Source organism: Gopherus flavomarginatus, chromosome 5 (assembly GCF_025201925.1).
Source record: "Gopherus flavomarginatus isolate rGopFla2 chromosome 5, rGopFla2.mat.asm, whole genome shotgun sequence".
Taxonomy (NCBI): Eukaryota; Metazoa; Chordata; order Testudines; family Testudinidae; genus Gopherus; species Gopherus flavomarginatus.
Genome location: NC_066621.1, coordinates 72,351,521 through 72,423,609, shown reverse-complemented (window position 1 = coordinate 72,423,609; position 72,089 = coordinate 72,351,521). Strand labels below are relative to the sequence as shown.

Genomic DNA, 72,089 nt, shown 5'->3' with positions numbered 1-72,089 from the left:
CACAGTGATTATATTAGAGAGAAAGAGGGAGAGAGACCTTGCAGGAAATCAAAACAGCAGGAAACCTGTTTCTTTGAAATGTAACAGAAGTTCTCAGAAGGTCATCAGCTAATCATGTGAAGAGAATGACCTCGAAATTAAAAGTCATTTTGAACTTTATGTTAATGAACTATGAAGGGGAGGGCTATTCAGAGAACACTTGCAGTGTGAAGACTGATTATCTGGGCAATGAGGGGAAACTGAGGTGGTACATCCAAACTGAGGCAGTGGATGGATTTGAAGCCAGACAAAGTAAGTCCCTGCTTCAGGGACCGACAGAATGCTTGTTATCTTATGGCCAGGAGGAGGTTTTAAATTCAAACTACAGTCTGCCAGTAAATCACTCTTTTCTTCTACACAAAATAAGACAGAGGAGCCAACTTATGGGTAATGAACAGGAAGAATTGAAGCTGGGCATGCACAGAAAAGGCTGGTTGTGGGGAAGGTGGAGTTGTTTTTTATTTTTGAAACTAGCAAAATTAGAAAGAAATTAGAATTTGGAACAATACAGAAAATCTATCTTGACTCACTTTCAGCTTTGAGAAAAAAACACTTCAGATTTCCACCCAGTGTAATCAGATACCTGCCTATATATGGAACACCCTCCACTCCTCCTGTGCAGATGCAAAGCCATTATATCTGTGATAATATTCACACATCTGTCATGTCAGGGAGCCGGGAAGTTACCTTAGTAAGTGGGTAAATAAAGGAGCAAACAGCTATACAAAACAGAACAGTATTGGGATGAGGATGGGGAGAACGCCTGGCCAGGTAAGTGCTTGCCATGTCTCTCTTTTTTTGGGGTGGTGGTGGTGTCCATGATTTCATATGAAGCTGGATGTGTGAAGTTTCCTGACTCAGTGTTTAAGTACGATTACTCTAGTCCAGGCAGTCATGGGCAATTCTGGGACTTTATAGTTAACTACTGCAAAAGGTATCCACAGTTTATAGTTCTTAGCACAATAAATGAAGTAAAGAAGATACACTATCATCAAAGCAACACTTTCTTTGTTCCTTTTAGACAAACAGATTTTTACAACTCATTTTAGAATCTCTTCCTTGCAGTCCTGATACAGTATGGCAGGTGGTGCTAAATTAATTAAAATAGAGCACAGTCCACAAAACGTACAAGAAATGGGGGAGTGGGGGAGAGAATTTTTTCAGTCTTTAATATTGTACATTTAACTCAGGTAGATCATTTCTTATGGTAAGAACTGAGGTTTAGTTTGGTTTTTAGAGCCAGATTTTTGCATAATAGTATCCATTTCTGTGGGCATTGAGTAATTGTGGATTCATTTTGTCTCTGCAATTGTGTGCTTCAAATCAAGGCTTTTAGATGGCTAAGTGAATCAAATGTTAAACAAATTATGGCTGACTGAATATTTGCTACTTGATCCATCTGGCCAGAATGTGATGTCTGTACTCATGAAGAACAATAATTTACACCAGAGGGATTCCCTTTGAAATCAGTGTGGCTAGCTGTGAATTAACATACTTCTCAACTTGTGGAAGGGTATCGTAGTTGAGCCCCTAGTCATTTGTTACTAAGGACTAATTTGAAGACTGTGCCATGAGTCTGGGTTGTCCTCTCACACCGGAGTTACTCTGCTGAAATCAGTGAGGTTACAGTGGAATAAGAGGAGAATAAGTTCACAAATCTTTTTTCAGGAGACTAGTGAAAAGTCCATTCCAGAGGTCCTGGTCCCTCACTAATTTCTCTGGGACTTGTCTCTCATTGATGTGAGAGAGGATAAAATACAAGTTCAGGATTGCAGATAGCTGGAGTCCCCAGGGATTCTTTGCTAAAAGATATAGTCACAGCAAGGGAACAAACGACCGTATAGAATGACACTTGTTGATGAAGCAGAACTTCTAGATCTCAAGTCTTGCTGGTGGCTTGAGTGTACAGCAGTGGATGATTACTTTATCAAGTATATTTTCACTCTTTTTCTCTGCATTAACTGTCTGCTCACAGTTTTCTCAAATTTATTTGCTATTCAAAATTGTAATTTCTGTGAGTGCATTTTGGTCCATAGATCCTTTCACAAGAAGATAGTTCATTATGGATTTCTAGTATATGACATTCAAGCTTTGTTGACTAGTTTTCACTTGGCATATAGGTTACACTGCATGTTTTTCGCTCCTGTTTGGTTGAGCATAACTTCTAGAAACAGGTTTTGGTGCAGATAGTCACAGCTACGGACTAAAAATGTGTTTGCGACAATTATGCTCCAATATTTGCTTAAAATTTGCCATTTCTGGGAACACTCCCACCAGCAGACTAGTTTGCTTGGAAGTTCACAGAAAGCAAACACAACATGGATATGAATTCACTGAAATGAATACTAACAAATACTTTTCATTTTGGCCCTGCTCTAGCATGAAGGGTGAGAAAATCAGGATTAAGTCCACTGAAGTCAGTGTAGTTACATCAGTGTACATGACAGATGAATCAGCCCTGCAGTTACTATTATGGGTTTTGATCTAAAGCCTATAGAAGTCAGTGACAGCCTCTATTGATTTCAGTGGGCTATGGATCTAGGGTGACCAGATGTCCCGATTTTATAGGGACAGCCCCAATATTTGGGACTTTTTCTTATATAGGTACCTATTACCCCCTAACCCTATTCTGATTTTTCTCATTTGCTATCTGATCACCCTGTACGGATCAGAACTATAATGATTTATTTGTCATGACAAGACCAGTGAGCAAAGGCTCAGACATCTCATTTTGGTTATGATGGGAGGTGGACAGACTTTATTCAGTTTATAATGTTGAGCTTCAGTGAAACCAGTTTGCTTTGTATTTGGACAGAAAGCAGAGGCTGACTTCTGTGGAAGTGCTGGCACCATCCTAGGCACCATCCAGAGGACTCTCATCCCAGGGACCTTTCTTTTTATCCTGGCTGTGGGACTAACTTTGAACATGCCTGTCATCTGGATCCTCATGTTCCGGGTGAAGCGCTGGAACAGGAGCACTATTTTCCTTTGTAACTTAGTTTTGGCTGACATCACTTGGATCTTAACCCTCCCCTTTCTGATCTACTACCATCTAAATCAGCTACATTGGATCTTTGGAGATGCTCTTTGTAAGATTACCAGGACAATTTACCATGTTTGCTATTACTGCAGCATCTACTTTGTCACTTGTCTGAGTGTGGATCGCTATTTGGCTATAGTGCATCCGCTAAAGTCTCTGTGGTTGTTAAATAAACAACAATCACTATTGATTTGCCTCTCCATATGGGTAGTAACTAGCTTGGCCAGTGTGCCAGTCCCCTTCGTTGCCAACACCCAGGTATGCCCAGACAACAAAACTATTTGTTCTCTTTATGTATTTTCCAGTTCCACCTATATAACGCTTCCTTTTTCCATGTGCTGCACAGTTGTCGGCTGCTTGCTGCCTTTCGTTGCTATCTGTTACTGTTACTGCAGCAGTGTCAGGACACTGCAAAAGACTGGCCTTCATCACTTTCAGAAAAGGGATAAGCTCACCAAGCTCATGTACTCTGTTCTGATAATTTTTGCACTCCTTTATTTCCCTTACCACCTGTCAAGAAACACATGTATCTTCTTAAGAGCATTGTGGCCCAATGGCAATAGGTCCATTGAGCATGCAGACACCATGTTCTTTGTAGAGGTAGCAGTGTGTAGCCTCAATACTTGCATCAACCCTCTCTTCTGTTTCCTGGCAGGAGGGGATTTTCGAGACCAGGTTTGCAAAATAGCCTCCTCTTATTGTCACACCAAAACCTGGAGGAGTCAACAGCAAAGGACATCTGTGTACCCAGTATAACTCCATTCCCCCACAAAACCAATTTTGTCAAGCTGAAAATTAGGGCAAAATTTTAGTCCCATTGAAATCAACAGAAAAACTCCATTGACTTCAGTTGTCAGGAGATCACGGATTATATAGTACCTTGGAGATGCTTTGATCTCTCAGATTTGTAAGAACCATTAACTTGGGAAATGTAATTCTGGCGATGTGGGAGATGGTTGTAAGCAATAAAATTATTCAGGAAGTCCCAGAGACTAAAATTTGTGTGAATCCTGGTTCCATTTTATTCAAAACACCAAAAACTAAGGAGGTAGTGAACAGAACTGGCTGGTAAATGAACTTAACATCACAAAAAGTATTACTATTTCAAAAGGTTCAAAACTGATCCTTTTTTTGGTCAAAATTGAAAATGTTAACAAAATGCTAACTAGCATTTTTCACTTGCCAGAGCCCCCATTCTGATGAACAAATATGTTTGTTTATTGAATCTTGTTTTCAATTTTGATAAAATTTTCAATACTTTTGATTTATTTCAAAAATATTAAAAAAAATGTAATTTTTTAAATGGAAACAAATTATATGTTGACAATTTTTCATAAATTTTGTTTTGAGAAAAGCCCATCTTGCTACAAAAACTTTTCACTCAAAAAATAAGATACCTTGGGTATAAGAAAATGTCTGCTTCTGGCAATGATTTCAAAGGTTGGCGAGGACAGATGTTTGCATTATTTTTGCTCATCTTAGAAAGTAGACAGGTTTCAGAGTGGTAGCCGTGTTAGTCTGTATCAGCATAAACAACGAGGAGTCCTTGTGGCACCTTAGAGCCAAAGAAATTTTTTGGGGCATAAGCTTTTGTGGGCTAAAACCCACTTAATCAGATGCATAGAGTGAAAAATACAGGAGGCAGGTATATATAGTACTGCACAGGAAAAGGGGAGCGTTGCCTTACCAAGTGGGCAGTCAGTGCTAACGAGCCAATTCAATTAAGCTGGAAGTGGCCTATTCTCAACAGTTGACAGGAAGGGGTAAACACCAAAGGAGGGAAAATTACTTCTGTAGTGCTAACAATGCCAATGCAATCAAGGTGGCTGTAAGCCAGCAGTGTCGGGGCTCGTCCCTCTCAGGCGCAGCGAGGAGCCAGGGCGCCTCCTTACACACAGCAGTCCGGGTAGGCCTAACCCCTCAGCAGGCGCTGAGGGAATAAAGGGTCTGCAAACAAAGTAGATCAGCCCAGGCCCTTGGGCAGGGCGAGGCAGTCAGCAGTTCAAGCTCAGGTCTCCAGCAGGCTGAGCAAACAAAGTATATCAGCCCAGGCCCTTGGACAGGGCAGGGCAGTAAGCAGTTCAGGCTCAGGCCTTCAGCAGGCTGAGCAAACAAAGTAGATCAGCCCAGGCCCTTGGACAGGGCAGGGCAGTCAGCAGTTCAGGCTCAGGCCTTCAGCAGGCTGAGCAAACAAAGTAGATCAGCCCAGGCCCTTGGACAGGGCAGGGCAGTAAGCAGTTCAAGCTCAGGTCTCCAGCAGGCTGAGCAAACAAAGTATATCAGCCCAGGCCCTTGGACAGGGTGCGGCAGTAGCAGTTCAGGCTCAGGCCTTCAGCAGGCTGAGCAAACACAGTATATCATACGTACACCCAGAAGACCTCCTCAGGCCAGGAGAGAGGGGGAGTCTGCCACCCTTAGGAGGGTGGCAGGGGGAACACAGGCCCTCCCACTCCATTGCGTTCCAGCCCGGGGCCCTAGCAGCGGCAAAGGCATGCTGCTGTCAGTGAGGATCCTGGCTGAAACACACTGACATGGGTTCAGGCTCTTCAGGAGCCAAACCAGGGTCGGCTACCCCCAGGCCACTTCCGACCTCCCCCTCTCTGGGTACCTGTCTCTTGCCAGCTTCGTCTGGGGGGTCCCAGACCATGGGGTCCTCCGGGTACCGGTCATAGGGAGGCTCAGGCCGCTCCTCAGGATACCGGTTGTAGGGAAGCTCAGGCCGCTCCTCGGGGTACCGGGCACAAGGCAGGTCAGGCCGACGTTCCTCCGGGTACCGGGTATGAGGCAAGTCCGGCCAGCGTTCCTCCGGGTAGTGAGCGCAGGGCAGGTCAGGCTAGTGCTCCTCCAGATACCGAGCGCAAGGCAGGTCAGGCCAGCGTTCCTCCGGGTAGTGAGCACAGGGTAGGCTGGGCCCGGCGGGAGCTCGGGCACCAGCATCTGTCCTCTCCGGCAGCCGGTCACCAACTGAGCGCTTGGGCCGGCCTTTTATACTTCCTGTCCCTCCCCCCTTGACTTCTGGGGGGCGGGGACAGGCGGTGGTGGCTCTGCCCACTGAGGCACCTGATCTGGCTCGTCCCTCTCAGGCGCGGCGGGGAGCCAGGGCGCCTCCTTACAGTGGCCCATTTCCAACAGTCAACTTTCTTGATCCTCCACCAATTCTACCTCATGAGTAATCCACAATTTCTCCATTCTGGCTGCATTGCAGCTACCTGGATTTACTCCTTGTGCAGATTCTCCCTGTGCTATAAGGCCAACGGAAAAATCAGTAGATTATGATAATACCTTTTGTAGCTTATTCATACCAAACATATTGTGCTGGATAACCATTCATAGGTCAGCTCATTTCTCTAAGAACATATACTGAAACACTGGGAGATACCAGGTGCTTGGATGCAATCAGGAACTGAAAAGCTTAGTTTACACTATCTTTTTTCCTCATCCACAGAGACCAGAATGGGCTTGATTATGATCTTCCTTACACTGACATAAAATCAAAGGAATTACACCAGAATGAAACTGAGATCAAATTGAGATCAAAATCAGGCCCAGGTGTTTCACAATCCTTATCAGCCACTCGTTAATCTTTTTCATTTTAAAATGTTTATTAGTTGATTTACATCTTTCCATAACCCTTTATGAAACAGCAAAGGATTCATTAAGAAAAGGTCTTGGAGAAGAGGGTGAAAGAGGCTAAAATCTAAGATGATGGAATCCTTAACTAAATGGGACACATTCATTAAGAATAAATAAAGCCTCATTTTCAGAAGCACTGAACACCCAGAGCTCCCACTGATTTCAGTGGGAGCTCAGCACTTCTGAAAAATCAGGCCACAAAACTAACTAGAGACAACTTCTGCTTATAGAGTGGCATTGCTCATACCTGGCCTTTTGCACCACTTTGCTCCTTTACAGGGAAGTGGAGCATGGATAGAATGGCCATTCATGGTGGCTCCTATTCCAATATGTGCCAAGGAAAGGTTTCATGCTGGCATTCAGATAGCTTACTGGGAGCAGACAGGGAACGAAAGAGTGGATCAGCACTTGTGAGGATCCAGAACCTATGCCTAAGGGCTAGTGAGAATCTGCTTTCAGCCCCACAGATTGGCCATAGGTTTAGAAAGGATTTCCAGCCCTTGCATCCCTGAAGAATTCCCTGCATAAGCACTAATGCTCTCTAAGGACATGTCTACACTACCCACCCAATTGGTGGGCAGCTATCGATCCAACGGAGATTGATTTATCGTGTCAAGTCTAGACGTGATAAATTGACCCCTGAGCATTCACCCATCGACTCCTGTACTCCAGCGCCACGAGAGGCACAGGCAGAGTCGATGGGGGAGCAGCAACAGTCGACTCGCCGTGGTGAAGACACCACGGTAAGTAGACCTACGTATGTCGACTTCAGCTACGTTATTCACGTAGCTGAAGTTCAATAACCTAGATTGACACCCCCCCCCCCGCGCCAGTGTAGACCAGGGCTAAGAAGATTCCATTACATTTAAGGCAGTATTTAGCTTCCTGTAGTTTAGTCCCAACAGAGAAATTTGCAGACTTTCTTATAATTCCCTCCCTTCTGTGCCCCACCAAATCCTACTATTTTTCTCTCAGTTGACACACACACCCATTACCATTCAGGATTTATGACTTACTCATCATGCTTCTAGTCAAGGAGGACTGATGAGGGCTCGCTGTTAATACTGCTTCTCGGAGGTTGGGTGGCTTTTGAATAACAGGCAATTGATTTATTAAGCTTTTTGGAAAAGAACAGTCAAGGCACAGTGTATGTGTGAAGTTAAGATTCCCGTGCAGACTGAGACAGACTGCAGTGCTTGATACCTTAGGTGTAATGCTAACCAGATGTGAAGGTACTTCTGGATGATTTATGACGCATACTGATGATGAGGCATGCACCATGCGGAGGGTGATTAATATTCTTGTCATAAATCACAAAAAGCAGGCATCATGCTATGAAAATCTATGGAAGCAAAGAAACCAACTCAGTTTAGAGGGTGACATAATATTAGACTCGCTGGACTCATGGATTCAATAGAGATCTTTAGCAAGATAAATTGCCTCCAGGGAATGGTGTTTCCAGTAGAAGAGAGTGTGAAGGTGAACACAACCATGCAAACAGAAAGGACTTTTAGAAAGTATTTGCATCCCAGAAATTCAGTCTAGGAGATTGTGTCTAATGAAGAACTTTCAAATTAGTGCTAATAAGAAGTCAAAACTTTATGATTGGCCTGATTCAAAACTCACTGAAGACTCCCGTTGGAGCCTTTGCAATTAATTCAATGGGCTTTGGATTGGGCCCTTTGAAAGAAGCTGACAACCAAAAGTCATGAATATCTGACAACATGCTCAGTGTGAAAGGAACTGGTGGTCTCCAGTTCTTAGTAGATAAGTGCTGTGTCACAATTGGCTCTAATTGATACCAATATTGGGAGGCTGAACAAAGAAAATCAACCTTCTGCTGGTAGCATCTGACTCAGATAATGAAAAAGAACATACATTGGTCCACACTACTTTGGATGGCTATTGAGCAGAACCCCTAATCAGCATGGACGCATGTCCCTGGAATGGTGGTTGAAGCATGAAGGGAGATATCAATCTTTAGTGCATCTGGCACATAAATATCTTGCAACGCTGGCTACAACAGTGTCATGAGAACGCCACTTCTCACTTTCAGGTAACATTGTAAACCAGAAGCATGCAGTATTATCTGCAAATATAAATAAACTTGTTTGTCTGAGTGATTTGCTGAACAAGAAGTAGGGCTGAGTGGACTTGCAGGCTCTAAAATTTTACATTGTTTAATTTTTGAATGCAGGGGTTGGTATTTTTTGCATAATTCTACATTTTTAAGTTCAACTTTCATGATAAGGGGATTGCACTACAGTACTTGTATTAGGTGAACTGAAAGATGTTTCTTTTGTTTTTTTACAGTGCAAATACTTGTAATAAAAATAAATATAAAGTGAGCACTGTACACTTTGTATTCTGTGTTGTAATTTAAATCAATATATTTGAAAATGTAGAAAAATATCCAAAATATGTAATAAATTTCAATTGGTATTCTATTGTTTAACAATGCAATTAAAACATGATTTTTTAAAATTGTGATTAATGTTTTTGAGTTAATTGTGTGAGTTAACTGCAATTAATCAACAGTCTAGCTCCTTGCCCTGAAGAGCTTTCATTCTCCACTAGACTTAGTAATTTTATGCTGCAGGTTTTCTATAGCCTGGGATATAAGCATGTGGAGCCTGGTCCTGCATTACTGGAGTCAATGGGAGTAGGACCAGGACAAAGCTCTTGAAGAGGTCAGTGAGGTGCACAGCCATAGGGTTCCTGAAAGGAGCATACATTGCTATGTGATACACCAAATCCATCCCATATCAAGCATGGGGAATGGTACTTTCCTTCCAATTTGGTCTAGCTGGTCATCTAATTGCACACACCCAATTGCATTTGAAGCCACAGAGTCTTCTAACAAAGCCAAATAGCTATTCCAGGCCATAGTGGGTCCTTTCCCAACATATAACAAGAATGTTTGTGTATAAAAGGTGTAAAATTAGCCATCATATGATGAAATGAAAATGAGATGAACCAGGTCCCCAGCCTCAGGTTAGTCTGTTCCCCGGAGACATTTGGAAATGAACTCTGTGTTCAAGAGAAGCCAATGTTTCCATTTATACAAGATCACTTCAGGAAAACAGGAGGGTGCAGTGTTTCAGTTTCAAACTAACAAGTGTCTTACACCCCTGATCCCTTGTTCCCTTGAACACAGCACAGTCGTCAGCAAGCTCATTAGCAGTGTCCTAAAACAAAGCAGAGGTTTTCCTGCCATTTTTAATGATGTACTGTTTAGATGTTCCCAGAGGGAAAACTGAGAAACACCTTAGGTATTCAACAAAACTGCGGCAATACAGTCATTCTGTTGCACAGGTTCCCTCAGAACCTTTTAAAAGCTTCAGTTCTCTTTAATGTCTTGTGGTAAGAAAAAGGACATTTATTCTCATGTTTGCCTTGAAAAATGTGGACTCTTTCCCATAAGAAAATATCTACCACCATTTACTGCTCTAAATATTTATTGTGAAAAAAAGCCAAAATCTTTGTTGCTCATATGCAGTAAAAGAATCATGTTTCGAAAGATAACAGAATATCAAAGAGAGATTCTTATGTCAACAAAACCACAGACAAATAACAACTAGAGCTGATTGGGTATTTTTTGTATTAATGTGATAATGAGAAAAATAAAATAAAAATTGTCCTCAGAAAAGTAAGAGCCATTGCAAAATTTTTGCCATCTTAGACTGGTTTTATAAGAAACTTTGCAGGTAAGAACTTGTCTGTTCAAGAAGAATAGTTACATGACAGACAAATGACTCATTAGGGCTCAAAGTTGCTCATTAACATAGTGCAGTTTTCCTGATTTTCTAAAAACCTTTAGTTGAGCATCTCCATAGATAAGAAAACCCTCCAAATTGGGGTAGCCTATTGTGGGGACTTTTTTATGCTTAAGAGGTATTTTTAGAACTGGAGGGCCAAGGGGTCAAGGACCCAAAAATCACCTTTAAAATAATATAAAAGCAACAAAGCAACAAAAGGAAATTGACACTGTGCTTCCAAAGGGACAGGGACAGATCCTTATTTATGCAAAGACCCTTTTGCACAGCTCTGGCAATGTGATGGTGCACTAAAGTAGCATAAATTATATTTACATTCACTTTAATCCCCCCTTTACACTGACAGAGTGGTGTAAAGTAGCCTTAATGTAATGAAGAATAAGCCGCGCTTGTCTGTTGTATAAGATTTAATTCACCTTTTAAACACAGCAATAAAGGATGTTATTAAAACAAAAATAGATTAGATTAAATATAGTAAGGTAAAATAGGAGTCTTGACAATTTATAATAATTAAATATCTCATAATAGCATTAATAAATGAACACACGTTAACACCAATGTGCTTGGCCAGATTTCAATTTAGGTAGTTACTTCTCATTGACTTAAATTCCACCACCATAAACTTTTGTACAGTGTTCCTATGCACTGCTAAAATTCTTGATGTTTCACCCAGAGGTAGTTGCACTTCTCTGTGTTATATGACTGATTACTAAAGACCTTTGGGATCCTTTGGTATTAAATTTTAGATGAGCACAAGATTGTAAATTATCAGCATTGCCGTGATAGCCAAGAATATAAGAATGGCCATACTGGGTCAGATCAAAGGTCCATCAAGCCCAGTACCCTGTCTTCTGACAGTGGCCAATGCCAGATGCTCCAGAGGGAATGAACAGAACAGGTGATCATCAAGTAATTCATCACCTGTTGCCCATTCCCAGCTTCTGGCAAACAGAGGCTAGAGACAGTGTCTCTGCCCACACTGGCTAACAGCCATTGATGGACCTATCCTCCACGAACTTATCAAGTTCTTTTTTGAACCCTGTTATAATCTTGGCCTTCACAACATCCTTTGGCAAGGAGTTCCACAGGTTGACTGTGAGTTATATGGAAAAAATACTTCCTTTTGTTTGTTTTAAACCTGCTGCCTATTAAATTAATTTGGTGATCTCTAGTTTGTGTGTTATGAGAAGGAGTAAATAACACTTCCTTATTTACTTTCTCCACACCAGTCATGATTTTATAGACCTCTATCATATCCCCCCTTAGTTGTATCTTTTCCAAGATGAAAAATCCCAGATTTATTAATCTCTCTTCATGTGAAAGCTGTTCCATATCCCTAATAAATTTTTGTTGCCCTTTTCTGAATATTTTCCAATTCCAATATATCTTTTTTAAGATGGGGCAACCATATCTGCAGGCAGTATTCAAGATGTGGGTATACCATGGACTTATATAGAGGCAAGACGATATTTTCTGTCTTATTATCTATCCCTTTCTTAATGATTCCCAACATTCTGTTTGTTGTTTTTTTTGACTGCTGCTGCACATTGAGTGGGTGTTTTCAGAGAACTTTCCACAATGACTCCAAGATCTCTTTCTTGAGCGGTAACAGCTAATTTAGACCCCCTCATTTTATATATATTGTTGGGATTATATTTTCCAATTTGCATTACTTTGCATTTATCAACATTGGATTTCATCTGCCGTTTTGTTACCTGGTCACTCAGTATTGTGAGATCCCTTTGTAGCTCTTTGCAGTTTGCTTGGGACTTAACTATCTTGTGTAGTATCTGCAAATTTTGCGAGCTCACTATTTACCCTTTTCCCCAGATCATTTATGAATATGTTGAATAGGACTGGTCCCAGAACAGATCCCTGGAGGACACTACTATTTTCCTCTCTCCATTCTGAGAACTGACCATTTATTCCTACCCTTTGTTTCCTATCTTTTAACCAGTTACTAATCCATAAGAGGATCTTCCCTCTTATTCCATGACAGCTTACTTTGCTTAAGAGACTTTGGTAAGGGAACTTGACAAAGGCTTTCTGAAAATCTAAGAATAAGTTAAGCATATTTATTTCTAAGGCATATATAAAATGTATGATAAATTTCTCTATGACAAGGCAGAAAACTGCGAGTGTTATAATGCAGTGCTGCTTTGTTTGGCACTTTAAATGGGCTTTGTCAATTGTTCAGAATTTCAATTAGAATATTTTGTTCAGTATCTAGTTGTCTATGTTAAAAGTAAACTAGTTGGAAAAAAATGAAACTAGAACCTCTCAATGTAGCTTGAAAATTTATAACTGTGGAGCAGTCAAATATGCTAACCTAAAATCAAACCCTCTCTATGTTCAGGCTGAAATACATTCTTACAGGAAAAACAAAAAATTAGTCCCCTTTACACTGCCTTATTCACTTCTACCACGAGAGGGCACAAGCAATGCCTTCAACCAAATAAAGCATGCCCTTGATTCTTATGTGTCAATTTAACTCTTGAATCAACCCAGAATCAGATTCTGACATTGTAATAAAACCCAGATGTGAATGCTTTAAAATAGGGGAAAAAAAACCTTCAAATAAATGTTCTGGATTAGTGCAATAATCTCATTTTTCTTTCTTATTAGAATTATCAATTTTATATCTTTGCCAAGCAAATGCAGCAACATGGAAGAGGAAGGAGGTTAGAGAGGACTTTGAAGTAAGTCAGTTTTTCACTGGAAGAGAAAACAGTGACAAAGGGAGTCTCAGAATATTTCACAATTTCATTTATTCTGTTCACTCTGAACAGAGTTTGCCAGAAGAGCTACACACAGAGGATTCTACTTGCCGAAAGAATGCCCAATCCAACCCTGTAGCCAGCTCCTCATTAGGTCCTGGGTATCTTTCTCTGTCTCTTTTCTTGTTTCCTACCTGTTCCTGTGCTCTCACCCCAAAGCCACAGGGCTGTATTTTCAATAAGCATGGACTAATTCGGGGTAGAGCTGAGCATTAACTTTCCTTCTGTCCAGCTGCTTAGGAACTCCTCAGCCTGTTTCAGTTAAAACCATATTCAATAGAGCCACAAGAGGAGAATACTTACAGGAGGTCTTTAAACTGGATCTCATACTGCTTTGTACTGCTATAGTTGAATAATATATTACGAAGTACAGCATATGCAGAGACATTATTTATTATTATTAGCCTTGTGAGAACTTCCAGACACCCCAGTGAGGATCAGGGTCCCATTGTGCTAGATGCTGTGCATACACACTAGAAGACACCATCCTGTCCTTGAAGAGTTTATCATCTGATAAACCAAGCAACATATGGAGGGTGGGGGAACAGGAAGCAATCAATTATATGCAGTTTTAGTACCTACTTTACAGAATCTGTCAATGTAATCCCTCAGTAGTCTTTACTTCCATATTTGCCTGTGTGGGACTGCAGTCATAACCTCAGGAGAAAGTGAGGATAGCTGGCTATGAAGCAGGTCTACAGCTACTTCTGAGATGGCATCTCAGACAAAATCAACAAGGAAGCAATGTTAACTAAACTACAACTACATGTGACATTGGCTGGCGTCCTGAGTGCTTCAACAACTGGGCTTCAGAGCAGGACACAGCACAGAGACCTCACTAATGGATGTCCTCCCATGACAATGGGTAAAGGCCACATTTGGGTTCTTAAGTGACTTGATCTTTGCAGCTTTCAACGGAGTTGACCATTGGTTAGATGCTACTAATCAGGCCTTCAGGATATAGCTAGATCAGCCAAAGGCTGCTCTAAATTCTGCCAAGGACAAGACCAGCACAGATCCCTGATGGGGAGAATGGTGCAAAGATGAGTTAAAGCCATCTTTGTGTTTCCTTTTCTTAGCTGTAGCTAAGGATCTACCACAGGATTTATTTAATGAGCAACCTATTAACATAAAACTATATTATAAATCAGTGGTTCTCAACTCATGACCAGTGGGCTGCTTGCGACCCAATCAGCACACAGCTGTGGCCCATGTGACATCCTCAGAGCCATACAGGTAGTATATATATTGTGTGGATGTGGCCCACATAAACATAGAGATCTGCATATGAGACTCATAGTAGTAAATAGGTTGAGAACCACTGTTATAAATGCACAGGAAATAGATGCCCATAGGTTTAATGAGCTATTGTTTCTTCCAGACTCTCTTCAATCAATTTCTCTGCCTTCACGCTTCCTATATGGCCTGACTTCTTTCTAAGAGAAATTACAGTTCTTTGCATCCCTTTGGGATTTTATAGTTCCCCAGTCCCAAAGAAGGTACCAAACTACACCATTGTTAAGGTGAAATCCTGGCTTTATTGATGTTAATGGTCAATTGACTTCAATGGGCCCAGAATTTCAGACTTAATCTGTGATCCTTGCTCACACTAGCATCGTTCCCAAATTGATTTGGATTCTGTTGCGGTCATGCACCTTACTGCTGAATTTTTATGGGATAAACAATTGTGATCCTCAAATAAATGTACTTTATATGATGCTATTTTACTGAAACAGATTTTCAAAGCCTCCAAGGGGCTCTGGGTACCCCAAAGTCTCAGGCTGAATGTGAATGTGTGCGTAGAGTGGAGGGTCTTTTAAATCTTTTAAATGTACATCTACAAAGTTGCACATTTGTAAATAGGATTCTATCATACAATACCACTTCATTTGTGGATCTGTGTGCATGTCACATAATAAGAAAGGACAATACATTTTGTAATGAGTGATGTAGCAAAAGCAAGGTTGCAGGCAATTGCTAGAGAATCCAAATATTTTTAAATTAATCAAAAATCACCAATTTATTTCACTGATACAATCTACAGATATATAATATGATAACACTGTACTGTGTTCATCAGTGACACAACTAAATTTAGCAAGCTGAGTCAGACACCCACTAAGAGATGTATATTATCAGGCTGATTTTGTAAATCTCTAGATACTATTGTGATGAGTACCATAGAAAACCTTAATGATGGATGGATCAATATTAATATGAAAAAATGAGCTTTGAAAAATACAATCATGAACTCTTAGCTTCTGTTTTGCTTAATTCATTTAGGAATATAGTCAGTCAAAAGACGTATAGGGAGACTGTGCAGTATTTGGTTCATTTCAGGCACACAAAACCTGCAGTCTTCAGTCAGAAAAAAACTTCCATTGACAGGTAGTGGGAATGCTGCCTGATCAAAGGGTGCAGGATCAATCATAAATACAATTGTCTGCACTCAGTTCCATGAGAAAAACTTCAAGGATGTGCAGTATCCTGCTGGACTCACACATCAACCTACAATTATTCCAAAAGCTTCTTCGAGAACAGTGTTCTTATTGGGTTGTTTGAGGCAGATTTATTTGCTTTCAACCAATGTGTGCAAACTCTCGCAGTGCTATCATAACTGGTATTTACTGCATAAGGGCCTGATCCAAAGCCCACCGAGGTCAATGAAAAAACTCCAATTGATTTCAAGTGTGTTGACAGAAAGACTTTAACAATAATAATTAACAATCATTCATATCTTCAGGCCACCAAATAAATAGGTAAATCTCTAGTGTCATTTAGAAGGCTGACTGGTCTGAGCATGTTTTATAGCACTGGCTATCATAGCTTCTTACTACGCAGTGCTTTCTGAACTGCAGTTGAAACAATTAGTAGAGCTCTCATTGGGAAATGACTCAGGAAACTGCTAATATTGTATATACTAGGCATAGTATACCCACTTCAGAATTACCACTACACCTATGGATGATACCATTTTAACTTTCCAGGATCCATCGTTAGAGTTTATTTTTATGTACATAAGAACTAGTTCATTTTTTTCAATGGAAGAGCACATCAGGCCTCTAAAGCTACTCTTGGGTAGTGCTAGGCTGGATATAGACTGACATGATCAATTATTATTTAGTTCTCCCAAGCCACTGAGCACTCCTTATTCAATGAGCTTTAATAGTAGCAGTACAATAAGAACATGGCAATGCTAAGGAATCCAATTCGGGCTTAGAGCCTGTTCATAGTAGGTACTGTGCAAATGAATAACACAGAGGTAAGCCTCTGAGGCAGAGACTAACATTATCAAGCCCTGATTCAGAAAAGCACACTTTTAAATTTAGACATGTGCTTAAATGCTTTCCTGAACAAGGATGCTTTTCTGAATCTAAGTCTAGAACATTTCCCCATTACTGACTGAATTACTCTCTATCCCTTCTGGGTCTTGGAAATGTCTATTAATAAAAAGGTTGTCTTAAATATCTCAATGGTAAACTGGAGAAATGAAACAACATGACACAATGGACAAATGCAGTTATCAGAATTATGGATGGCAATAGAGACTGTAATAAATCCTAAAGTTCTTTTCAACAAATGAAATGAGAAGCATAAGAAGAATCTATAATGAAACCTGCACTGAAGGCCACTTTCAGTATTTAGCATGCTGTATAAAGCAAAGCTGAATTATAGTATGAGGAAGCATCTTGTTTTAGGAGCATATAGTTTAAATGTACTTTCTATTGTGGTACTTTATGGTGCTTTCACATTTTGAAATACCTCTTCAAACTGGAATCTACTATCATTGCAATAGCTGCAGTGTTATAAGAATTGGCCTTACTGATATGAATGTGCTATGCTAATGTAAAATATCATTGTCCTTCCACCAGAGGGCAACATTAGTAAAAATATTTAAATAATCCAGAACAATTGTTTTTAGAATATTGTAGCAGGACTATATATTTTAGCAGGAAATTATTTTTTTCACCTGGTTTTTAAATTATTTTATTTATGGAAACTTTTGTTATAGGGAAAGTAAACAATACAAGGACTTCAATTTTCAAATAAATTTGCTTTGGGGTATAGAATTATGAATTTCCTTTTTTCTAATTAATAAATATTGTAATAGAAACTCTGAGATGGATTTCATATTAGCAAGAGGTCTAATATAAATGCAGTCATCTTGATTTAGAAATAAAACATTACTTTTAGCATGTACAATCAACTGCTGGGTGATTAAAATCGATAAATGACTACCAAATTCTGTTTGCATTGGACCTATGTAAGCTGGAAAGCTTGTCTCTTTCACTAAGGGAAGTTGGTCCAGTAAAATATATTACCTCGTCCACCTTGTCTTTCTACCAAATTCTGGAAAGATAAGATGACCAAACTCTCAGAACGTACCTTGATCACTGAAGTGGTGAAAAAATATCCTTTGTTAAAGTTATATTAGATATTCTACAAAAGTGTCATTAAAGGGCAGGACACAAAGGTATAAAAATTACACGTGTATAAGAGTGAGAAACCATATACATGTCTAATATAGAGATCTAAATTATGACAATATATTAGAGAGCTATAAATAATAAGCTAGAAATAAAATATGATCTTAGACAGATTCTATCTATGGAGAGACATCTGTTAGAGTATATCCGGTATTAATATTCCGAGGTATTTTGCAATTGGTGCCCTGTTTTTCCAGGAGCTCTGAATGCCTATCTTTAGCGAGATGATCACGTCCTTTATTTACATTAACAGCGCAACTGAATTAAGTACAATAGCCTCTGCATGCCCCAGACTCCCTTGTAAACGTGCTTTGTAGTTCTTGCTCTGAACAACAGGGTCGGGCTATGCGTCGGAAAAGGCGAGGGAATGGGAGGTGGGGGCGACGCGAGAGTCCAAAAGTAGATTGTCAGCGTCTCATAAACTCCAGTTTCCCTTTTAGCTGCATCATCTTCTGAAAAACCTGGAAGGGGACGATGACTCGGCTCCGCTTCGGTTTCCATAGGATCCAGTCTTCCAGCCCCCCGCAATGAATCCGCCCAGTTCCCCTAGGAAGTTGGCAGCCCGGGAAGCTCCCGGTTGCGCTCTCCCCGGTGCTGAGAACACTCGGGAGCACCCCGAAAGCCAAGGGCGCTATCTGTGGTGCTGAAATCACTCCGGCACACGCTGGAGCAATAAAGGGCGCTGTGCAGATTAGAATCACCAGCCCCCGGCGCGCGAAATCCCAGTCTACTCTAGATCGGTGCTCCATGCGCGCTGCCCTGGGGGTAAGTGGCTGCAGACTTGCGCACAGTAATGAAGTGCTAGGGCTGCTATCGTCCGACAGCTTGGAACTTAGCCATCAGGTTCTCTCAGGCTGGCACGTGCTGGGCATTGGGAACTTTTGACTTCTTCTTTGGACTGATAAACTAGATGACCCCCGTCCCCACCTCTCAACCCCTACGGGTTAGGGAAACGTTTAGCAGAAAACCAGGACTTATTTTAAACACTGGACCATCTTCTCCTAGGAAGTAGGGTCATTCCTCCTCCCAAATCAGCCATGGCACTGCCTCCACCTTCTGCCAATGACTCCTGCACTTCCGAAAAGACTTTCTAATTGTGGCTCCCAACTCTGTTCTGTTAGGAAATCCGTGGGCTGCATGTAACGCTCTCTCTTTCTCTCTCTCTCTCTCTCTCTCTTACACACACACACACTCACTCACTCACTCACGCTCCCTTTATCTGGAGACGCACCAATAGCCATTTAATGGGTGAAAAAGTTAGAGATTAAACCAATATGAGCGATCGTAGCTGTTCATAGCAGTGCCCTGTTCAGCACAGAGTGAAGCCCAGTGAAAACCTCTGCAGGCATGGAGTCGGTAAAACAAAGGATTTTGACCCCCGGCAAGGACGGAATGAAGAATTTTGCTGGGAAATCGCTCGGCCAACTCTACAGGTAAGAAAGATCTCTTTCGGAGGGGAATGGATTTCTTATTGGAAAGAATGGGAGGTTTTCCTTAGCCTAAAATTGCTGGATCAGCTCGAATATACGCTATTTGTGTACGTTTGGTTGCGGACAGAGTGATAGCTATTTATAGGTTTTCCTGATATCATCTGGATCCTACAAACTAACGCTATACCATTACACTATGGCACCGAAATAACTTGTATAGCTGGCTTGCGGAGGATGTTTTTAAATATGTCCTAAGAGATTTCCCCCATCTTTCTACCCCAGAAATTTGATCTCATTTTAAAACTAGAATCAAGAGAGAGCAGCAATCCATTACAGCATTTTTATTTCATTTCAATGCAGGGCACCCGTAGGATCCTTTTCACTTTCCTTAGAGAGCATATTTTTTAAAAAAATTAAACTATAAAATCGTTCCTGATTTCGATTAACCGATTCCCATGTGTAACTGCCCGTCAGATGAAGAAAAACACGGCAAAGCATAAATAATTGATAACCGAACGATTTCTCTCTTTGAAGCTAGGACAAATATATTGAGAGAGATACCTTCAATTATTTATCCATCTGCATAGAAAAGGGTCAATTTCTTTTGCAGAAAATGCACAACCGCAATGGATGAAATCATAAAGTTAATCCAGCAATGGGGGTGGAGTGCGGGTATTTCCATCGTCTTCAGGTGTGTATATAGATGCAGGCAACCACACACCTGAAGTGCATTTACACGAAATTTGAACACACCATTCCTCGATGTGAATACATCTTTCCATCATAAATGACTCTGTGAAATCTGACTTTGGTGATCCCCAAAAAACGATTTTTAACGAGAAAATTATAAAATAAAAACCTTGAGGATATGTTTTCCGACATTTTCCTTTAAAACAAAGAACCTCACTCTCTCCAAGATTATTGGAATTTTTTGAATAAAGCAAAATGTCTTAATACCTACAGTGGATGTTGTTTTTCTCCACCTATGCGGCAGTATTGTACACAGGCACACTAGTATTCCAGCTATAATGTTACATGATTTACAACTTCCTATGCAATTTTGAGAGGAAAGGCGATATGAGCTAAATTATCAAGGTAAAATGATGCTTTCTATTTTAATAGAAACTAGTACAGTGGTTATTTTACCACCAGCCTACATAAATTCGATCGTTTTAAACTGACTGAAAATATGTAAAATATCTGAAAAACAGAATACATTATTATGGGCCTCTCGAATATAATGGAAAATGTACTTTTCTTCTCTACGAATATCACTGCAATAATCGAATTCATCAGTAAATATTCTTCGAGAGATATGAAAACATACTTGCATCTCACAATGCCTTCCAGGTCATATCTCAAAACAGGTTTTTAAAGAATTATCTAAATAAGACACTCTTTGAACTTCCGAGGATTTAACAAATATTCCATCAGGACTAACCACATTCTTTTGAGAATCAACGTATAATTTTCTATCCGTAATTTGAAAGTGGAAATAATCAGTTTATTATGTCCGAGGATCTTTGTTTCATTTCAGGGGGGATCAACTCAATTCTGTGCGAAAGCTGGGGCTCAGATTTTATCATTTGAATGAACCAGTTTTAACTGTAAAAATAGTGTTCTGTTTTAATTACATTTTAAGAGGATGGGGATCTTACAACCCTGACTCAGGCGAGTAAGCCTTACCCCAGTGAATAATAAGAGTAAATTCAACTGAGTAGGTGTTGCAGGGCATTGTCCATACTTTCGTTATATATAATATGAATAATGTTTTGGGTCTGATCCTGCCAATCCTTACTCACCCATTACTCAGGGGAGTTGACCTCGGTTGAATTACGCACCTGTGGAGAATTGTTCACGTGAGCAAGGATTGGCAGGCTTGGAGTCAAGGCAGCGTTCTAGCAAAATGGAATGTTTGGATGCAGTTTTCAAATCCCCTGTTCTGCAGGGGCTGCACTTCTGAGCAGTTAATCTGCCTCTTTTTCATCTTATTGAGAATCAGCAGTGTCGGGAATATTTTAGCAATAAACCAAGCACATTTTTCGCTCAAAAAGTCATATTAAGATTTTTCTCCCCTATAAAAATAAAATGTATGTACATGTTTTGAAGCACACTATCTGGGTGCAAATTGATTCATTATTGAATTGATTCTGGTCTGCATTGATTCATTGTATTATAATCAAAATGTGTAAATATTAATGTATGAATTTTCCTTTATACTTTTCCACTTAAAACCCTGGGAGCTTCGATTTAATACTTTGGTAAATGTGGGCGCTGAGAGAGCAACGTACAAAACAGACCTAGACTAAGTCTAGTTAATGATCACCGTGCAGATTATTGAATGTAATCTTTACAAATTCAAGTTATTAATATTGCAAGGGTATTGAATCATCTACAGATGGGTAGTTCGCAAACACTGGCATCTTTCGTTCAAATGTGTATGACGGCCATTTTGCAGATGTGGAATAAATAGAAATAATTGCTCATCTTTACAACATTTCTTTCTCTCCACATCCACAAGCAGCATGCACTGTAGAACTAATTCCTCTCATCTTTATAATATAATAGCAATAGAGTTAAACCGCCAAGATAATTTTTCATCTCCCAACAATCCCCTTTGAATTAGACAACATGGCGCCTCTGCAGTGGTTGCAGCTGATGTTTTCTTAATGCATCCTACATATTTAACTAGAGATCTTTAATGATAGATGAACAGTTCTCAGCTGCTGCTCCTCCCTGTTTTTTGGGGAAATGAATCATTATGAATCCCACAGGTCTCGCTAAAGAACAACTGAAGGTGATTTTTTTAGTCATAGTGACTTTGACATTCACGTGACCTGTTCGGGAGAGTTGACTTCAAGTCTCTTGCTTGTCTTTCCCCCTTATGTTGGGCAGAGTCCTAGAGAAGAAACAGAAGCCTGGGGACAACATCGAACTGACAGAAGATGGGAAACCCGTGGAAGCGCCCGTTAAGAAAGCCCCAATGTGCGACTGTGCCTGCTTTGGGCTGCCCCGGAGGTACATCATTGCCATCATGAGTGGACTGGGATTCTGCATCTCCTTTGGAATCCGTTGTAATTTGGGAGTAGCCATCGTGGATATGGTCAATAACAGCACCATACACCGAGGAGGAAAAATTATTAAAGAGGTGGGAATCACTCCCCTTTAATCCCGCAACACCAATATAAACCATAATACCCTCAGGACAGAGTAATAACAAAGAATAAAGAATGAAAAGAATAAATAAGGGCCCTTTGGCTTTTTATGATATTTCCAATCATTCTAATAATAACAATTCCTCCTCCTATAATCTGCTAGTTTCTGGGTAGGAGAATCCTATGCTGAACTGTCATATTTTATTTATAACAGAAAGGATAATGATCCAAATGATGTTGGGGGGGAAATAAAAGATCGATTATGCCTATTTTGTTTTCTTTCTTTCCCAGACCAAGAGGTCATTTCGTGGCACAAGTCTGAGTGCAGATATTTTGCTTTTTTACCCATCTTTGGGGATCTCAATCGTTTCGTAAATTAAATGCACGTAACAGAGAACATGACCATGAACAAACGACTCCAAAGTGGCTGCTCGATTTTCTAAAGGGAATGGAATGGTTTGTTGCGGAACGTTTGGAAATATCAGGATGAATGAGTTTTGGTTAACAAAATACAACGCTATAAAAGCAATCTATGGCCCAATGCGAAAACATATTTCATGTATAAGGTGCTTAACCATATGTGTATAGTCTATGTACACAAAGACAAGAATATATATGATACATACATGCATACATTTATATATCATATATAATGTATATGCGTGTATATACACATACACATCATGTGTACACACACAGAGGGATAAACAGACAGCTAGATAGACTGATATGGCCGTTTTCGATTCCACTGAGTCCATTATACATATTTCAATGGGTTCCATTGCAAATGCAGATGATTCACTTATAATGAGACAAATAATTTTTTTCTCCAAAATACCCTGAAACATTTTCCTCATTCCCATGTTTGTGAGCTTACCTGTGACGTATGCATCTCTCTCTTTTTGTAGCGAGAGATGTTTTACAACTGGCTGTGTGTGTCAGAGAGTGATTGTGAGTCTGAGTGTGTATTTGTGTGTGGAGAGAGAGGGAGAGAGGTCCTTTCCTCCTCCCTCCCGACCTCAACCTTCGCTAGTCTGAATCGGACAGAAAAAAAAATATACTTGTTGCCACCCCTGTCTCTAGGGGATTCAAGGACATCTTTAGTTCCAAGATTCACGTATTTTTAGGGTTAATAGCGATCAGGAGACAGAAATCATGTCCCTCCTCTCTCCTCCAGTACTAATGCCAGATTTGTGTAGGTATTCTAGCATATTTGTTCTAGAGACCAATTGTAAAGTAAATCGATTATTATTTTGAAGGTTAGCACCTTGCCCCATTCTATATCGTACCGGCTAGTAAATGGACATTTTCAACATTAATCGAAATTCCGCAAAGATCGCCTAGTGTTAAACTATTATAAATAAAATGCTTTCATTTGGCCTGCTTACATCATTCCTATTTTCTTTCTCCTCTTTCTCCTCCCCTTTTTTCACTGGAAGAAAGCGAAGTTTAACTGGGACCCTGAAACAGTTGGCATGATCCATGGCTCTTTTTTCTGGGGATATATAGTCACTCAAATCCCTGGGGGATATATAGCATCCAGACTAGCAGCTAACAGGTAATGACGATCTAATATAAATATATAAATGTATGTAAACATAAACATGTATACTAGACATCGGGTTGCTATGTTTAGTTTTTAACTGTTAAAACAGCTGGTATAAATGCAGGCACATTATGCGAAAAGCAGACATCAGTGCTATTCTGCTGATGGCTTCCTACAACTGTCATCTGTTGAATTCAGTATAAAGGCAGCTTTCCTCTCTTCTTTAGGCTGTTAGAGGGGCAATAGCGGACGGGCACTTTCCTTCACTCCACTCACTGTAAGATGAGGCTATATGGATGGTGTAGACGAGACAAAATATGTTGGGCTCTGCTTCGCTGTATCAGCAGTGTCGTGCAAACCAAACATGAAGCCCAACGTAACAATCGCCTCTGCACGCCAGCATTTATAGCTGGCACTGCAACACATCGAGGCAATAGTTATACAGCAAGGAATTATTATTCAACTCAAGTCACATAGACGCATTTCTTCAATGGCATATTTCTGAAAAGCATGGGGGTATTGAGAAATACGTCTGTGTTCCTCTGTAGTCATAGAGCAAGAAACAAACATCTGAAATAAATGAAACTGAATATTGGAACTGTATTTTATTACCATTTTAATTATTTTCTGATTTTATATGGATTTCATGTTTGTTTCTTGTCCTTTAAAAGGTATATTAAAACAGAGTTGGTATGATTATTTTTTACTTTATTCAGTTCCCTTTTCACTAAGATTATCACGATAGAAATTTTCAGTTGAAAAACACTGAAATACCTTTATTTATTTAGACATGATCTTATTTTAAAAGAAAAGGGGAAAATAGCAGATATCAGTAGTTATTAATTGACACTGAAACGAATGTAGTCCACTCTGAATAAAATGGAAGAAAAACATGTTTCAATGAGCTTTGCACAATGAAAAGGAAGTGCAGATGGCGCAGGGTCTTAAAGATTCGTTTCTATGGTGTCTGGCAATATTTCAAGCACCCAGGGTGTGATTCCACCTGTTAATTAGATCCACTGAGTATTCAAGACACATGAGGCATTCATATCCATCCTTAATGCCACAGACTCATCATTTGGAGAGGTAGGAAAGGTCCTAGTGCCACTCTTCTTGAGCAGTAATGGACTAGGTACAAATGGATATTAAAAGGGAAGGTACAATTTAGCTCATCACAGGAGTGTGTAACATCAAAGGTAGGACTATGAGCATTAGACAGACTTATACAATGAAGTTCTCTTGCCAGACTATGTTTTTTTTTGTTTTTTGTTTTAAATAAGGACACAAACATACTTGCCAAGACTGCAGTTCTCTTGAGAGCACAGAGCTCCATTAAAAGATAAATCAATGAATGGTGAGATCCTTAGCTGTGTAAATTGGTGTAGCTCTACGGATGCTCATTTACACCAGCAGAAGTTTTGGTCCATGATTTTGGAAATGAAACAAAAGCACAGTGTTAACATATATAGGAACTCCATATATTTTTATCTCGTAGTTAAAATGTCCCTTTCCTCCATCTTTCCAATAATAGATTAGAAATATAAAAGGCAATTTAAAAAAAAATTCACAAGAGATCATCCCCTAAAAGGCCTCTGTCCATCCAAATACAGCACCTTTGCCTTCCTTTCTGTACCAAATTCTGCAATCTTCATTCAGTCCATTACTCATTTACTTCAATAGGAGTTTTGCCTTAACGAAGGCTGTAGGGTCTGAACCAGAGAGCCAAATTCCATTCTTGATTATCTCAGTGTAATTCCATTTAAGTAATTTGACTCAATACAGTTATAAAAGTAGAACTGCAATCAGAATTGGATCAAATAGGTGGAAAAGCCCTGGAAGTCACCAGGAAAAATTCTGTAGTGGAATAGGCAGCCTGGAATGTTTGAACCAAATTCTACTCTCCATTACACTGGTGTAAATCCAGAGTCATTCTAGTCACTTCAGTGATGAAGGTAGTCTGCATCTACACTAGCATAGCAGAGAGCAGGATCAAGGTCAGTAATTGTAATAGCCAGGGAAGTCTTAGAGACAAATTTACCAGTGATGTAAATGGTGGTGTAAATTACACATCTAGCCTTATAAAACATTTGCAAATAGTTGTAAATGGCAAAGCAATAGAACTTGCACAGATTTTACATTCAGTTTGTGGGAAACATTAATATAAATTTTAAGGGACAGAAGTGAGGTGCAGCAGCAGAAAATGTATAGATATAGCAAGTTTCCAAACTTTAGGGCTAGGTGCTGTCACCCAGGTACTCAATTGAAATAAATGGCGGTACTGGAAGAAGAAAAGTGCTATTAAGTGAGGTCTGAGAATCTAGCTCTTTTATATGCATACCATTCCCAACAATCCTAAGGCCTAAATGAAATCAAAGTGAGATGTGGCTACTTAGGTGAGGGCTGAATTTATCAGTGTAAGATATCTACACCCTATTTCTGACCATATTATACCTGATGTGTGACTTATCTCCACCATTTTAATGGGTGATGAATTTGGCCAATGAGGTCCAATAGGAATTTTGCGGAGTATGGACTAGAAAATTGGACCCTATGCTCTCCTAGTTTGTACCACACCCTCCAATTATGCACACACATTGACAAATTCCCTGGGCCAGATGTTCAGCAGGTGTAGATTAACATCGCTCCATTAACTTCAAGCTCCTCCAGTAACTTCAGTGTAGCTGCACATGCCAGTTGAAGTACACTAATTTGAACCAGCAGAATATCCATTTAGAAGTGAACCATCACATCTAAATGGGCCATAAATTGTTTTATTATGAACCTTATTATATGTCTTGGAAACATTGGTTTTTGCTTGCATGTGGAGCAGCTCGGAAATTGCTAGTGGCTCTGGGGCTAGGACACTAATTTCAGGTGCGCTCTTCATACTTTGCAATACAATAGAACTCACCATCTTCCACTGAGGGTATTACAGGCTTAGTCATGAGCTAAAGAGAAAAAGATGACTCACTGTCAGGGAGAGAGGAAGACAGTGATCAGGTTGATGGGAATGGCATGAGAGTAAGAGTGACTCCGAGCTTCCAGGAGTGCCAAGGGAAAAGGGGGACAGGATTCACCAGGTACTTAATCTGTTATTGGCAGGGTGCTGCTGAGTAGGCAGGAGCTTGCTTGTTTGACATTAAGATTCAGTCCAGCAGCCCAGTTGTAGCGTTAATTACAAGGATTTGGACATGTCTCTAAAATGTCATTAATTTATTAAAATATGGGGAAAAAATCAAACTCCAGTTAAAACATATTCATGTTCACATCATGGAATCCTTCCTACAGTCCAGTAATTCTCAGTTTAAATAGAAGAATATTTTTATTTTGTTGAACTGAAACACATTAGCCAGGCCTTTAAAGCTATCCCCCCAGCCATCATGTTGTTCTTGCCCAGTTTTAAAGTCTTTGTTACTTCCTGCCAAGCAAGAATCATGAATGGTGAGCCAAGCCCTTGCTGCTATTTATTTTTCATCTGGTCAATCAATGAGAGCTTTTTACTGGGATCAGGGATTTCTTTGCTAATTGCAGAAATCAAGACAGTTGCTGCGCATTGGCTCACTTTCTAATTTATTTGCAGCCTCAATCTCACAGCTATTACCATGTGAGTTCTTCAGGTTCACATTGAATGTCCTGTGACAAAGAGGACTGAATAGAGATTTCTAGGGGCTGTTTATCCAAGTATTTTTGCATGATGGTTTTGGTCACGGTTAATTTCACATTGCAACAGTGAGATTTTCCTTCAAGAAGTGTTTGTTTTTAAATAACTCCTTCTATCCCCGTAATTAGTTTGATGTTTTAGTTCAAAGATAAATACATTTACAAGACTGACAATGGTGGCAAAGAAAATATTGGTCTTGGACAATTCAGAAATATATTTTCGAATTGTCCCTGATTGACTCCAATAACATTTTCAGTTTTGAAGTCAATGGGAATATTTGCATGAGTAGTAGGAGTGGGTTTGGCATTGTATATTTCATTCTGATTGTTCAAGGGCTTTCTAATGTGCTTTTAAGTGCTGGTTATCTTCTGAGCACTCTCAACTGTGTTGGATATCAACCGGAGCTGGGGATTGTACAATAAAGGCCCAATCCTCTGTTGTGCTGAACAGCCTCAGTTCCCATTGACTTCAATGCACTTAGTGACTCACAGGACATAAACAGCACTTTACAAAATCAGGACCAGGCCCTAAGCACCCAAAGCTCATTTTTAACAAAGAGTTTCAAACGTTACATCTCCCTGTTAGTAGCTAAAAATGGAACAGCGATCCCTTCGACTAGAATGCAAGAGTCATCTCTCCTCCCAGAGGAGGTTCTGCCATTGGAGGATGTTGATGTGACATCACCCTGCAAAAATGAGAGCAGAGAACAGGAACCTTGGGTTGCACAAAGTCCCAAGGCCTCACATGCCCTCCAAGTGAAGATAATTTTTCCATTGATTAAACATTAAGATATTAATAGCATGGAGTACGGGGACCATTCTGGTAGTTTAGTGGCAGTGCTCTGCCACACAGGAATCAGGACTAACGATTTCTTTCTCCCCAGACCCTTGAGCTCTGGGAATGTTGTAGAACTAGTGAGCTCATTTCTGGAGGGGTATCTTGCCTCTTATTGAACAATACTACTTTCCTCCCAAAGCTAATTTACACTGGAAATGGAGTTAATGGGATTTGCAGAGAGAAAGAGAGAGAGAGAGAGAGAGAGAGAGAGATCCTTAGCTGGAGGAAATGATGTCATGATGCAAGGCCCTTGAGGTGACTGTGGCAAAGGAGGAGAGTTGGGTTCCAAGAAGTACCCCAGAAAAATGCACATGCACAATTATACTATAGGTCAGTTACAGCACCATGCCCGTTGATGCTCTCATGCAAGATAAGCAGGTTCAGGCTCATACTACTTGCCCAAAGGTCTAGAAATGATGAGTATTAATTATTATTGGTTTTACTGGATTCACTCTGGATTTCCTCAGGATAATTCACAGCAAAATGCATCCCAAGGAAGGAGGGAAGGACATGAACACACAATTATATTTGTATTTTTTTAAAATTCCTTTGAATATTATCAGTGAAACCAGGAAAATTACACTGCAGAATTTTGGTATCAATTTTCTGCATTGCTAAATCAATTGGGTCATAATTCACCGTGCAAGCTACTGCCAGTTGAAAGCCCTGAAAATCACATCGGGGTGCTTTTAAAGGTTTGAATGCCAGTATTATAGTGGCTCCCCACAAGGGTGCCTAACATTAGGGACTGACAGCATTTCACAGTGTCTGAGTGAACAGCACTCCATTAAATGCTAACTGTTCTCCAACCCTAACCCTCAGAATTTAGAATTAGGCCATAAAAATAATCCTGGTTCAGCTCAGGTCAACAGAGATTTTTAAAGCAAATGCATTTTACACTGATTGAAGCTTTGTTAAATAATACATAAATATGATTTGTGGTTTGGGAGTTCTTGAGCTCTTATAATTAAAAAATGTCTTATATAAAATTGATGACCAAGATGGTTAGGTATTTTATAACCATGGGGAAGGTGGGATATTTTGGTAACAAATGCAGAAATTATTTTTCAATAATTAATTTCACTGTCCATTTGTAGCACAGCAATAACATTATACTGAATATTTTCGAAGTATTACCCTTATACCGTAGGCCAGAGAAGCTGATGCAGTTTGTTTTGCTAATATATCAATTGATTAAAATACATCATAGGATATTAGGGCCCAGTCCTGCAAATCTTAACACATGAATGGTTGTGCTTAAGTCAGAGAGTTCAATTGTTCCTTGAATCTGACCTCTGCTTGATGCAGAATAAGGGTACTGGGGAACCAGTTACAATCACTTATTCTGTGCCAATCCAGACCCATCATTTGTTAGAGCAGCCTAGGGACTGCATTACCTTATGCCACAAGTGCAGATTTCCAATTGGAATTTAAATCAATGAAAGACTGAAAGCTTAGTGGAGCTCTATCTATTCCCTTCCCATGTATCCTCTTCCCTATACTAGGGGAGTAGTTGGCACATGAGTCACCTCTACTAGATTTATACCAGCAGGGAGTTCTCACTCCTATCATGGATTTTCCACTGATGGGTTGCAGCAAGGATCTGGATCCTCTGCATCATCTAAGTGGTACAAAGTGGCTGGAGTGTAGTGCAGAATTGGCTCCAAAGCAATAAATCTCATGACAAAGGATTTACAGAAGCAGCCTCTTACCTTGTAGAGACAACATTGTCTAATGGAGTGAGAACAGGACTGGACAAAAAGAACTCTTGAATTCTTATCCTGTGCTAACACTGACCCATTGTGTGAAACAACCCACTTAGGACAGTTCAGTGGTGCCATTTAGGCAGTCCCTGCATTGTGGGAATCTACTGCTTAATGCCCTAATGGGAAGCTGCAGGAGGAATTCTGATGCAGGGAGACTGATCTCCTCCCAGAGCTCACTGGCACACAAGGGGAGTGACCGATGTTAACTATTTCCCCTGTTGTGCTGGTCACACTCCAAGAGATAGCACAGGGGGAGGCACATGGGCCTGACTCCTTTTTGCCACTCTCACTCCCCTTTTGGGCACTGTGTAGCCCTGGAGGTGAATGGAAAGGTTACTCCTATAATTGTCACAGGACCATACAAGTAGAGGAGAGATTCCTTGTGCCTTCCATATTCAAGCCAGTGCCTGGAAATGAACCAATGCTGATGAACACATTGGGGGTGCTGTGAGGATTAGCTATTTGTGCATTCGTCAAAGATGTAAATCTCTGTTACATAAGTGCTGAGGGTTAACTGTAGTTTACCTTTAAACTAGAAAAGTAATGAAATTCTGAATTTAGCCTTCTTCCACACTCACACCTCCATGAATGGCACAGAGGTCTGAGAATAATGTGTGATTTCATGTACTGGTTGTGCTATAACACCAAAGTGAAAATGTGTGGAACTGTAATATCACTTTCATATTGTTTTGCTGCATTTGCCAAGCAGAATTCTAATAATCTATGATAGTTAAAATAGGATTTTTAACTGGAAACAATGGGACCACTTCTTATATGATAGGCTAAAAATCTGGGTGAAATCCTGGCTCCATCAAAGTTAATGCCAAAATTCCCTCTGACTTCACCACTGATTGATTTCACCACTGATAGACAGCTATAGTATAAATCAGGGTAGGCCCATTGAGGAGCTGGTCTCCCATGTGCAATTTCATGCTTAATGTAGGAAAGCAATACTTGTGTTTGCACATGAAAATACGGAGCTGAGTATCCAGGTGGCCAGTGAGATGCACAACTGGTCATGAGTACAAAAAAAATCCATTCAGCATGAGTAATTATCAGCCATTGCTTGTGAAAATTCATTTTTTGAAAATTAAACCATAAAAGAGTTGCAGGCTTGTATTGATTAAAACAATTGGTAGTGAACGTTTTAAATTGTGAGTGTTTAGCTGTTAGAACTTTCTCATATGAAAAATCATATAAAATCTAAGAGGAGATAATGATTTTAAAAAAGGAAAGAAACAAGCTATGAATTCTATGGTAATGACATCAGCTTTTCTTTTTCTGTTAAGTCCCATGGGTCAGATTCTTAGGTGGTGTAAATGGTATAGTTCCATTAAAGCAGCTGGCCTAATATGTTTTTAGTTCATTTCACAGAATGCTGCTGAATTTCTATAGAACCTTTGTTAATTTAATTTATATTAAATTCGATAGCATTTCCTCATGATGGCTTAAATAGAAATATATAAAGCAACCTGTGACGTCAAGTTCTTCCTTTTATTTCAGTTTTCAATTCACCCAAGCAGTAAAGACTGAATTCTGATCACCCTTGCTCATAGCAAGTAATCCTTTTGATTCCACTGAGATTACTTGCCTGAATATATTGAGCTATATTCGATACAGATATATCAATGCATTTCTTCCCAAAAGGTCGGAAATATTTTAATCTGAACTCTGGCATTAGAGTGAGAGTGAAGTTGTTATTATTGTCACTGATCCCTAACTAATTAGTAAATTAATAATAATAATTTAAAGCCAAATCTTTCTAAACTAAGGTATTCTGAATTCAAAGTGTGACTGCAGCTTAATATCTTTCTATTCACCTTTTTGCAGGATAAATTATTCCACACTCATTTTGTATATAGAAGTAACAAAGTATTCATATATTTAACAAAGAGTATTGTTATATTTAACAAACAATAAATGAGTCATACTGTAACTGGGATATGTAGGAATGTTTGATATCCAGCTTGGTTCTGCAAGTTCTATTTTCTTCCCTTCTAATGTAACTGGATTTTCAAATAACCCTTGAGGCTACTCCTGCCAACCCCTCCTTTCATGTTCACTTCAAAACCATGTAGCTTGAACTGGGTTATGCTGCCAGACACAGGTGCATGCCTCTTCTGTTTCCAGTCAGAGCAGCCAACAGAGCACAAAGCACCAAGAAGTCTCGATCACCCCACAGTGTTGCAGGGCCTTTTAAGTACCACTCATGAGGGTGGCTGGTAGTGCTGCTCCCCGTGCCATATGGTTCTGGTCCTTCCATTTTTCTGTCATGAATGATGAAGCCATTTTCACAATTTAATGATTCACCAAGGGATTTGGGTGGGGTTTTTTATTTGATAAAAGCGAGCCTCAGATGTGTGGCAAAATTAATAATGCAGCCAAGTCTTTATTAGATTGGATTAGATGGTGAGGGATCAGCTTTTACATATTAATGCTTTGCAAAAGGCTTAAAATAGGATTTAGTATTAGCAGCAAACAGACACCTCCCTCATCCCATGGAGATGTATGACTGGAAATAGCCAGTTTCATCACCTTTTTTAGATGACAAGCAAAATTGCTATTCTGGCACAGCTTGTTGAGATACACCACATTATTAAGAGGACCAGCCTTAAGGCTAACAGCACCATGGACAAGCACAGACAAAACATAAGCATTGGGGATAAGAGTTCACCTCTAATTTTGGTGGTAGCTTCTTGTATTTGTCTTGCTTAGCAGCTAGGTTGATAAACCTTTCTGATATTCATGGAACAATCCCAGTTTTGTTGGGCCTATTCTGTTTCATTTGAATTTGGAGGCCATTTCAGAAAATTAATTGGGTATGTGCTCAACTTTGAACACAAGCCATCCTATCCCTGTTTAAGTAATTAAACACTTGTTTAACTTTGCATCAAATGTTTCCTGAAATATCTTCAGACTGATGCAACGCCATCATCAGGTTCTGAAAATTCTGAGACACTTTAAAGACAACTTGGAGACTATACCAGTCTTGAAGAGTCTCTTGAAATGTGAAGTCTCTCTCAATACTTCTAGTGAAAGGTAAATAAAATGGGATTGGAAGAGAAACACTAAATGATATAAATCTTAAACTTATTGAGAAGTTCTGTTTTTCTTCATGGTCAGGACTATGTCAGCGTGGTGACATATCTCCTCCTAACCTTGAAAAGGTTTGTGTTCTTAATGCAATGAATATAAGCATTTAAAACAGTATCTCCAAATAGGTGTCTCAGAATTCTTGGATGAAGTTAATTGACCAAATTCTCAAGATCACACAGATCAGTGACAATGCTGAACGTTGCTCTCCTGTATTGCCATCTAACCCATGAAAAGGTTTGCATATGGTGGGCAATGTACAGTGGTGGATGGTATTTTGTCTAAATATTAGGACTGTCAAGCGATTAAAAAATTAATCGTGCAATTAATAGTGTGATAAAAATTAATTGCAGATTAATCACACTGTTAAACAATAATAGAATACCGTTTATATAAATATTTTTGGATGTTTTCTACATTTTATAATATATTGATTTCAACTACAACATAGAACACAAACTGTACAGTGCTCACTTTCTATTTCTTTTTTATTACAAATATTTGCACTGTAAAAATGATAAAAAAAATAGTATTTTTCAATTCACCTCATACAAGTACTGTAGAGCAATCTCTTTGTCATGAAAGTTTAACTTACAAATGTAGAATTATGTACAATAAAAACCTGCATTCAAAAATAAAACAATGTAAAACTTTATAGCCTACAAGTTCTTGTTCAGCCAATTGCTCAGACAAATGTCTGTTTACATTTGCAGAAGATAATGCTGCCTGCTTCTTGTTTACAATGTCACTTGAAAGTGAGAACAGGCATTTGTATGGCACTGTTGTAGTCAGCATTGCAAGATTTTCACATGCCAGATACGCTAAAGATTCATATGTTCCTTGATGCTTCAACCACTATTCCACAGGACATGTGTCCATGCTGATGAGAGGTTTTGCTCAATAATGATCCTCATTTTCATCATCTGAGTCAGATGCTACCAGCAGAAGGTTGATTTTCTTTTTTAGTGGTTTGGGTTCTGTAGTTTCTGCATCAGAGTGTTGCTCTTTTAAGACTTCTGAAAGTATGCTCCACACCTCATCCTTCTCAGGTTTTGGAAGAAACTTCAGATTCTTAAATTGTGGGTTGAATGGTGTAGCTATCTTTAGAAACTTCACTTTGGTATCTTCTTTTTACTTTGCCAAATTTGCAGTGAAAGTACTCTTAAAGCGAACAACACGTGCTGGGTCATCATTCAAGGCTGCTATAACATGAAATATATGGCAGAATGCGGGTAAAACAAAGCAGGAGACATTCAATTCTCCCCCAAGGAGTTCAGTCACAATTTAATTAACACATTATTTTTTAATGAGGGTCATCAGCATGGAAGCATGTCCACTGGAACGATGGCCAAAGCATGAAGAGGTATATGAATCTTTAGCGCATCTGGCACGTAAATATCTTGCGACTCCAGCTACAACAGTGCCATGCAAATGACTGTTCTCTCTTTCAGGTGACATTGTCATTAAGATGTGGGCAGCATTATCTCCTGTAAATTAAAAAAAACTTGTTTCTCTTAGTGATTGGCTGTATAAGAAGTAGGACTGAGTGGACTTACAGACTCTAAAGTTTTACATTGTTTTGTTTGAGTGCATTTACGTAACAAAAACCCCCTACATTTGTAAGTTGCACTTTCATGATAAAAAGATTGCACTACAGTACTTGTATGAGGTGAATTGAAAAATACTATTTCTTTTATCATTTTTCAGTGCAAATATTTGTAATAAAAATAACAGAAATTGAGCACTGCACACTTCGTATTCTGTGTTGTAATTGAAATCTATGTATTTGAAAATGAAGAAAAACACCCAAAAATATTTCATAAATTTCAATTGGTATTCTATTATTTAACATTGCAATTGTGATTAATTTTTAATCACGATTTTTTTTGAGTTAATTACATGAGTTAACTGAAATTAATCAACAGCCCTACTAAACATAGAAGTTATGATTAAATCTGAGAACCATATCTAGTTATAATTAAGGCTGGATTATGTACCCATGTTGCTGCAAAGATATAACACCCAAGTTGGAATTCCATGGGACACAGTACTCCCCAGTAGACATTGTTACTGTGTCTCTCCTTGTCCCCAAGCACACAAGTATGAGCTTAACTTCAAGCATGTGAATATTCCCATTGACCTAAAGTTAAGCATGTGCTTAAATGCTTTGCTAGACTTTTGTAGAATATGTGACATTCAGGGTCATTGCAAATTCTCAGGCCTTGAGCCTGCAAGCTGTTGCAGAGCATGCAGTAGATAAAACAAGGTGGTTGCAACCCAGTGCCAGTGTGAGCAAAGACTTCATGTTAGCACAGTTAGTGCTGAACACTCTATTTAGTCCTCAGCACCATATGAACAGTGTAGATTTCAAATCGCTTGTCTTCCCTGCAGAGTTAACTCAATTCATAACTTGGAGTTTCTCCCTAGTTTAAGTCCTGTACACACACAAACCCTTTTAAATCATGTGTGGAGGCGCTTTTAACTCAAGTTGGCTGGCCCAAGAGGGGGTATAGACTAAAACCTGAGTTAGCATGATTCCTCAGCTGTTGACACAACTACTATGTATAGTGCACACAGGCTAATTCCGCATGAGAACCAGTAGTCCTCTGATGCTTCCCACAATTCTCCCCGTGTGCCCGGAAAAGACAGTTCCCACAATTCACTTGGAAAGAGTAATAGAGTAGCTCATCTTAGTGTGGTGCTAAGAAGCATGGGATGTGCGTCCAGAATTCTTAGTGTCACACATGAGAGAGTACAGTGCCAGTGTGGACACAGCAACCTGAGTGCTAATTTGCAGTCTGGCTGCTCTTGCTTGTGCTATGGTAACTTGAAAGGACTAACATGAGTGTTGAGAACATGAGCTGCCTGGGAATGTTGTGAAGACCAGAAGTATAAATGAGCTCAAAAAGAATTAGATAAGTTCATGGAGGATAAGTCCATCAGTCGCTATTAGCCAAGATGGTCAGGGATGCAATCCCATGCTCAGGGTGTCCCTAAGCCTCTGACTGCCAGAACCTGGGACTGGATGACCGAGGATGGATCTGTCGATAAATTGCCCTCTTCTGTTCATACCCTCTGAAGTGTCTGGCACTGGCCACTGCCGGAAGACAGGATACTGGGCTAGATAGATCATTGGTCTCACTCAATATGGCTGTTATGTTACTCTGCAGTGAAAACATACTCTGCACCTTCTCTGTGGAGGATTAAGCCTTTATGAATCTCTACCTAGGGTGAAATTCACCCACCAGTTTGACTGTGAGAGTTCTGGATGACTAATGTTGAGGGAGTAATGTGGGCTGAGTGAGGAGAAGTGGTTGGTCAGTTGGGTCCATGTTTTCACAGACAGTATTCCTATGCATAATTCATATGGTCACAAATCCTGTTCCCAAGGAAGGACTGGTGTAGATGGTGGCTATACCCTGCCTGTGGATTGTCCCAGCAAACCCAATGGTTCTCACACAAAGTTGTTTCATTAGGTTTTACATGAATGTTGTTGAATTTCAACCAGAAGGAACTAAGAATGCTGAAATACACCAAAAAGCTATCCACCATATTCCATATGTTTTCACAGATGACAGCTCCAGTCTTTGCTTGAAATGATGTGAAGATCAAAAAAGGATAGGAAGGGGAAGGTGAACAAAAGTAAACAGAGTGTATTAGTTTGGCCTGAGATTGTTTGGGAATGGGTATGGGGAATGCTGTTCTTGGTGAAAATACTTAGTTCAGTAAATATAGGAAGAGTACAGAAAAGTAGGAGAGTTCTTCTCTCCTAAGGCTTAAAGATACAAGTGTGCAGTGGTGAGAGATCCTGGTGATCATGCAGAAATGCACACCCAATTGCATGCCTAGGGTTGTGCATACAGCTGCAGCCATTGCAAGCCAAATTCTGCCATCACTTGTATGGGTATAAATTGCCATTGTGGGCAGCACAGTAGAAACACATGCTCAGGTTCAGTGCAAAGAAATAGTTAATGAGCAAGCAAGATATTAGGCCATTTTAAAAAAGAGACAGAATAATAATGAAGAAATCAGAATGCTACTAAAATCACTCAGTGGTATGCTCTCACATTGAATACTGGGTTCAGTTCTGGCCAGCCCATCTCTAAAAGGGAGTGAACAGAAACAGAAAAGGTCCAGAGAAGGGCAATCAAATAGAAGCAAGAGAATGCATCCATATAAAGGCAGATGAAATAGATTATTAGGACTATTTAGTTTAGAGAGGTGATGAATAAGAAGTGACACGATAGTTGCTTATTAAATAATGAAGAGTGCAGAAAAGGTCAGTCAGGAACTCCTAATTAGCCTCTCTCATAATATGTGATCAAGGAGATATCTCATGAAACCAAGAGGTAATCCTTTAACTCTGGTAGAAGGAAATACATTTTAAAAAACACCCTACATTATTATCATGTGGAACTCATTGTAACAAAATATTATCGAGGCAAACAAACAATGTAGTAGGGGTCAGAAAAGGTTTAGAATGAAAAGAATATAATCTGCAATTGCATTCGCTGGTATAAAAAGTGATGAGGGATATCTATCATCATTCTTCAGGACATAAACAAACACTAACCACCAGGGTTTAGGACAGAACTTTCCCCATTACTGAGAAACATCTGATGCTTGTCAGAGTTGGAGACATGAAACTGGACTAGCCATACCATTGATCTGAACCAGAAGGGCAATGACACTTACTAAATCCAGAGTACCAACATTCACTCCAATGGAGATAATTTCAGACAGTTATATCAGTGTAACTGAATTCACCATTTGGCCCTGCATGTGCAGTTAAGACAATCAAAAATGAGAGCAAAAGTAGGCTGTAAATTAGAACTAAAGATTGTACCAAATACTCTGCTGGCGTACATCAGCACAGAACATGGCCATAGTCTGTACAGAATGACACAAAAGCATCCTTTCATAAAACTTTGGGATAAAGTAGTATGAACAAACATACGATTTAGCTAGATGAGATACCTCTGGGTCCTCCACATGGTAAATATATCACAAAACAACTCCTCAAAGCATTTGAGATTAAAACACACTGGATTAATTCTAAAAACAGCAAATGCATCTAAGTCAAGAGAGAAAAGTGGGAATAACAAAACGAGACCAAGATCTTTAGTAAGGTACTTTGAATGAGAACTCTTGTTTTGCAACATGATCTACCAGATTATGTGTATTTCCCTATGCTTATCCCCCCCAGTTACTTACATCTCCTTGTCAATTGCTGGAAATGGGCCATTTTCATTACCACTGCCAACAGTTCTTTTTCTCTCCTGCTGATAATAGCTCACCTTAACTGACCACTCTCCTTATAGTGTGTATGGTAACACCCATTGTTTTATGTTGTCTGTGTATATATATGTCTTCCTATTGTATTTTCCACTACATGCATCCGATAAAGTGGGCTATAGCCCACGAAATCTTATGCTCAAATAAATGTGTTAGTCTCTAAGGTGCCACAAGTACTCCTGTTCTTTTTGCAAATACAGACTAACACGGCTGCTACTCTGAAACCAGATTACATATGTAAGGACTAAGGCATCCCAAAGCTAATGTATTAGAAAGAATGAGTCAAGACATTAGCTAGACATAGAAGATTATATTGAGCTGTAAAGTGAAACCCCTGGGTTGAGTGTTATCTGCCCATGGATCAATAAATGTCTTCCAGCAATTCCAAAAATATACATTCACATTTCAAAACCAGCCTGGGAGCAAGCAGGAGAGGGCAGCTTGATAGCCACATAGGGCCACATCTGGATCATTAGAGTCAGTGGGAATTTTGTCATTGTCTTCTAAGTGGCTCGTAGCAAAATAAAGGCAGAAGTTATTATGCATTATTGATGCACTGGATTGTTAAACTCAGCCCTGGAGTTTCACTATGCCACTCAGTCTAGCCCTTCTAGATAATGTCTAGACTTCTTCTGCTGAATCAGTTAGCTTTTGGGTGTTTTGTTCTTTCTTCCACATATGACCTGATGGATCATGTTGCAAAACAAGTGCAGATCACTGAAGTACTAATGCTCTAAACCAGATTTTTATATACTTGTAACTTGATGCAAATTAAGATGGATTTAGACTTGATAAAAATAAATTAATCTGGAGAAAAGAGGAGGCTTAAATACCTGCCTTAAATCCATCAAGGGTGGAATGAGCAGATCATTTGTGGATTCTAGAGAATCTACCAGAAGGAATGGTCTTCCACACAGAGGCTTCTTGCCTCTGCACAGCCTCCTGGCCCACTACCTCCCCTTGAATGTACAGTTCCTGTAATCACTATCCAGGCTACTAAGAACTCCCCAGACAGCCTATTGTCCCCAGAGCCCTCTTGGGGCAGGGGTTCTTAGTGAAGCAACTGGGGAAAAGGTATGTGCAACTGGCAACTAAAATTGTGGGAGGTGTAAGTGTTCAGCCAGTGCTCAGCGCATCTCAGGATTTGGCCCAATGAGAAAAAAGCATAGGTACAGAAACAGAATAATGGTGGCAACATTTGCAAGATGATTCTAGTAAAAATCTTCCTGGAAACAAGTCTCTGGACATTCTGGGCCAGATCCTGGCCTCTGCTATGTCCCCTGGAATTGTTCTTACACTGAAAAAGAAATGGAGGGCTGGCTTAAATTTGCTGTCTGGGAATTACACAAGGGATTTCCTAGGTCATGTAAAGACAGTGTAGCTAGTCATATACCACATGCTGCTGATATTCTGCTGTAGATGTGCTGGGGATAGGAAAGAGTAGGATAGGTTGTGGGACAGGATGTTACACTGCAGTAATTGTGGGCTGGCAGAATAGTCTCATGGAACATTATCAACTAGGCAAGTTAAAGCGGCCTTGCTCTGACTTGGACTGGGAGATGAACTAGCCCTGGCTTCCCCCCAAATCAGCATGATGGAATGATAACAGAAAGCCACTCATATTCATTCCTCAGGTGCTCAGCAAGCAGACACTGAACACATCTAAGGATCTGGTCCTAGGAGATTTTGTATTTTTAAAAAATAAACTACTTTCATTTGTAGCAATATTTGTACTTTTCACACAGGTGGACAACGTGCACCATCTGGGAGGAAGGGGAGGTGGCAGGTGCAATAATAGGCATCTTCCCATTCCTTCAGCCTATCCACATTTCTGGATGACAAATACAGTACCTTGATTCTTCCACAGGGGGCAACACTTCCACCTCACTTTGATGGAAGAGTTTGGAGAAACTTTGCGAAGGGAAACTCATGGATTTTCCCAAAAGGGCTTTCTGTGGCAAAAGAGATCTGGATTTAAGACATCAAAGCACAGAGGAATAAGTTGTTATATAGTTGTCCAGTACTAAATCTTGAAGTCCTTTTATAGTTTCAAGTCAGTACCTCAAACAGGCAAAAACCTCACTGAGTCACGTTTACAAACTTTCATTTCAATAACAAAATATTAATTCATTTTGGCTTTCCACAAACATTCCATTTTTGTTTTCAAGAATGAATGTGGAAAGGCTACATACTGTGAATACTTGTACAAAGGCATTCACACAAATGTGCGCACTGGAAGTGTTCGCACAATCATCTGGAAAAGTATAGGAGTTGACCAGTCCAGGAGCAGAAACAACAGTAAGAATGACAAATTATGAATCGTGAATACTCCCAGAAATGGTGATGATTAGTAGTTTGTAAGTAACAAATAGACTGTGGGTAATTCATTAAGAGAATAAGGAAATAAATGTGTTAAATAAATTGCTCACTGTAAACAATGCATTGGATTTAGGATTTAAAGATTTGCCCAATTAAGAATAAATCACTGTTTTATTTGTATAATCATTTACAATTAAAACACAGTTTTATAGGCTTCAGTAATATAGTAATTGTTATTTTATGATCCTTAAACAAATCCAGGTTTGCTTCTTGGTCATATAATAACTGGGCTTTTTTTTAATTTTTTTTTTATTTTCATAGGGTTTTTACATAATGTTTTTACATTCTGAGCATAACAGCTAAGGTTTATCTAGCGATTTGTCAGTGCTATCAGTGAATGACATCAATAGAACTGTGCCAGTTTACACTAGGTGAGGATCTGACCCCTAATCTGTAAGTATATAGAAGTGACTCTTAGCTTTTGAGTATCATCCTAATAGCTTTCATTCACAGCCCTTGGAGTTAAACACATGTCCACATTACGAACACCACAAAGGGCACCTCCAAACCTGCACTCCTGCTCTATGTCATATCTCTAACCCAATCAGCCACCGATCTGCCTTTAAGGAATTTGGATCTTTTTTGGCATGTATCTGTACTACGGTTATTTTCAGTTCAGTTTGGGATCTGGTCAGGGGCGGCTCTAGGCATTTTGCTGCCCCAAGCACAGCAGGCGTGCCAGCGGGAGGTCCGCCAAAGCTGCGGGACCAGCGGACCCTCCGCAGACATGCCGCCGAAGGCAGCCTGCCTGCCGCCCTCACGGCGCCGGCAGAGCACCCCCTACAGCTTGCCGCCCCAAGCACGAGCTTGGCATGCTGGGGCCTGGAGCCGCCCCTGGATCTGGTGTTTCATCCAAAGGCAGCAGCAAACTATGTCTACAACACTCCACAATGCTGCGTAGTCATACAGTGCCAGCTGCATGCCAATGGCAGAGGACAACAGCGGAGCTGCAGAGTTGTGGGGATGAGAAACCCAGAGATGAAGAACATTTATTCTCTTTCATTCCCTCAAAGGAGGGCTATGAACCAATCAGCTTAAAGGCAAAACAAAAAAACAAGTCCCCTCTGCAACTTCTTTCCATTTTAATCACTTTCTTCCTGAGTCATCATCATCTTTTCTTTCCCCCATTCGCATCTCAACTATTCCAGTTCCTCCTCAAAATTGCTTTTGCTGTTATTACTCCTTGTATTACAGAAGCACAAATAGGCATACTTGTTGGCATTCAAACCTGCCAATGTGTGCTAGCATGAGCTGAACATTGAAGCACTTAATCCTGGGTTCTCTCTCTGACTCTGGGAGGGGATTGCATCTAGTGATTATAGCAGTGATTGGATATAGGATAATCTAAGACCATAGGTTTGGCACGCTCACTCTGAAAGGGAGTATGGCTGCTTGGATACCTGATAAGTGAACTGAATTATAGTCCCAACTTTTCCTGAAGTGACCATGTGAAATTTATTTTTAAAACGTGGAGTTAATGCTTGACTGATGTCTACATTTGAGGTATGAGGTTTTGTTTGGTAACAAGGATCATGAAGTGTCCAGATTTATAACTAGCAGAGATGAGGCCATAAACATGTGATTTCCTGTCACCCAGCTTAGTGCATATTTCCCTAGGATATCTGAAGGAGAGGTCTCTCTCTCTGAACATTGCTTGACTTGTTGGTGCAGCAACAGAACAGGCAAAGAGATTCCGCTCCAATGTACTATGTCTAAGACAATCCAGTACACCACAGATCCCCGCAAGATAGCCCCATTATGGTATGTGCTATTTGCAGTTCCTACAGTTCCCAGCTGTGTTTCAGCAGTGTTTGTGCTGGCTTATATAGTGCCATTTCATTGGACTCCCATTGGATCAGGCCCCAAAAAGAGACTGCAAAAGATTTTAGATCCTGGGTAAAAAAGATTAAAGTGTCTAAGTGACCTAGGAACCCAAGTGCCACTGACTTTCTCTGAAATGGTGAAGTGATATATGGGTGAGCTGAAAAACCAAGTAGGATGGGAAGTAGTGAGGAAAGATAAGACAAGACAAGGAAAGATGACAGCAGTTAAGGGAAGGACTGGGGAGGGTGGCTTAAATACAGCAATGCAGCAGTAGCAGATATTTTGCAAGATGGTGCTCTTTGGTGCAGGGACCAAAAGGGTTCTGCATTTGTGCAGCTCCTAGCACAATGGGATCTTGATCCACTACTAGGACTCAGAGGTGATACCATAAGTCAAATAATAAATAATAATAATATTGCTGAGATAATGTGAATAGGAGCTTAGATTTTAAATATAATTGGGGGAATCCTGATATTGCTATAGACCTATATGTGTTTTAAAGTAAGACCAGAATATAGTATGCAAATGAGTGTAATTTAAAGGACCAGAACTTTGATCACAAAAGACTTTAATTACTCAGATATTGATCTGGATAGGATTTCAGTAAAAGCGGAGGGAAAATATTTCTGGAAATAGTGCATGTTTACTTTCTTATCTGCTTTGCTGAGCAGAGTACAGGATTAGAGACAAGTCTGAACCTAATTTTATCAGATGAGTCAGGTATGAGAAACAGGACTGAAGCAAAGGGGCATTTAACGTATATTGATCAGAATATTATTAGAATTTAAAATACTAACAAGGGTGAGAACTAGAAGGAAGCAAGCAACTGATTATGATGTTAAGCAAACTGATTTTGTGGGACTATAACATATTCTGAGAAAATTGCAACTTCAGTTCCGATCTGTGGATGTCATCTATTAAAATAGGAACATTAAATATATACTTAGCAATGCTATAAATGAAAACTATCCTGGTTTCGTTCAAACCGGAATAAATGTCAGCTGTGGACTATGTGATTAACCAGGGTTATATGAAGTAATAAACAGCAGGCTTATAGAAATATAAACACTCTGCTAATGAGGAAGAATATGAGATCTGTGGAGAACGAATAAGCACCACACTGTCAAAAGATACATGAGCAAAAGGAAACACTATGTTGAACTGCAGGAAATAATGAGCTGTTTATATAAGTGTGTGTGTAAAGGCATAGGTAGCTATAGAAGGATAGATTTACTCAAGACTTAAGGTAATATAGAAAACTGGCTCCCTCAAAACAGTAAGGCATTAAAATGGTGTTACAGTTTTTAATTTTGCAACAGAGAATGAGGATAAAGAGCCGCCTAAATCCAGAATAATAATTTTTGGTGCTGTTTTATCCTAGATTTGAATTCATATCTATTTAGAATAAAAATAGCAGGGGAACAGGTTTTTAAGAGGCTGTGTTAAAGTGTGGTACTACAATTAAAAATAGCTTGTTATTAATAGCGTTGGGGGATTCTCTGTTTATTGTGTCATCTGCTTATAAATGCTACTGAATGTTTACTGTTATTTACAGTTCTAAATAGGTCCCATCTGGGAGATATATGTTTGTGATCATTCTTTAGGGGGGCATCTTCCTTCCTCTTCTAGAAGAGGACAAGTTGACGGAGTCAACTTATATCTGTTTGGTGGAGACTGACACAAAGGTCATGCTGGGAAATACAGCCTTAAACCGAAAACTAAACTGTGCAAAACAGGCTGTAGGGGCAAGAGTCTGAACTCAGTTATAGTGGCATAGATTTGGAGTCACTTTGCCAAAGCAAAAATTTACACTGATTTAACTGATTTCTTAATCTCCTGTCAGAGGGAATTCTGGGAATTACTTCCTTATAAGGAGGTGGTAATTTCTAACATACTCTCCTTCCTGGCCTGACTGCTGAAGAGAATGGTGATTTCCACTGATTTCAATGAAGTTCATTGATTCACAACAGCTGAGAGTCTAGCCCAAGGAGTCAAGTATCAGAGGGGTAACTGTGTTAGTCTGGATCTGTAAAAAGTAACAAAGAGTCCTGTGGCACCTTACAGACTAACAGATGTATTGGAGCATAAGCTTTTGTGGGTGAATACCCACTTCTCACTACCCAATATCCATTATACCAGCATGCATCTGACGAAGTGGGTATTCACTCACAAAAGCTTATGCTCCAATACATCTGTTAGTCTGTAAGGTGCCACAGGACTCTTTGTTGCTTAGCCCAAAGAGGTTCATCAGTGAAAGAACTGACTTAAAAGATGTGCATTATTCTTGCACAAGACACTTAGCTAGATGATCTATTCAGAAAATAAAAGGAAAAAACCAAACCAAACCAAAGAGCCCTTCATCCCTGCCTATGAATAAAATAAAACTCACCCTGCATTCTGTTTTTGCCACACTTACATAGGACAGTTACAGTCTATTGCTCTAGAGAGGTTGAAAAAACCACTCTAGAGCAATAATAATTTTTTTTAAAACAAAGTTCCTAAGACGCTGAATTTATACTACAGCAATGTCACATTAAAATATTTTTTTCATCTGCAAAATGAAAAAAATATTTTAATGTGACATTGCTGTAGTATGCTTGAACATCTGGGAGGGATCTGATTAAAATGAAAGGAAATGAACTGCACGTGCTTTTGATGGGATTCATCAACCAGGAAACAAAAGCTATACTTTAAAAAATGATGAGCTAACACAGAATTCAGGCATCTAGGAAAAAATACAAAAAATTTTGCCAAGCCCTGCCATAAATATATCCTGTATGGGGTGTTGAGAGGTATATAAACAGAGGCCTCTTCCTGTACAGCTGCCATTTACCATTTGTCAAAATTAAAAGTACAGTATATTTAATTTCCTATTCAGGGATTTGTATCAGTCTTTAGCCTTAAATCGATATATATGAAACAAACATATCTTTGGAAGAATTCCTCCTTGTAACTAATCATTTCTTCCTGCTTGTTCAGACTAAGGCCTGGTTATCACTAAGTTTTGGTCATTAGCCAAAGATAATGTTGACAAATGCCTTGGTGACCTCTTTCCCATCAATCAGTTCTGGATGTGATAGCAAAATGTCATGTAATTGGAGGTCCCTGTGATTTATTTTAGCATTATATTTTTTCATAAATAAATGGCCCAGCTCCAGTGGCACAAAGGGGACACTTGGCTGGTGTAATGATAGAATGGAAGGTTAGTTACTACCTGCTCCCATCCCACCATCCACACAGTATACGGAACCTATTTTGGGTGGACATTAGCATGGGCCAGGAAAGGAAGGGCACAGAATGCAGAGCCAGATATTTACTGAGCTCCAGCAATAACCATCCAGTGGGCAGGGGCACCTCCTTCGTATCTCATAGATAAGGCTCCTGCCTCATCATGGTGCAAACTATGCTCCCTGGGGAAGCTGGGGATGTGCTTCTCAATACTTTGTGCCACAACTCTGTGTGAAGCACTCACTCTGTGACACTTTCTGGGCTGGAAGCAGAGGATGAAAAAAAAAAGAAGAATTTGATTTTAACAATGGATATTTTTAAAGGAATCAGTTTTTCAACACAAATCCACTTGCAATTTCAAGGTGACAGAAAAAGCCATATAATGAATATCAAGAGACAAAAGGGACAATCATATAAGGCCCAAGACAAAGCCCACTGAGGAATCTTTCCATTGAATTTTGAATCAGACCCATAATAAATGTCAAAGAGCTAGGAAAAATGGAAACTAAAATAGATAGCTGAGCTATATAGTCTTGCAGACTCTTCTGTAGTAGGGAAACTGGATGGCTCTGTCTTTGTTCGATCTTGTCCTAAAATACGATATAATCATAGACAATACATAACAAGATTTCAGTCTAGTCACTAAGTAACTCTTTAAAACATTCAGATTGTTTTAAATCTTATGATCATCATAGAGATTTTGTATTAAAGACATACCCAACAGGAATTAAGGTTATAAATGATCTGGTTTAACCAAATGATCGCTGTAGGTTTCACATGGTATGTACAAAAGCTGACATACTTTTTGGATAAATGTGGTTTACTTCAGACATTTAATTAGTGAAAATTAGAGTGCTTTTTGAGCACTGCTGTAGAACTGTTATACAGTCATATAAGCCATTCTGAGCTTTTATAATGAGCAGGCTATGGAAACAAAATGATATTTTAGGAATAATATTTACATTTCACAAAATTACTTGGAATACCCACAAAATCATCTATGCTGTAGAACTCATTAATTACACAATATCTGCAAACCACTTTAAAGATGAGAAGATTTATATTGTTTACTATTATTAAAGGCCAGATTCTGATACACTTAGTAATATTCAGTGGCACCAATAAAACTATTTGAGGAGTAAGGTGTTGCTCATCATAAGGCTGATAAAATTTGGCCATAAATTAGCAGGAATATTGTATATTGTTAGACTGCAGGATCAAAGCTTTGAGGCAAACAGATATTGTACTCAATGTTACAGTGGGTCATTTTCTTAAAGTGAAGAAGAGTTAGAATATTATTGTTATATTTAACATCTGTTTGTTTTAAATATTAACAGGCTAAATTGTCAATTATCCACTGTCAATTAAATCAATGGAAGTCTGTTAACATCAATAGTTACTTCTGATATATACCAGCATCAGACAAGAGTCAAACACTTCAGACCTGATTTTCAGAGGTGTTAAGCACATATGCAAATCAAAAGGAGTTATGGGTGCTCTGTAATTTCAAGATGAGGCCACTAGTTTCCAAGTAGATACTATGTTTAAACAGTGTACCTAAGAAAGAGATTACATTACACTATATTAAAAATAATGACATTTTCCCTAATTTGGATGTTTTATTATATTTAAATAGATATAATGGAATAAAGAGAATAACAAAACACCTGAAAAATCATGATATGATATGGTCTAATTAGCAAAGTTTCTGGAAAGAAATATAATGTGTCACAATTCTCTTAGGCCATGTCTACACTGCCACTTATATTGGCAAAATATATGCGAATAGGGGTGTGAAAAAACACCCTCCTCCCCCGAGTGACATACATTTTGCTGGCATAAGTGGTAGTGCACAGTGCTATGTCAGTGGGAGAGCTTCTCCCACCAACATAGATACCACAGCTTGTTGGGAGTGGTTTAATTATGTCAACAGGAGAGCTCTCTCCTGTCAGCATAGAGCGACTACACGAGATCTTACAGAGGCGCAGCTGCATCAGTACAGTTGTGTCTGTGTAAGGTCTCTAGTGTAGACATAGCCTTGGAATTCTTTAAAGGTGTCAGTAAAGTAGTGGGTAAAAGAGAACCTGTTGACATCATTAATTAGACTTCCAAAAGGCCTTTGACAATGTCCAGCACTAGATGCTACTAAAGAACTTGAGTAGACATAGGGTGAGAGGCAAAATATTGTGATGGATGAAAAATGGGCTAGGAGACTAGAAGCAAAGAGTAGGACTGAAAGGTCAATTTTCATTGTGGCCAAAGGTTAACCATGGGCTGCCTCAAGGTTCCATACTAGGTGTCCATGCTGTTTAATATATTTATTAAAAGAAAAGAAGAGAGGGGAATGAGAAGTGAGGTAACTACATTTCCAGATGATACAAAAAGTTATTTATGTTAGTCAAGTCCAGCGAAAACTGTGAGGAACTTCAGAGGGATTTAATCAAGCTAGGTTAATGGACAACATGATGGCAAATGAAATTCAGTGTTGATAAATGCAAAATAATGCACACTGGAGGAAAACAATTAAACCAATCATATACATTACAGAGTTCCAAATTAATGGTATTAACTCAGGACCTGAGTGTCACTGTAGACAACTCAATGTGAAGCTGTGATCAAAAAAGGAAACGACATTAGAATGCATAAAAATGGGATGATAAAAATATTGAGAATATTATAATGCCTCTATATAAATAAATGGCGTTGCCACTTCTGGAACAGCATGTGCACTACTGGTCATCTGTCTCAAAACAGTATTGATGAATTGATGAATTGAGGAAGTTCAGAGAAAAGTGATGAAAATGATTGCAGACCTGGAAAAATCTTTCCTATGTAGAGAGATTGTAAAGATGGGTATTGTTTAAATTAGAAGGGTGATGAATAAGAGAAGCATGGTAAAAATATGTAATGGCAGAGAAGGTAGAACAGCAATTTCTGTTCTCCGTATCTCAAAATACAAAAACAAGGGGACAGACATTCTAAGAAATTAAAAGATAAGAAATTCAAAATTAAGAAGGGACAATTTTTTCACACAATATTTACTTAGACTGTGGAACTCAATGCCATAGGAAGATGTTGAAGTCAAAGTCATTGAAGCCAAGAACTTTGGAAGATTAAAAAAAAACGTGATTGGACATCTATATGGATATCAAGAAGGTTCAGAGTCTTCATAATTACTGATACACATTTTGGAAGGGATATTAAATCTCATGTTTTACGGCTTAAACCAATCACAAACTATTGCATATCAAGATGAGTCCTATGTGTGGAGGGGGACCAATTATGCTGAAGTATACAGTGCTGGCCACTATTAGGGAATAGTGGACTAGATAGACTGTGAGTCTGCTCCAGTCTGGTAATTTCAATGTTCCTCTGTAAAGAATGTTCATTTAACGCGCGCGTGTGTGTGTGTGTGTGTGTGTTTGAAAATTTCTGTTGTTTTGACCATTACTGCAATAATTTCCCTGGTTTTCTTTTACAGGGTCTTTGGGGCTGCTATATTGCTGACCGCCACACTTAATATGCTAATACCATCTGCTGCTAAGGTGCATTATGGGTGTGTCATCTTTGTCCGGATCTTGCAGGGCCTTGTAGAGGTATGGAAAAGAAGTTGGAGTAAAAAGAAAATATGACTGTGGATGTTCATTAGTTGCTAACCAGCAGTCTTTGTTTTAAGTGAAAAAATATTATTCCAGTTAAGAGCTGAATCCTAGTGCAATGAAATGCAGCTATTTGAACCATTGGGTTATGTTTTCAATGTATCTTTCTTTCACCTATAAAATTACATGGTAAAATCTCCCCCGTTCAGAGGTCCAGCACAAGGCATACACACTATTTAATTCCCAATTAAGCCAATGCTGCATAGACCTTGATCTGGGGGGTGTCCCACACAGGGTAGTTTCTGGACCAGGACCGGAGAATGAACACTTTCTTTAAAATCAAGTATGTGGTTCTATAATAGGCAGTGACTATGTACCCATTGACATCAGTAGGAGTTTTGCAACTGAGTTCAATGGGAGCAAGGCCAGGCCTGTATTGTAAATTTGATTGTCTCATTAACATTTTTAGACCAGATTTGAATACATGGTCTCCAGATCACCAATGCACCAATTTTGAACACATCTTATTATATAAAAACCTTAGATTTGGGTGAACAAGCTATGTGCAAGGTGGATACTTAGTGTACTACCCATATTTCCATGTGCAAGTTAGATAGTGAGACATCCAACTATATAAATTTGCATGCACAAATACAGGCCCAGTCTTGCAAATTAATTGATGTAGGCAGATCTTTACACCTCCTAAGGAAGTGGGAAAGAGAGAAAGAGGACTAGGAGATAAAAAATAAAACAAGATATTTTTAGACTTGTCACATTAAAATATCCTCTTTCCCTCTTTAATGGAATTCTACATGCAAAACTTGCTTCTGAACAGGATTGTGAAAAACATTTGCAAAGGATTCTGGAAACCTCATAATTGAAGTTTTGCATAAATTGTTGCAAATTCACAAAAAAATGTCCAATTTGTAAAAAAAAAAAGTTTTGAATTTAAAAATTATGTTCAGTTGAAGATCAAATGTTACATTAAAAGAAGGAAAAATACTACTGCTCTAAAAATATGCAAAAATCCAATTTTTAATTTTTAATGTGTAATTGGCTATTAAGGGAACATTTTGTAAAAACTTACTGTATATTGCAAGGTTGCAAATATGGTCCATAAAAATATTAATAATCTGAGTGAAATTCTACTGTTTTTATACCAAAGGCTGAACCTGTGTTGAAGAGCGAGCAGTCATTTTAAAGTGAAATCAACTAACATTGTTCAGCTTTCCTTTTTCATATGTGCTTAAAGAATTATTACAGCAAAAACATTGAGAAAGATGTCACTTGCAATATTTGCTAGTCTCCCAGAATCACACTGCTCTTGTTTTCTAGGGTCAGGGTGAAGGGAAAGTGGCTGATTTTTAGCTTCTATGTCATTGTGCTTTTCAATTATATTACTGGTGGCTAGAACTTAAGATAGCTCAAGTATGGTCTAAGGGAAGAAACCTGGGTTTAGGAGAAGTCAGGAGGTCTTGAGTTCAAATGCTGACTCTGCCATGGATGTGAAGGGTGACCTTGGGCATGTCACTTCACCTCTGTACCTACTATCCCCACCTATAATTATTGTAACCACCTTTTTCACAGGGGCACTGTGAATATTAACAAGTTATTAAATTACATATGGTGTAGTAAACATATAGGGCTTGATCTAATTTCCATTCATGGGAGTTTTTCCATTGTAAAATGGGAGTTAGATTGTGCCCATGCAGTGCTATAGAAATGCTAGTATAATTATTAGATCATCATTTTCTTTATATTAGTTTTAAACAGATATAAATGCATAAACAATACTAATTGATCAGCACGTTAACTTGTGGAATGCCCACTCCACAGGGTGTCACTTATCCTGCCTGCCATGGGATATGGAGCAAGTGGGCCCCTCCTTTAGAAAGAAGTAGGCTAGTAACCACTTCTTTTTGTGGTAAGACACCCTTTAACATTGTCCTCTTCTTTTCTCCCCTCCTACCCCTACCGTATTAAATAGTCCCGTAGAAAATGTATTTCCATTTTCAATCATGTCTCTCTTGTTTTACAGGTTCCTATGCAGGAGCTGTTATTGCAATGCCTTTAGCTGGTATTCTAGTGCAATATACTGGATGGTCTTCTGTGTTTTATGTGTATGGTATGGTAGTTTTTGTTTACATCCCACCATTACTACATGAATCTAGTCTGTACTGTTAACAGCTTCATTATTTTCATCCTATGTTAATAAAGGAAGACTAAAGTTTGAATCTAAACATACAGCCTAGAGAAATAAGTGTTGGAGGAAGGGAAAATGTGAATGAATTGTATAATTAGAATAAGAAGCAATGGGGTCTTAAACGGGAGACATTTTAGCTGAATGAAAGCGAGAATTACTGTTATGGTTATGGTACAAACTAAATAGGAAATGTAGAATCACCAATTCACTATGCCTCATTCACATCAGTGTAAATCAAGAGTAGCTGAACAGAGATTGATTGGCAGATGCTCAGATGGCATAAATTAATTAAGCTACACTGATTTACACCAGTGGACTTTCTGGCCAATGGAGTTAATTATTCAGTGTAAAACTTGTATGAAGTAGAGAAAGATCCCACAAAGAGTGAGAATAGATCTGAACTATTGGGAAAGATTTTGAGGAAGTTTGAAAACTGTGCTGCAGTAATGCAGAGGACTGGATTAGATGTCTCAAAGTGGCTATAATTTTTAGTGCTGTATTAGAAATTTGTAAGTCAGAAGAAAGGCCAAAGCATAATGGTAAAATTTTATATTATATACATAAACATACTCTCTGTGTAACCCCACTGAAAACTTAGGGTGTAAGGAATGAGTTGAAGTTAGTCCTAAGGGTTTATTTCTTTAATCTAAAATGAATTTTAGCCAGAATGAATACCTCCTTATGGTGTAATATAATTAACCAAACTAATCACAGGAAAAAAACACAGAATACCCACACTGCTCTAATTAACACCATTCATTTCACATGCCTCCTAGTGTATCACACCAACAGAATCTAGAAAATTTCACATAAGAGCTGTTACTTAGACTAAACATTTTTAAAACCCATTTCAGCGTTGGTACGAACAGAGAAGAAATTCACTCAAAATGACACAGAAATGTGGTGGAAACAGTGCCACAATCTTCTATTTTTCAGGTAAAATGTTAGTGTAGTGAATTACTAACAGTGACACAGGATAAGTAGAAATGAAATTTCACTCTAGGTAGAATGCAACTCCGAAGCTGTTTCCATGCACTGAAATGTACCAGTGGCTATTCAGGATTCAGTGATTCTCCATTTATGGCGAAGTCATTCTGGAAATGAAATGACAGACTCACTATGGACCCAACCCAGCAAACACTTCTCACTGATAGGAAGTGTTTGTGGAATCTGGTCTTTGTGAGAACAACACTGTAAAGAAGGCAGCCTCAAATGCCATTGAAATGAAATATGCCGGTATTTTTCCTCATTGGTTGCTTTAGTGCGCTTGTATTTCCTTTCAAGGTCCTTCTTTCTTTTACATTTTCAACAGGGAGCTTTGGGATAGTCTGGTATATGTTTTGGCTTTTGGTGTCATATGAGAGTCCTGCAAAGCACCCAACCATCACAGACGAAGAGCGCAGGTATATAGAGGAGAGCATTGGAGAGAGTGCCAACCTCTTAGGTGCAATGGAAGTAAGAACTTATATATATTTCTATCCTTACAAACAGTGGCATCAGATTATAGCATGGTTTTTGGATGTAGAGAGGAAAAGGGTAAAAGAAACAATTGAGTTAACTCCACTCAAGATAGATGTACTTATTCTAAACAATTCAACTCTCCAGAAAACAAATTCCATCAGAAATGTCTGTATAGCTCATGCTATTACATAAAGCATACAAGGCCTAACTCTTCCCTCCTTTTAATAGGACTACACATGTAGTAAAGGACTGCTCTGTATAAGGGCGACAGTGGATCAAAGCTCAAGATCATCAGAAAAGTGGCCTATGCCAAATGAAAAGGGTTTGAACTAACCTTTTCACATAGTTGGCAAATCTCATGAAGCTTCCATCCCTTTAGCTACCATCCCCCAATTACCCCCCTTTGCAGCTTCCTTCACTTCTTTGCTAGCTTCCCAAAGGATTTTTCTGCTCCCTCTGCATCATCCCCCTCTCTACCTCAATCCAATCCTTGCTATGTACAGATATCAGGTGCATAGCCTAATTTATGTCCAATGAGTTTGTTTTTGCACAATAATACAACAGAAATACCATGCTATGGAATCACTGATGTTCAGTTAATCTACATCTGTTGCATTTTTCAGTTCATTTTTTTAAATCAGTGTTTAAAAGTGGCCTATGCTAGGAGTGATTTTGAGGATATTCCTTTAGGATCCATGCTGTCTCCCTCAAAGGTGCAGAATAGCTGCCATAGAAGGGACCTTAAAGGTGCTAATCCTCTTTGGAGCAGCATTAACTCCTAATCAGACATTGTCTCTGTGGAGTTTTCCTGATATTTCAGAGAAAGCAGGACCATGCTGTGCAGTGGGTGTTTTTCCCCTCACACTCCACTCTAGATCTAATGCCTCACCACATGTGGAAACCCTGGAGGTTGTTGGGCTCTTAATGAGGTTTCTATAGGTCTAGAGCAGATGACAGTGTTTCTATTTCCTTCCCATTCTATCCCTTCCCAACCATTTGACTGTTAAAATGAGGAACAGCTGAAGTAGAGGAGAAACTAGGATACACAGTGAGATGCTGAGAAGTAGAATCAGATAGGTTGCATCACCTTCTGGTCTGGTCTAAGTTCAATTTGTCTGAAAGCTTATGTATTGAACTGAGAGAAGCTCTCACAATTCTGTGCCTCCAACTATTTTTAAATCATAGTATATAGCTTAACCGCAGAGATGTAGGGGCATAATAGTTCTCACCTTGCTACAGCTTTGAGAAACAATTGTAACTTCATTACCTAAGGTTCATTTCAAGAAGAAAGACTCCAGTGGAATCAAGAGAACCTTTCCAGTTATAAACACCCTTTCAACGAACAGCCCTTTGGGCCCTGTGTAATTTGACATTGTCCTATACAGGTTTACATCTCAGAGAACCCTGTGAAGTCTGGTATGAAATGGAGACATTTCTAACAGCCATTAAGTAAACCTGCCATGCAAAATGAGCACTTTTCCATTCCTTTCATTTCTAAAAAGGTTTAAAGAAATAGCTTTACAAATGCTAAATAAGGAAAATTAGATTTTGCTATTTGTTTCTTAGCTTTCTAGCCTCCTCTATTATCCTGCGTACCTTCCTCTGTCACTGATTCCCAGAGATCTCTCCTTATAGTGTTTTCTAATTGGGTCTGACCATTTGCTCTTGATTGAGCACAGGCTTAGGCCACTTTTCCCGTAATCAAGACCTTTGAGCTTTGATCCACTGTTGACAGCTGTAGTATCCAGCTGGAAATTCAGTGTTATTTGTACTTTTCAATGACATAGGTGCTTTTGAAAATCTCATGCTTGATGAGAGAAATTTGCTCCAGGTTGAAATTCTAAACACAATATCTAAGGCTTGTGCAAATATTATTTAAAGAGCAGTCAGTATATTCTGCTCAGGTTTGGGTTGGAGATTTCCTGCTTCCTTTATTTGTACTTTCATTATTCAAAACTGGATTCAAAATTATATTTGGAAGTGATTAGTCTGTATTAATGGCTTAATTTCTTTTGATATGTGCAGTATGACATTCTTCCCAGGGCATTCACCAGGCCCTCATCACCAATTAAGTCTCACTTAACCCTGTCTAAGGATCGTAAGTGGAACTTAATAGGTGCACAGAGCATTGCACATACTCTGTGTATTAGAGTGAATTTCACCACTTTCCTTTGGAACCATGCCAGTTTTCAAGACCTAATGGACCTAATCCTACCCTCAGCTGCACCCTTTGAAATAATTTCCATATACTCCTGTACGGACAGATTCTGCAGTTGTCCACACAGACAGGAAGAAACCTGGGCCAATGTGGAGCTCCACTCAAGTCACTGGGGCCTGGATCAACAAAAGGACTTAAATGTTGTGATACTGAGCATCACAATGCCTAGAAAAATCACAGGAACAACCATGTGATCCACAAAGCCTGAGCTGTGTGCCTAGACTCCTTATACAATGCATGCAGAGAGACAGTCATTTAAGCATATGATCCACAAAAGCCAACATACTAGGTAGGGTGTCACCTAGATTAACCAATGGGAGATGCTGAGGGGAGGGGTATGTCCTAAACCCTGCCAAGAATTAGATGCCTAAATTGTTTCTTGTAATAATGAGTTAGGTACCTTCCTATTCATTCCACATACTATAGCCGGAGGAGGAAGTTGTTTTGGTGCCACCTACCTTATAACTTTTAATCCAGTGATTAGAGCACTCCCCTGGAACATAGGAAACCAAGGATCAATTCCCCCCTCTGCCTGAGGGAGGACCAGGATTTGAGCAAGGAGTTCACATACCACTCAGAGGCACATGTTAATCATAGTGCTATAGGATAGTCTAATGGGGAACCCTCAAACTCTCCTGTTGAAGATGCTCCACTGTGTTTAACTAATTAAAGAGCCATTGGAGCAGGTGTGTGCCCTAACCATGGCTATAGAGTCATTCTGTCTCTCTGGCCCAGTGACTATTTAAGTCTTTATCCAAAATGGAACTGCTGCAACAGGCAAAGCTCTGTAGTTCAGGAGGTTAGAGCTGTGGTCTTGGAATGCAGAGGTGGAAGGTTTAAATCTTGCTGGGGGCTCTGGGTAGTAATCTCTGCAGAAATTGAAAGAGCCCTATATCAGAATTCCCCCTAACTTGGTGGTTACAGCACTCTCCTGAGAGATGTGTGGAGATCCCTCTTTAAATTGTTTCCTGTTCCTCAGACAATGGTGGAGGCAGAATAGAATCTAAGTCTCTAACATCCCTAGCTGAGTGCTCTAACCACTGAGCTAAATGTCATAAGGTGGGGACCACTTGACAGATTTTGAATGGGACCCAATTTGGTAGGTAATCACTGAGCATGCCTGCCAGATTGGGTCCCAAGAATGAGACAGAGGTTCCTCTACCTATCTTCCCCTAGGTCCTGGATCATTTTGGGACTTAACTAGGAGATAGGTGTTTGAAAGCCTAGAGTGAGGTGGCAGTGCTCATACCCAGAGGCAGAAACTTAGGTGCTGAGGGAACATTTACCCTGAAAACTTACGTTCTGAGTGAGTTTAGCTACCTACAGAGTTTGGCAGCAGTGAAGCAGGAGTTTGGTGGATCACAGCATTGCCTAATATTGGGATTTAGTCTGGAGTTTAGGTGCCTAAATACCTTTGTGGATCTGGGTGTGGGATGCTGTACGGTTGCAGTGTTGAAATCTGTAAACTTTCAGCAATTCTAAATTCTCTTCCATCCCCCTCCTCCATCAGCCTACATTGGTCAAAATGTATTATTTAAAAAAACTAGAACAAAATGGTGCTTCAGCTGTGACTTTGTTTAAAGAAATTTCCAGAATGTCATAATGAAACTATACAAGCAATTTAAATAGGGTTCAAAATACAGAGCTAGATTCTCAGCTGGTGCCTTCACTGGAGCTATGTTGATTTACACCAGCTGAGCATATATTACAAAGTTTACAATGGAAAAGCCAACTGCCCTTAATGATAGCTTTACTACCTGACATTGCTATATTACTTATGACTGGTTCTAATCATACTTGCGGAGATTGAATGAGATTTGTACATAGTATTTGTACAAGAAGAATGGAAATGAATGACAGTATTGAGTAAATTTGAGTTGCTTCTCTGAATACTATTGTAGACACCATTTGCTCAGGTTTCTATGCTAAGTCTTTGATCCTCCACATACTTATGCATACATTTTACTTTATAAACATTAAAGCCAATGGAACTACTCATGTCAAGTTAAGCAGCTGTTCCCTTGAACAGTGGCTAAAATAGCATGCATGATAAGGGAAGCTTAATAATCATTAACCAAGAAAATATTAACTGGGCTTTTCTTTCAACATTTCAGAAATTCAAGACTCCGTGGAAAAAATTTTTTACTTCTATGCCTGTCTATGCAATAATTGTTGCAAACTTCTGTAGAAGCTGGACTTTTTATTTGCTGCTTATTAGTCAGCCTGCTTACTTTGAAGAGGTGTTTGGGTTTGAAATAAGCAAGGTATTTAAACATAATGTAACGTCATATATTTTGAGTAGCAATAACTGAAGAATCATGTTTGTAGATATTTACCTGGAGAGGGAAAATTGTAATGCACATATTTCCTGGTGTTTTATCATTCTTGAAGCTCCTCTCCAGTGCAGAAAGTCACCATTCCTTTTATGTACCAGCATATGTGAGTGAAGTGACAAAACTGAAAAGGGATTGTATCCTTTTGATTAGGCTTAAATTTACACATAGTGCACTCACTAAATTTTTTTTAAGAGGAAATAGTTTATAGTGATCTGTCTGGAGCCATATTGGAACAGGACTTTGCACTGGTGTTTGGGTGGAGCATACAAAATGCCTCAGCCATGTAGACTGCACAAAGGCCCATCACAACTGCAGTCTGTCAGTGCACCCCCTGGAGAGCATGGTGCCCCCAAGACTGTGGGGAAAGTTGGGGGGAAAGTAGGACCATCCGCTTCCACCTCCCTGCACTGGTCTGGTAATAATGGGGACAGCAAGCTGCATCATCCAAAAAATAAATAATAAAAAAAAAATGGTGCAGCTTACACAGTCCCCTATGCATTGGGGCATTCAGCCAGGAATTGCATCTCCCATTCTCCTTGAGGTTGATGGAGTTATGTATCATCCCTTGCATGGGTAAGTGGCACAATCTGACCAGTAAGGACTGATCCAAAGCAGTCCTTCCATGGAACTCAGTGAGCAGATCAGGCCCTTGATTTGCACATTGGATAGATGGAATAATAATTTATCACCTGTGTGTCTTAGGTCCTATGCTGCAAAGAGTGAACAGAAATTTTTCTAGCTCAAGTGGTAGGGGCCTGAGGTTTTGGTGCAGGAAGATCTAAACTCTAGCCATGTTATTACAATGACGATCCAAGTGTCTATGGTGTGCAGCATGTTGACAACCAGAAAACTCTAGGAAGCCACAGAATTGTTACAGTATTATAGGATACAATCACAATTATGTTATGGCATTCAGAAGTCAGAGATGGGCATAAGCTGCAAAATTCATATCTGAATTCTGCATCACTCACTTTCATAGAATATCAGGGTTGGAAAGGATCTCAGGAGGTCATCTAGTCCAACCCCCTGCTCAAAGCGGGACCAATCCCAACTAAATCATCCCAGCTAGGGCTTTGTCAAGCCTGACCTTAAAAACCTCTCTCAAAGTTCAGATTCAGTTTTGGGTTTAGCCATCACACAGAAAAAGGGACCAGTGGTGAAATTCAGGTCCAGATCCAGGATTGGATTCTGATCACCTCTCTTCCCACCTCCAAAAACTGGTTTTGAATCCACCCCTTCCTTAATATACATTACACAATATTGCAGCTTCAGAGAAAAGTGTGAATGGTCTATGGGAATAACACTGCTTCTAACTTTTTCACAGAAGAAGCAATATTAGAAGTTCTAATTAAAATCCATTGTGCCCTTTCCGTTCACTGATGAACAAGCAACATGGCTGCTTATCATGTTTTCCTTGTTCTAGTACAGCAGATAAATTAATCTGGAAATTTAAATGTTAGTCTTCATGTGAAGCTATGTACTGTTCAATGTTCTGGGCTAAGGAAATTAGTCTATCTGGGGGTATTCTAAGAACTTTTTTTTAGTTTATGTTTCTAAAGAAATCTCTTCTCTTGGCATATGATTAGAATGGTCATTTCACACAGAGTTAGTCTTAACATTTCATCTCCAAAAAATATTTTAAGAGCTAGATATTCAAACAATGGTCCACCTCTTGTAAACCTAGAAAAATATTATTTTCACGAGAACCAATATTTTACCTCCCTCAAATGGAGTTAGTTTATGGACAGTGGTTGCAACTGAAAAGCCAACATTTACCTACAGTATCCTATAGTGGTACCTGAAATACTGTAGCTACTTCCTATTCTAAATATCTGACTAAATTGGAGTAACACGTGCTTTCATCAGGGCTGAATCTGGCCATCTGATTAGACTTCTATCTTGTAAACTACGGCAAAATACAGATTTTCACACTTTAGATGGAAAAAGGAGATCATTTTCTGCCTTCGATCATAGTGCATTTTGTAAAAGGTACCACAGAAATACTGTTCCCCGACATAACCTCATTTTTAATATTATCCTTGGCATACATAATTTATTATGTGTTTTCAGTGAAGGATTTTCTGTCAAGTTTAGTGTGTGTATGGAGCCAATTGTCAGAAAAATACCACTGATTTACATCTGAGTGTATCATTAGTGTGTAGCTTACATATGATTTCTAAACATGGAGTATTCTGGGCCTGATCCTCAATTCCTTGTACATTACAAAGTTCCACTACTCTCAACAGGAGTTTGAAAGTTCACGAAATGTAGATCCAGGACATCTGTGCTTCTTGATGTTTTTTAGTTCTGAAACCCCTGACTTAATTTACTTATTGATCTGTATCCTGTAATGTTTAGTACTCAGAGTTCTGTGCATGATTCCCAGTTTGTCTTGGCTATCCTTTAGAAAAGAAAATGGCAAGTTACAATCATGCACATAGTCACATTTCAGTCATTTAATAAAATAAATCAAGATGCCTGCTTTAAATACCTAACCTGAACTCGCAGAGAATCAATTAAGTAGTTGTTGATTTTCTGATGCTTCAGAAAATGATAAATCAATATTTTATTATGGTGCCAACACTTCCCATTTGTCATTATTTTAGGTGGGTATGTTATCTGCTGTGCCGCATTTAGTGATGACCATTATTGTGCCTATCGGGGGACAGATTGCAGATTTCCTAAGAAGCAGGCAAATTCTTTCAACCACTATCGTGAGAAAGATAATGAATTGTGGAGGTAAGTCACTCTACCTTATGTAGAAGTTTCTTATATACCTTGAATGTGATTTAGAATATAGCCCATAAATAATTGCATATGTTCATGTAGGAGCCATGGCTATATTAAGTATTACTTTCACCTTTTACTTGTATGATAAAGATGTGGCTATTAAACAAATGGTGGTTACTAAGTGAAGGTGACTTCCAAGCACAGATATAAAGTTGTCCGCTTATTCCTTCATATTTCACTCACCGGAGAAATTATGAGAAGGGACAAGGGGACAATTAGATATTTAAAAGTGCAGATAGTGCCTAGTGAGATTTTAAAAAATGTCTGAGGAGGTTAAGTACCCAAGTGCCATTGAAATCAAGGGGGGTTTGGTGACTAACCTGCTTAGGAACTTTTGAAATCCTATCAGGCCTATCCACATCTGTAGGCACCAAATACCTTTGAAAATCTGGCACAAGATGCCCAATAGAGTTTCTTTCTCAGGCTCCTTTGTCACTCCTTGATTCTCCCTTTTCTTCTTCGTGGCCTTTGGGGCACACAGAATTTTACTGAAGGAATGGTGGTTGTCATGCTAGGATGAAGGTTTCATACATGTCTTTCCCCTACAAATGCTTGTTTTATTTCCTCCTGTCTTTCCAATTTCTCCTCACTGAAATTCAACTCCTTCTGGTGTAGACATGTGGAAACCATTACAAAAATATTACAAAGTAGTGGCTTTAATAGGGAGAGTTAGAAAAGAAAAGTTCACACAATGTATGAAATGGGAAATAGGCAGAATTCTAGTCTAAAACTTCTTAGAGCTATTTGAAGTTAATCACAGTAGATTAAGGTAAAGGGCTTCCCAACAATTCAGTGTGCACCAAACAACATTATTCAAATAGCTGAATACAAACAAATAAATACACTATCACATTATTGACCTCCACAATTGCAGACAGAGTCTAAGTGAATAATTAAGTAGGGGGGAAAATTGTCCAAGTATGTGTAATTTTTAGCCATCTACTGTATACGTCTGCATTCCTTTGAAAAGTTGTTATATGCTTTTTGCATTACTCAGTCTCAATTTCTAGTGACTGGACATATGAGAAGAGAATATAACTCTTACAGTGAGGCTCCTTCAGTTCGAGGATGAAATTCACAGTTAGGATCTATGCAGCACTTCAGCCTTTAATATAGATAGCCAAATTTCAGCTGCATAATGGAGGTGCTGCATTTGGATCACTGTGAAAAGAGACATACAGAGACATACAAAAGCTGGCATGCAAACACTGAACAAAGAGGTTATTTGACATTGCAAAAGTGTGTGCTTTCTTGGGGGAAAGAGTTGTATAATTCTAATTCTAATTAATAGGCATTTCTAAAATAATGAAATTTAAAGAATAATGTTTTTTTCACTGTTTATTCTAAATGAATACCAGGTCTGGTACCTTACTGCTTGCAGTTTTTAATAGGCAGTTAAAGCTGATGTATGTTTCCTTATATTATTTCCCAAGGTTTTGGTATGGAAGCAACTCTTCTTCTGGTGGTGGGGTATTCTCATAGTAAAGGAATGGCTATTTCATTCTTAGTACTCGCTGTGGGCTTCAGTGGATTCGCCATATCCGGTAAGATACCATTTCTGCTAATAGGGGGAAGTTATTTCATCTCAAGAAAAACATGAGGTCCTCACTCAGTTTTCACTCCATGACATTAAATTAAGTAAGAACCTCAGGATTCAGCCTGGTGTTATTTATTATAATTTTCAGAGAAAAGAACAATGAATATGACATCTTGTATATTATATTTGTGCAAGTATTTCCATTCCCTGCCCCCATATAGCCTGCACGTGGATAAATGCAAATATATTACTGTAAATTCTGCTTTGGAATCTGCCTTCTAACAATCTAGCTTGAGTTTTACATGTTTGTTTCTACTGTGTATTATAAAATAATAAATTTGGTTATTGTTTTCTTGATGTAGTGCATATTCAGAAGCTGTTTTCTCTGTTTTAAGGTTCTGCACAACTCCATTCCTGCCTACATCTCAGCCTCATACTTCCCTTCTCATGCACTTGGCATTACCGGGGTCATCTGACTTTGCCTCATTTTCCCACTGTCATCTTTGTAACCTCTCCCATGTAGGCACAAATGGAGTGAGGCATTGTGACACTCAGCATTACAATGCGTAACTTTTAGGTGCTTAGAAATTCACAAAGCATGAGTTTGACACCTAAGTTCCTATACAATGAATTGGAGGACATAGGCACCTTAGACTGCAATTCACAAAAGCCAGCATGCTTTTGCCTAAGTTACCCAATGGGAGATGATGATGACAGGGGTGTGTGCTAAATCCTGCTCCTATCTTGGAGATAGGAACCTATCTCTGCTAGCAATTCTCAGCTGTGAACCTTCTTTTGCAGTTAGGTGCTTACACTGGTTTAGTAAGAGGCTGGCGTGGGAAGGGGAGAGGAGCGGCAGCTCCCTCATAACTTTGAACCCAATGGCTAAAGTATTCACCTGGGATGGGGGAGACCCCTGGTTTAAGTCTCACATCCACTTCAGCAGGAAAAGGGATTTAAATAGGGCTTGTATGAGTGCTCTAACCATTGGGCTATGGGATATTTTGGTGTGCTCCCTCAGTCTCTGCTGTTGAACCCTCAATAAATAATTAAAGAGTCACTGGAGCACAGGAACTGGATCTCTCATCTCCCAGCTGAATGCTCTAACCACCAGGCTATAGTATCATTCTCACATTTGTGCTCTCGCTCTTTCTGCACCGAGAGAGAGACAGAGAGCAAGAGAGAGCATTCTGTAGCTTGCTATCGTGGCTAAAGCACTCATGTGGGAGACCCAGGATCCAGTACCCCCTATTTTAATGTCTTTAATTATTTATCCATGATGGAACAGGTTCAACAGGAGACTAAGGAGTTCCCACATCAGACTCATAACTCAGTGTTTAAAACACTCACTTGAGAGAAAGCAAATCCCTTCTTAGCCATTGGAGGGCTTCAGAGCGGTGGTGGTCCACCCCTCCCCGCTGAGTACCTTAGCCACTGGGTTAAAACTTATGAGGGAGTTCCCCTTCCCCCTCACCCCTGTTGGATGTTGTGTGTGAGTTTGCTTGAGGCCCAGTTCAGTAGACGTCCTCTGAGCATGCCTACAGGGATTGGGCACCTCATGAGATTTAGGTGACTGAACTATCTTCCCCTTGTTTGTGAATCACTCTAGGGCTTAGGAGAGAGAGAGATAACAGGACACCTAGAGGGAAGCAGCAGTGTGCATGCCCTGAAGCAGAAGCATAGGTACCTAGGGAACTTTTATTGCAAAAACATAGGTGCTGATTGAAGTCAGGGGCATAGAAGTTTTAGCAAAAGTTTTGTGCATCACATTGGTCCCAAAACTGGGACTTAGGAACCTAACTCCTTTTGTGCACACAAGTCCTTATAGCTGGAACAGCCTCTATGGTAATTTATGTTAAACCTTTACTGTCTCCTTATTCAAATCACTCATTAAAACCCATTAATCCTGCAAGACCTATCCTTCTACTGAAACATAACTTAATTCAATCATTGTAAAACACCTCTAAACCTAGTAACAAACAAAATACCTAACTAAGAGAATTTTGTGGTGTATCCAGTGTTTACCACAAACTTTCTGTAAGAAATTGTGCCGTGAAAGGATGTGTTATGCTTTATTTTTAACTGTTTTCCCCCCTACACCATCTATCTTTTTCTCCAATGCCTAGGGATCCTGGTATTCAAACACAATTTTTAAAAAATCAAACAAATACGATATCTTTTTAAAATAGTCTCCTTTTATTGATCTTATTTTACCATCCCACACAAAAACAGCCATTACCCTGATGCTTTGTGTGACCAAGAAGAGAAATGTGGAGGAAATGAAGAGGAAGTGACACAGCATGTAACAGGAAGTGACCCACAAAATCTGTAATTTACAACATGAAACGGGTGTGAATTACACCGCAAGTCCCTCTCTGAGAACTTCCCCCAAAGCATTATCATTTTGTGGGTTCAATTTCCCTTCTCAGAGTTTTTTTTTTAAACAGATTTTTTGGGGAAAAAATACAGTTATAATTTTGTAAGCTGTTTTCAGTTTAAACTTAAAACACAAATCTGTCTCATATATTTAGTCTTGCTTCACATTTTCCTGTAAAGCACCCCAAAAATGGCTCTATATAAATAGTCATGGACACATTCTATGGTGGGAATGCACATTTGTATTTGTGTTGCAGGATTCAATGTCAACCATTTAGATATAGCCCCAAGGTATGCCAGCATCTTAATGGGAATTTCCAATGGAGTTGGGACATTGTCTGGAATGGTTTGCCCTATAATTGTTGGAGCAATGACAAAGCACAAGGTAAGCTGTAATGTGGTTTTCAAATAATTCCCATTAAATTCAAGAGGAGCAGTTTAATTCCACTAGTATTAAAGACAAAACCCATTCCTAAACTTACTTTCCATATCCCTTAACTTCTGGCTTTATCCACTAACTATCCAGCACTTTGACTTCCTGGAAATCTCTGAGCAACCTTCATTGTATGCCACCTCAGTCAGAAGTCTTCCTTGGCTTCCTCAGCTCTGCTGAATTTCACAGACTGTTACTGTTTTTATCTGGATAGGTATTACCCTCTCTTAAAGTAACCAGTTCCTTCATAAGGAAAACATCACCTTCCGGCACACAAACAAGTAATTAAATTGTTTAGATATGTGTCAAACTTGCTATTAATTTTATTTCAAGTATGAATTTGTACATTTTTAAAAAACAATATTTAAAAAATATTCCCAGATCAAATAGTTCTTGAAACTTTTCATAACTAAAAGTAAAGTACCAAAAGGAGGATAAGGTCTAGTGACTGGAAGTATTCATGGAAGAGAGAACAAGTATAGTGTTGGGGAAAGCGGTAATAAAGCTGACTGTATTGGAAGCTGTGCATTTGTTTCATGATACTCTGAAATATAGTGATGTTTTCCTTTATTAACTGGTCAACATTTTTCATAGGGACTCCCTCTTATCCTCTTTGATGTCAATGGGTGTTTGCCCATAGTTTTCAATGGTTCCAAAATTTAGGCCTAGAACTGGAAACAACAGTCCGGATTCTTTGGTCTAGCTGAGCAGTGCTTGACAAAGATTTTGCATTTCCCCAATACTGGGGCCAGTCCAGTCCAAAGCGTATGTTAGGGTAGTTGGTGGCAGAACCTCACCAGCAACACTGTTTTCCTCTCAGATGCCAGCAGATGGCTTTCCTCAGGCATAGTGATATTTCTCATGGTACAAAATATGCTGGGTTTCCAGTTGTTTTGCACTACACTTAGCGGTGTAAGAGAGTCAAAACAGACCTGAGTATTGGGTCAGATATTTTGGTTAGCTTGTCACATTAACTTGTGCATATGAATTAATGATGGTGGAGGTGACTTTTCATTGATTTTTTACAGAAGTTAGCCAATAAGTAAGAGAAATATCTTGCAGTTGTACAAATTGAGCTTTTAGACTAGGATTATCAAAGGAACCTGAGGGAGTTGGGCCCTTTTGAAAATTACATCCTCAGTGCCTTAATCAGCCCTTTTAGTTCAGAACAGCTATCAAGTCTGTGCTGCTATTTTGACTTAGCAATACTCTTCTTTACAGACACGTGAAGAATGGCAGTATGTCTTCCTTATTGCTGCTTTAGTGCATTATGCAGGAGTTATATTCTATGGCATATTTGCTTCAGGAGAGAAACAACCTTGGGCTGACCCTGAACAGACAAGTGAAGAGAAATGTGGTTTCATTCATGAAGATGAACTTGATGAAGAGACAGGGGACATTACTCAGAATTATGTAAATTATGGTACCACTAAGTCTTATGGTGCTACAACCCAGGTCAATGGTGGTTGGCCAAATGGTTGGGAGAAGAAAGAAGAATTTGTACAAGAAGAAGTCCAAGACTCATTCAGCCATAAGGAAAGAGAAGATCATTCATAACAAATCTCAATATTAGATATATTTTGTAGTGTTTGTGATTAAATTCATTGTGATTGTTTACACACAAAGAATGTAGTATAAACATGTAAACACATATCAGGAAGGTCTAACTAATTTAAAAAAAGGTTACCATTAAAGTGCAATCTGTATGAATTGTGATAGGTCATCACCTCCACTTGGGTGTATCCATTCTATAAACATTAGAGTTTTAAGGGTTTACTGGTCAAAACTATAGAGGCAACTAGATACTTTCAGTATACATGAGCTAAAGCTCATAATTAAGGATTAAAGCACAACAACCAAGTTGGCACATCTAATAGTCTGTTCAGAAAGCCAAAACGTCTTGATCTTTAAAAAATGCACTTATATATTTGTTACACGGTATTGGAAGAGATCATAAACTGATTGTGTTAAGTATACACGTTTACTCAGTAAAATGTAGAGATTGTGTGTTTGGTCTAAGATAAGGACTTTCTTCAAGAAGAAAGGATTCAGTCCTAGACGTCTATAAGGGTTTGATACAGTTCTCTTCAATGGGAATTGGATCATGCTCTAAAATAACTAAATAAGGCATACTGTATGTTTATTGTGATTACATGCCGCAGGCTACTCTGTGATAAATAAAGGAATTTATTTGGGTGTTTTATATCAAATGTTTAGGCACAAATTCTTATTTGTATTCTTTACAGAATATAATGAAATTATAGTGTGTGTCACATTCTTCCTTACATTTACCAACCAGTATAAAAACAGCATATAATGTTCAATCTGAATTTTCATGCAGACTGTAAAACAACCTTTGCAAGAAATACTTTCAGTGTATTTTTAGTTATAGTAAATTACTTTGTACTGGTTGCAAATCACTTTAGAAGAAAAAGAGATATACCCTACAAAAATATGTGCCCCCTCCCCAGATAATCCAAAGTAAAAATTACCAGGAGCAAGTAGCCCAACACAAAATGGATGTATTTGTTTTGCAGAGTATTTTGAACTAAATGAAAGAAACAGAAAATAATTTAATCATCCTTCTTCTCTTGATAGTTTTCCTATTTTGTCATACTGTGGCACAGTTGTATAAATAGATAAAAGTTTACTGAAGATACTGTAATTATAGAAAATGTTGTTATTTTACAAAGCCCTGAATTCAAAAATGTATTTGTCAAATAGAATTCTAATGAATGCTGAATAGGAGTAACAATCCTCACAATAAACCAAAGTGGCAAATAACTAGTGATGGATTTAGGAAGAGTATTACTTCTACTTTCATTATGCTTGTCTTCTCTTAGCATAACTCAAGAAGAATTGCAACATTAGTGTACCAAGCAATAAGTGCAATGCATTATAAAGTGCATAATCTTTTAGTCTATATAGTACCTTTATATTAAGCTTGTTGTAGACATTTGGGATTGTTGGGATTAAAACCAAACCAAACCAAATTAAAGTTAGCAACACTTGACCGCTTCTTAATGCTCTAAAAATGACAATGGTGATCCATTTCCCAACTCAAATCAAATGATTATCATTATATGTAACAATCCATTCCGGATTTTTTATCTGTTCATTGTATTGTGCTAGTGATTGGAGGCCCTGCTATTGCAATATACAACTTGAGGATTGTTTCTTCTTCTTCTTTTTTTTAAATGCAAATCATACCTTGACCTTAAGGGAAAAAAAAATATTTTGCTTTGTGCCTCAAAGTGATGTAAAATGTGACCATAGCTTTTGCTGTGTTTAATGAAAACGTGGACTGTGTCACTTTTGTTGCTGCAAAAAGTGTTAATAAAATGCTCTATTTATCCTTTTATATAAAAAAAGGATATTGTAATCTTTTTTGTTTGTTTGGGATGCAGAGAGGTATAAACAACTTGAATCACGTTACTACAATTACTTTTTCTGGGGTATGTCATAAGCCCTGCTGTGTACCTATGCAGGGGAGTAAAAAGATGTAAAGAGCCCTGTATGGGCTATTCACATCACCTATCTATACAGATGTGTAGTAAGAGAAGCAGCTGCTACCAGGTTGTTATTCCCCTTCAGGCTGCCCGGAGGGGGGTGGGGCGAATGGGGCAATTTGCCCCAGGCCCGGGCCCCACAGGAGCCCTCATGAGAATATAGTATTCTATAGTATTGCAACTTTTTTTTTTATGGAAGGGGCCCTCAAAATTGCTTTGCCCCAGACCCCCTGAAGCCTCTGGGCCGATTGTTCCCCCTTCCTCACCCAGGTAAGTGAGGAGTGTGGAGCAGGGATCGGGAGCAGGTGGAGCAACATGTTAGCCAGGGCTGCAGAATTGGCACACAGAAGGAAGTAATCTGCGCCAGCAAAAAGACTGGTGCATTTTACTACCCCCCTGGAATGAATGAGAAGCCAGGCTCAGATTGTGATTCATGGAGCTGAAACCGTTTCCTGCCCTGTTTCTACTACTCTACTCCTCACCTAGGCTAGTACAGTATGTAGGGTTACAATCCATCCCTCTATAGCAGTGGGTCTAAACCAGGGGTACACATACCGTAGGGATACACAGATGTCTTTCCAGGGGATACATCAACTAATTTAGATAGTTGCCCAGTTTTACAGCAGGCTGCATAAAAGGCACTATGAAATCAGTACAAACTAAAATTTCATATAGACAATGACTTTTTCATACTGATCTATATACTGTACAATGAAATGTAAGTATAATATTTATATTCCAATTGATTTATTTTATAATTATATGGTAAAAAGAGAAAGTAAGCAATTTTTCAGTACTTTTGTATTTTATGTCTGATTTTGTAAGCAAATAGTTTTTAAGTCCAGTGAAACCTGGGGGTACGCAAGACAAATCAAACTCCTGAAAGCGGTACAGTAGTCTAGAAAGGTTGAGAGCCACAGGTCTATAGACAATCTCAGTAGAAATCAGTGAAATGCCACAAGTCCCAGAACGAGGGTAGGTATTTTTTAATAGGAGCTTAATGGTGTTCAATTGATTTTACCCTGCAGGACAGAAGGAATTGTAGGGCTCAAAAAGATTAGGCAGAATGATTTTTGTCCCAGACTTTCCCACTCTTAGGCTAGGCTGGTTCTCAGAACACAGAGTCAGGTAACATTTGAAGTTATCTTTAATTGCTTCTGTGGGTCAGGGATGTCATGATAGAAACATGCTGAAAGATACAGAACGCATAATAAATAGCACCAAGAATACTCTGGTATTATGGTAGAAAGTGAACAACTCTGAAAATGCAACTAATTAACAAAATAAAAATCAACTCGTCTCAGTTTTCAATCTCTCTCAAAGCTTCTGTATTTTCAGGAACTATTTCCATCACATACTTTAACTAAGTTCAGGCAATATTTTTTCTTACTAGCTTGACATCTTCTCATTTCTTCAAACAGCGGCACTTTAATTTATCTATTAAGTACTGCCCCATTCATCCATACAGAACTCAGAAACCCAACAATTACCTTATTTTATAGGACTGGGAGAGCTCTGCTATTTTAAAGGAGATTTTTATAGGAACTGGAATATCTTCTGGCTTGCCAATTTTTTTAGAACTATTGAAAAGAGTTCTGCATATTTTACAAAACTTTCTAGAATGTCTGAATATATAAGACTGGGCAGTGTTGTAATATTCATCCATCATTTAAAAACAATGTATGTACCACTTCTCATCTTCAAAGCCCTTTATTAACACTAACTCGTTAGCACACAAAGCATCTAGCTGATTTTTTCTGTCTCTTCAAAAGATATATCCCCTCCCTGAGATTTCTCATTAGTTCTCCATTTCCTTTTACTTTCTCCTCCACTGCATCCCCAGGGTCTCCTGCCTTCAATCTTTCTCTCACCTCCTGGTGCTTTCTAGTCCTCTGAGCATGGGGAAAAGGAATCTATACAGCAGGTCAGGAGGAGGAAGGGCTGTAGGCTTCTTCCCTACAGATCTGGGGTCTGTTATGCCCAGGAGCCAGCCAATAGCAATGTGACCTAGGAGGTGAAGGGGAGAGATAGACTATTGTTTGATCCGGGGGACCATTAAGCAGCAGGAGGGCATGTTTAGGGAAAGGGGAAGCTTTTTCATTTTTAACTTCCCTGGCATGGAGACAGCAGAATTAGGAGGGAAGTGAGAAGGGAGTTGAGGGACATGTCCCCTTCCCTTCCCATATTGGTGATTATATGTATGCCTCCCTCTGTTTTAGGCTTTAGCCTCACAAAGTATCATTACTTACCCCTCCGCCCGCACCTTTTCAGCCTCTCTTTGACTGTGCTAATTCCAGACCACAAGTCCCAGTCTTTCAATCAGTTCCAACAACTTCAGCTGAACTTTGCATAGGCTTTAAGGTACACTTGCGTTGCAAGGCCAGTGCAAGGATATTTTGTACCCTAGGAGAAACTTTCACCTTGTGCCCTCCTTGCACATTGGTTAATTGAGGGGCAAATCCCAATGAGCCTTTATAGACCCCAGGGGCCAGCCTGCCCAGGGGCTGCTCCCCAGACCAGGTCCCCTCCTCCCTGCCCCCTGAACTCCCCTGGAGGGTGCACAGCACCCCCATGAGCCCTCCCCTCTCCACCCAGTGGCCTCCACCCTGAGTCCACTCACTGACTTTGCGGGGCTTGGGCCGCTGCAGCAGCTCGGCAGGGAGGAGACACATTCTGGAGGCACTGGAAAGCCAGAGCGTCTCACTTGCGAGCCCCAGCCATGGAGGAGCCAGTGCAGCGCAGGGGGGCAGCAGCCCTGCAAACGTGGCAGCATGCTAGTGGGGAGTAACCACGCCCCCCCCGCCCTTTCTGCACAGGCTGTGGTCCTGTGCCCCCCCGGGGGCTCCTGCAGTCTGCAGCAGATGCATGTGGGTGCCGGCCCCCACGTGCCCCCGGCTTCCCTCATTTCCTAGAGTTATCATATTTCAACAATCAAAAAAGAAGACTGGGAGACCCCTGCCTCATCCACTCCCTCCCAAATCCCGCCCCCTGACTGCCCCCCTCAGAACCCCCAACTCCCCCCTCCTGGGACCCCTGCCCCTAACTGCCCCCCAGAACCCCACTCCCTACCTAAGCCTCCCTGTTCCTTGTCCCCTGACTGCCCTGTCCTGAGACACCCCCCACCTTAACTGCCCCCCTAGGATGCTACCCCGTACCTGTCCCCCCTTACCCCACCCCTACCAACTCTTATCCACCCACCCACCCCCAGACAGACACCCCAAGACTCCCATACCCCATCCAATCGCTCTCTGCCCCCTGACAGGACACCCCCCAGAAGTCCCGACCCATCCAACCCTCCCCCTGCTCCCGACTGTATCCTGGGACTCCCCTTACCATGCCCATGCCGGTCAGACACTGGCTCCATGTGGAGGCAAAACACATTGCTGGGCTGCCACTTGCGCAGCCCCTCCCCTGCAGAGTGCTGAGGCAGGGGATGGGGGGAGCTCTGGGAGGGGCAGCGGCGGTGGCTCACGCGGGAGCCGCAGAGCCCGAGCATGGCAAGTGAGGAGCTGAGGGGCACACAGGGACCGCCACCCTCATGCATCTGCTGCAGCCTGCAGGAGCCCTCGGGGTGGGGTGGGGGCTCCAGGCCACAGCCCGGGCAGGAGGGGCGGGGGGGCACAGCTGCTCCCCGCTAGCAGTGCCGCTGCTTTTGCAGGGC

General features: G+C 39.6%; 2 protein-coding genes across 2 annotated transcripts; both read left to right on the top strand.

The window, feature by feature from the left end:
• Positions 1–783: 783 nt before the first annotated feature.
• Positions 784–3,835, top strand: LOC127052128 (P2Y purinoceptor 1-like). The gene is made up of 2 exons (XM_050955454.1): positions 784–810; positions 2,855–3,835. Exons 1-2 carry the CDS (start codon positions 784–786, stop codon positions 3,833–3,835), a joined length of 1,008 nt encoding a protein of 335 aa, XP_050811411.1.
• A 14,309-nt stretch (positions 3,836–18,144) lies between these two features.
• Positions 18,145–68,260, top strand: SLC17A6 (solute carrier family 17 member 6). Its single transcript, XM_050955355.1, has 12 exons — positions 18,145–19,185; positions 22,078–22,330; positions 23,777–23,895; positions 49,448–49,562; positions 51,402–51,489; positions 51,604–51,690; positions 53,081–53,223; positions 57,562–57,711; positions 60,390–60,522; positions 62,007–62,117; positions 64,744–64,871; positions 66,141–68,260. Exons 1-12 carry the CDS (start codon positions 19,100–19,102, stop codon positions 66,474–66,476), a joined length of 1,749 nt encoding a protein of 582 aa, XP_050811312.1. The 5' UTR covers positions 18,145–19,099; the 3' UTR covers positions 66,477–68,260.
• The last annotated feature ends 3,829 nt before the right edge of the window (positions 68,261–72,089 follow it).

Bases quoted from the DNA above. Each gene is read 5' to 3' on its own strand.
- LOC127052128 (XM_050955454.1), top strand. From the start codon at position 784: ATGAGGATGGGGAGAACGCCTGGCCAG. The intron at 811-2,854 runs GTAAGTGCTTGC...GTATTTGGACAG, and splicing joins TGGGGAGAACGCCTGGCCAG to AAAGCAGAGGCTGACTTCTG.
- SLC17A6 (XM_050955355.1), top strand. From the start codon at position 19,100: ATGGAGTCGGTAAAACAAAGGATTTTGACCCCCGGCAAGGACGGAATG. The intron at 22,331-23,776 runs GTGGGAATCACT...TTTCACTGGAAG, and splicing joins GAGGAAAAATTATTAAAGAG to AAAGCGAAGTTTAACTGGGA. The intron at 49,563-51,401 runs GTATGGAAAAGA...CCCACTCCACAG, and splicing joins TCTTGCAGGGCCTTGTAGAG to GGTGTCACTTATCCTGCCTG.